Raw genomic sequence first — 72,089 nt, 5'->3', positions numbered from 1 at the left:
TAAGAAAAAAAAAATTATCAGGATATCCAAGGTCTCCCTTTCTAACCCCTACCCCCCCACCTTTCCCCCATTTTCTGTGGCTGCCACTACAAAATAATGATTAATGGTCGTAAAGCTGTGCTTGGTAAGAGATCAATCATCTAATAGTTCACTATTTTCTCCCTCCCTTTGTCCTCATCCCTGTACAAACATGACCACTTTTTACTCTCATTTCATATCCCCTTGCTACCCCCCCTCCTCCTAACCATTCCCACCTTTCCTTCCTTTTCTTGGGGGGGGGGGGTGTCCAGAACCACATGACACCAAGAACATCCATTATATAAAATCACTTGTCTTTGTGTGTACGCCACTATGCATCTACATCTTACTTTAAAAAAAAAATTCCCCCTAGTTCTCTCCTTAACCCATGTGAGAATAATGTGTCATTGCATGTTCTTTGCCCTGATACTCAAAGGTTTGCAAAGTATGAAAGAACAATTCTGATTTGTTCCTGGCCAGTGTTTAAACTAAGCACACATGAAACAATACTCTTGATTGGGCAGTGCTACCAAGTAATTGATTGCAGACATTATTTTGTAGAAACCTGGTTATGCCCCAGTTATAGTGATGTGGCCGAAGCTATATAGAACAGTGAAAGATCGTAGAAAACCTGTGAAATATTGATACCTTTAAAGAATACCCCAATATCTAACTAGGGAAGGAGTATGTTGACCAATGTTAAAAATCATATGAAAAATCAGTTGCCTTTAATTTCTATGAATGTTATTAGAAATATCAATTTTAAAAAATGCAATTCTTACCTATTATAAGAAGAACGTTCAACCTTCAAATCCCATAATGGGAATGTGTAAAATCTAATCTTTTAAGGACTTGAGTGTGGTTGTAGACTGATTTTATTGAAAGACTGAATCTGTTTTTTAATTGATAATATTTAATATTTTGTCATTTTTATGTAAAAATAGGATCTGTTCATTTCCAGAAACATGATTCACATGATTGTTCACTATTTTTTTCATCAAATTTTAACAACCACTGTTACATGATTTATGGGAAGAGTTATCAGAATCTCATAAAATGATAGGAAGCTATCTATGGAACAAAAAATTACGACTCTTTATTTACCATATGATACATCATAAAAAGCACAATTAAGTCCAAAACAGAGATATCTGTATAGAGTAACTTAAGTTCTATCTTCTTTAAATCAATTCTGGTAACTCATTCTTCTCCCATTCACCAAACCTTGTTTTCTCCCCTAAAACTGGTATCATTTTCTTCCGCTCCTCGGCGAAAATTTCATCATTTTGATTAATCTGCGGAAATTACATCACTTGTTTACTTTGAAACTCAAGTGATGAGATCGTTTATTTCTCTCCATCCTCCATGTCTTTCTTTCTCTCTCTTTCTTTCTATCTCTCTCACCTTCTACCTCTCTCTCTTCCTCTCTCCACCTCCTATTTCTCGCTCTCTTACTAGTGGAATATTAATCGCTGATTGGCGAGAAGAACATAGGATGAGGTTGTTTTTCATGTTTTAATTGGAGATGTTTGAGACACCATTAGACTTCATGATTGATGGAGTATATCCATTTCAGGAGGAAATCAATGATTGTCTTTTAGATCCTAATTAATATACAGTATATCTAAAAAATCATTTGTATACTTTGTTTTGGTCATCTGATATCTCTGTCAACTGCCTATTGAAATACTTTTTTGTTTTCTATTGAATGAAATTGTTAAATGGTTCTTCCATTTTTTTCCAATCTTAATTTTTCAGGAAAAGAGCTGATGAAATTCCCTTTTAGAATTTGTAATGTTTTTTTTTCTTTTACATAATTTGACAATTGATATAATAAATTTGTGCATCAGTGGGAAATAATTAATTGTAAATTCTGAAATCAAAGAGAAAGTTATCGCTTGCTCACTTGAATAATGACTTTATATTTTCACCATATCCAATCTGCAGTTTAATTATTAATCAAATAAAGCTACTTAAATTCAAGAATTGTACAGTTTACTCTTTAGGAAATAGAATCAAGCTTTTGTGGTAGAGTGTAGACCTTCGGTCTTTCTGCTTATATTTTTGATGCAATTGTTTGCATCTATGATTAAAGATGTCAAGTAATTGAGTTGTGGTTCCTCTACAGGTGTAAACAAAATATTCATTTTACTAGGAGTTTTTGTTATCTGGTTCATTATCCTTTTTTGTAAAATAGTGAATGACGTTGTTGGTATATGTTTTTTTAAAAATTCAATTTCGCAGCTTTTATTGAAATAAAGAGAACCCAATTTCATCTGACCTAGAGATACAGATATTATCACCAGATTTCATCTTTTATTTTGCCACACAGGGGCTTGCCCTATCAGCAAACTACATGTTGGAGCTTATATTTATATGAATTGTGAATGGTTTCCAATACAAATCTGCAATGCTAAATTTCTAAAGAACAAGGGATTGATATAAAAATTGTTCATTTTTTCTCTTCGTTCCTGCAAAAAGTAATTATTTCTTTGATATTTTAAATTAATCGGGAAATCCTACAATGTTTCATCATAACCATCTACAACAAGATTAATAGGCATGTTCATTTTGTAATTAAAAAATACAACGTACCTTAGAAATAGATGTAATGATGCTATCACAATAGCAATGACACATCTAATTTTCTTATAAACAAAAACTTTTGTTTTCGTATTATGGGAAGAAAATACGTAGACCATTGATGGTAACCAATATTAAACCATGGCAATCCTTTTAACAGAAATATACAGACTTACATAAGAATCTGCAACATGAGATTTAAAACTATACATGGGTATTTTTTGACATGGGAATTACGTAATGCAATGTTTTCTCTTTTTTTTCCAATAATCATTTCATATTCAAGAATTTATCTTGACCTCGGCCACACGCTGGACAGTCTTATTTTACATTTATAGCTCTTAATGCATTTTATTACATTAAGACAGAAAGGGATGTGCTTGGTTGCCATTGTAATGAGTCATCAATAATGGCTCCAAAAACACTCTTAATTTATGAGTCACGATCAGCAAAAGAGATTTATTTATCTTTCCTCTTCACTGACTTCAATTATTCATTCTAAATGAAGAGCTGTAAGGAGGATATGAGTTTTTTGTCCCTTTTTTATCACAAGGTCAATGAATTAAGAGGATTGCAGTTCCCTCCAGGGAAGGGTCTTATTTGGAAATAGATGATTTGACACACCCCCATTTATAGGTCCATATTGGTATGATCATATTACTGTCTGCATTATGTATGTAATCTGATGTATGTTGAGACTAAACCATTTGTAAAGTAGGGATTTTCATAAATTTTCAGAGGTGGGTTATGAGCTATATGTAGCTTATTTCATATTCCATTATGTCTTGCAGTATTACAATAAATAATATTGATATATTGTGTTTTTTTGTTATTTTCAATATTTGAGATGAAATATTATGTGTAAAGGGGGGTAGCTTTTCAATCAATGATTCCATTTTTGAAGAGCATTCCAAATAATCATCAACCTCCACCCTTGTATAGTTTTGAATGATGTTACCAAGAGTGCAATCAGAAAGGAAAAGGGAGAAAAATGAGCAAGTATTACAGAAACATAATAATATGAATGATGGGATCCTGTTTGTTTATCATGCAGATGATAGTATAATGCTCAGGAGACTACTCTGACACGTTTCCTTGGAAAATGACAAAATGGTATTTTCTCTTTCAGCAAAACTACTTTGAAAGGTTAAAACCACAAGCGGCTTGCGATTGATTGTGATCCATTTTCTGGAGCCATGATGGCAGTATCACCTGCTTGAATCAAAGCATACAGGTGAAGCTATCGTATGACTGTCGTAATTTCCCTCTGCCGCGACGCTCCACGTTGATCCACGATTCAATCGTGCGCCACTGACGGGTGTTTCATCATGTCGCACCGGCGAGGAGGAGAGGAAATGCAACCCCGGCAGAGAAACAAGCCCCGTGTGCCCCGCGGACCCAACAGATATGAAATGGAAACAGCAACCAAAATAGACAAAACAAATACAATCAATTCCTTCTTTTTTCTTCTTCTCTCCCCTCTCTTTCCCTGGTTTGTCTCATTGTTAAACCCTTGAGCAGAACTCACGGGCAAGCCCTAGTTTGCCTTCGTGTATAAACGCACAGAGCATATTTGTTGAGAAATTGTACATGCAAGCTTGCAAGCTGCAGTCACCAGCACTTTTCCTGCACTTTTTTTTCTTTCTTCCCTCTTCTTGTCATCCTCCAAGAAGGCATCACTCTTTTTTATATTATTTCCATCCCCCCTCTCTTTCTCTTCCATTCTTTATGAGTGATATTAGATTTTGAAGATTGACAAGTCTGCAGTGTAGGACTGGAGGCATTGTTTAGTTAGCGCAGTGTTTGGCATCTTGTTTTTCATAATTAGCTGGGCATGAGCCGGCATCGATGTGACAGAATTATTCCAAGATTCTGACAAAATACCTGGTAGGGACACACTGACATGTAGGTGTAATTTTGAGCCTATGAATTGGGCATAGAGGAAGATTATCCATGTTTGACTTTATAATATGTTTTTATTACTTCTGTTTTCCCCCTAACTGTCGTCACTCCTCTGACCACACCATCTCTCTCTCTCTCTCTCTCTCATGCTCTCTCACACTCTCCCTCTTTGTTATTTATTACAGGTAAGCCTTTTCAGGATGGATGTGTTCTAATATTCATTGTTTCTTTGTAAAACCTTTGTATTCGCAAACTACATTTCTTTTGAATTATATATGAAGTCATTCTTTCAGGTGCTCATATTTCTCATGCTCTTTTATATTGATGTTGAATTCAATAGTCAAATTTATTTGCTCATTAATGGAATCAATATACGCCTTTTTTCTGCAATAATCGTCAATGGGAATTATCAAAAATGAAAATCATAGAGTTGTTTTGTCATATTTCAGTAGTACTTCTCTGTTTATGTTCCGGATTAGGAAAACAAGTGGTAATCCGAATAGAACTCATTACATATGTAAATGGATATAAATTTCATTAATGAATTCAATTCAATGGAGTATAGTTCATTATCTACCTTTTTGGTAGATTCATATTGGATAGACCATTGATGGGCATATAATTATGACCCGTTCTACACGACTGATTTTTTTCCTTTACGATGGGGGGAGAAAAATCTTCTGATTAGAAAGTATTACATTGATTGATTGCTATGCAAAGCTTTCAACAAGATGAGGAAAAAAGATAATCACTCAAGCAAACTGATCATCAATTATCTCCATCCTGCATTAATAGCAACAAAAAAAGATAAGGAAGAAAAAAAAGAGTAGGTAAGAATAAGCTTTCTCTGTGCCCCATTATCCGGACATTAAGCCATTAATGGGTGCTGGCTTAACAGCGAATCATGGGTTGGAGCCAACGTAATACAGTGTTATGACAAGACCTGATTAAGGAAAATGGGGGAAAAGAAAAATAATTGTGTCCAATAAGAGAAAAAACTGTAAAAAGGGAGAATGATTGCCGATGATATAAATTAAAAAGAATGTGTAGCAATTATCTAGTTCATCATCCTTTCCATTTATTTATTTTTTCTTTGTATCACTTTTCCTTACCCTGGCTATTTTATTAGCTTTTTTTTTTGGTTTCAAGGAAACTTCAATTTACCTTCAATTATTGAAGTGAAAGTAAAGTATTTATAATTCAAACTATCCTGTTGAAATTTATAGTCCAGAGTATTCTAAGCTAACTTGAGAAGAATCAGTCATTATCTTGTAATAATTTAATATGTTGACAGGAGGAGGCAGTAAATTGACTGAAGTTTTATTTCCTACCTTTATTTTCTTAATATTTCACTTCTAGTTTTTATTAGATTTAATGAAAAATTGTGAATAAGGCTCTTCCTGTAATAAAAGAACACTGGTGAAGCTACCTTGTATAAAAAGAATTAATGAATAAATCACTTCTTTCCTGTGTGTTTACATTAAATCTATTGAATTTCAGACATCCATGCATGGCTAACTTACTTTGTCTGGCAAAATCCAAGTATAACCACTTTGCCTGCCTATTAAGATACTGATTCTTATCTCTTTGTGTATTCTAAAACTGTCAATGATGGTTTTCATTTATATGATGAAACTCAAATATCAACCCCCTAGTCCATTGTAAAGCAACTTCACACGCAACATGTGAACAAATTTTGTCATGGAAATCCGCCCCCTCACCAAAGTGTACTGAGCCTTGTGGCGATATTAGCCAAACACCTCTAACAATAACTTGTTCACACCCTACAAGGCCAAATAACACTGATTCCTGCTTGCATTTTGCATGAATAATTAATGTCCCCCCTTGCACGATGGGATCATCCCTCTCCTTTTGCACCTGCAAAACAGACATTAAAAAAAACAAGAGAAAGGGAAGGGGTTAGAGAGATAGTGATGGAGAGGAAAGGAGACAAAAATATTTTGTACATTAATATCTAAATCCAGCTAAGGGGTGATTTTTTAATATTATTTTTTTTTAGTTGCTGCAAATTGTTGAAATTTCTCTATTGGCAGGACCTTAGAATTCTACTGAAATTCATTTTCTATTATTACAAAATAATAGAGATTGTTATGAATGAGAGTGTGAGAGAATAAAAAAAGAATGTTGGAAGCAACATAGATATAGACGAATGAACAAGAAAAATAGGATTATTAGTCTCATGTGACAGGGATAGATTGGAAAATTAAAGAAAGCATTGAAGTTAAAAATAAAATTATAAATTGATACAGAATAGAATCAAATAGAGAGATACAGGAAGATAGAGAGAGAGAAAGAGCAATGAGGACTGAATTGGATTTGTCATGCCAAGCTATTCAGGGTGAAAAATTGAAGAATTGGATAGAATAAGAGGAGAGAAATGATAGCTTGTAGTGGAGTGGGGGAAAGCGAATTTTTCAACACCAGTTATATTCATTTTATTGTTAAGTCCCATGTGTTCATTTACTTGTTATGTTTTGTGGTGGCATTACCACAAGCAGTAATCTGCATTAGCCAAAGTGTGATAGTGACATTTGCCATATTATTTTGGAGGCAAGCGGGTGGCAAATAGGGATTGAAGTGTGAAAAAAGCTGGAATCGCAAGTAGAAACCTTTCCAACGGACCTAGCCACCTCGCACAAAAACATGAAACATTTGATCATTTGCTACAATTAAAAACATCTTTTATAGTCATCTTCCTGTGAATGAAGCGCGTCAGCAGCCTGTAGTCCCATAGTATTCCAGTTCACATTGTGTTTTATTAATTCTGACAATGCCCACAAACATGAGTGTGATCCGACTTAAAAAAGCAGCTGGTTTGTTCCATGAAACTAGGTCAATCTCACAACCAGAGAGAAAATGTCATCTTCGATACCTCATTGCCATTACAAATATTATAACAAGGTCTTAAAAAAACAATCTGTTCTCAATCAAACTTACATGCATTGTGACCCCCCCCTCCCGCATTGAAAAAAAAAAAAAAAAAATATATATATATATTTATGTCCAACCTAGTAAAATATACCAAGTTCGAATTGATTTCTAATATGTTATCTTATGAAGATGTGAACACATTTTTTTTTACAATGCTTCAATGCTTCAAGTTCTTTAAATGCTAATTCCTTTGAATTTTAAACATTTAAATGCTAATTAGCTTGGTGCAAGAAAGTCATTAGTTCATTCTTTTATCAATCATGGTCATGTCCTTCCAGTCACATGGATATTGTAATTATTTGAGCATTCTCTATCTTATTGCAAGTAAACATTAAAATATCATAAGTTGCAGAAGGGAGAGGAAAAATCTTATTCTAATGAATATCACTGGAAATTTAAGTTTCCAGTTAGGTTATGTTTACCAAGATACCCACAGTTGTACATTAGTTCAATCTCGGGGGGGGGGGGGGGGGTTCAGGGTCATGTCTTCATAGGTGATACAGTTAAGAAAAGTTATATTACATGTAAGAATCTGAGTGGTATGGTATTGTATATTGAATGATCCAGGCTTTTGTTTTAACAAAATCTCTAGGTTTATTTTGTCAGGAATATCAGCTTACCAATCAGATTGTATCATTTCAGTAGCTGTAACAGTGTTTTTTTATAGGTCAAGCTTTATGAAACCAGGTCCAGCACCAATTGTGATTCTCTTCTTTCAAGCTTGTCATTGCTGATGAAGTGGAATGCACTTTGACTCTTACAAGACAAACATCATCTGCTTATTATATCATCACTCAGTTATCCTTATTAATTAAAGAGGGGAGAAAAAAAACATTGGACGATTATAAACCATCTCTCAAGGTCCAATTATCTGCATCCCAAATATAAAGTCTATTGCTCTCTGTCGTATTGTTGTCCTTGCGGCCATTGTCTTGCTGTGTCCCCCAATGCGACAGAGAATCAATAACTCTCTGTCATTAATTGCCTGGCACTAATAAAACATGGCCGGCATTGTCTCTTTCATGCTTGTGCATTTTGAATATGAATTTTAAATATGAATTTGTTTTTCATGTTTGGTAGGTTTCGCCGACTCTTCATCGAGTAGGTAATATCGGCCAGTGAGGTTTTTTGTTTCTTCTCTCCATTTGAATCCTTATTCGTGTGAGTCCACTTGTACTATTCCACATCAATATTTGTATATTTTTCAAAAACGATTTTGGTATTGTAGCCTTGAAGAGTGTCACGAGATGAAATTGAGCATCTATCAAATAAAAAAAGGATATCTGGGTGTAGAGCTTAGTGGTAAAGGGTAATGCAACATTTTTTCATTAAAATTGAAATTATTGTTATTAAATTATGATTGATTGTTATACCTGTCTCTGAAATTGACTTTGAGAGCAACCTTCTGAAAATTTACCTTTCTATCTCTATCTTTTGTGGAAGGATAAAAATATGATCAACAAAATATGATTTTCTCCATAATAGTAAAGATGGATATGTTACCTTTTTGAACCAAGCTTTCCATGATATGAATGGCAGGACTATCTATTGATCTATTGCTCCAAATGCACCAGTGTATAGATCAGTTTTCAATGCAAAAAAGGGCAGGATATGTATTAAAGATTGATGGAAGGAACATGGATTCAAATAAAAAGATGATATGGATTTTACCGCAAAGATCTTGAAAGATACCACATATTATGCTTTTGTATGTCAAAAGGCATACAAAAATTTGTTTTTTTTAGGAGTTGTTCCAAGGCAAGATGCGAAGATGGAGCAAAGTTAGCCAAACGTAAGGTTATTCATTATGTTTGACCATACCTTGACTTTTGAATCCTTGAGTATTTTTTTGTTTAATTTGTTTTTGGTATGCTACAAGCAGTATATATTGGAGGAAATGTTTTTGACAAGACTCAATTTCAATAAATAGAATCTTTTCTTTTATTCCTGTCAGTGAATCAGTCTTCCCTCATTTCTTTGGGGAAATTCATAAAGTGTAAACCTGTACGACCTTCCACAACAATTCAGCAATATTTTCAAACTTTGGATCTCTTTTGTATCACTATTGTTCAAATGGAAAACAATTTTTTGTTGCAATTATTGCAGTTGGGTGGAAATTAACTCTTCAGATTTCATAATTGTAATCACTCTTGGGAGACACATGGAGTTGAAAGTCGATAAGAATATTTGATTATCTTTTCCTTTGCAGTTTCATTTCATTCTGTAAGTGATTTTCTCTGCGATTCTTTCTTATGTCTTCGAATTTTAAGTATACCATGATGTATTCTACTTTAACTGTTTATTCTTTGACTTTGCCTGGTTTTTTATATAGTTTATTGCATTAGAAGGGTTCCTCTATGTAAATAATAATGATTATGAAGCTTCAAATATAAAATGTATTAATTTCATTTTAAAACTGAGTACTTATATTCCTCTTCTAAAGGTTAATATGCCCCACTTCATTGATTCATTTACTTTCTTTCTTTTTGGAGAGGGGTTAATCGCTAACCTGATTTATTTTTATTTTGTTTTATTGCTATTCTATTCTATTTTCTTGCCTGAATAGATGTCAATAGTCCTCCATCCTTCATGTTTTAAATGAATCACATTGCATATAAGTTTTGTTAATTACATTAATAAATATGTCTATCCCAGCTTTCAGGCCTACGTATTCAAATTGACGTGAAGTCTTTATCCAGTGTTGTATTTCATATTAAAATTACAAGCTGCAACCTCGCTAATGGTCGTTTATGTCCCCCGTTGCCAAGAGCTTCCCAAGTCGCTTGATAATTATTAATGAAGAATTGCATCATTACGGTGTCCGGCACGTGTCAGTTTAATTTGGTATTTGTTATCTAAGATTGTTATCAAATCTTTTCCCTCTGAGTAAACTCTGTAAGCAAACAATGTGGCATTGTTTTATTTTATGACAGAATTAAGCAAGCCCAATTCTGTTGGATGCATACACTAATCAAACTTGTTACAGAATTAGAAGGGTAGGTGCTTGAATAGATAATTTAAAAAAATAAAATAGACCCTATGACGAAAAAATCATAAATCACAATCCAGTGTGATGGATTTTTCTCTTATTATTGCTTAAAGTATGTTTGGCAGTGAATGCTTTTTGAATCAACGCAAGAGAAATAAATAAAAGAAGCAAACGTTGCATAAACTGTTTGCCTCCTTATAGATCTTTAGGCAGAATAACAAGGACAATCTTTATGGAATATTTTTGTGAATTTTATTGTGTATTGCATGATATTTTGTTGTGAGTTCACAGTTTATATAGTTAAGGTCATGCGTGCAATTAACATACACGTCTGTATTCTTCAATTATTAACTTCTCCTTTGGGCAACGGAGGAGAGGGAGGCAAGGTATAGAGAGTGTCTGTAAGAGAAAGAGAGAAGAGGGAAGAGATGAAGGCAACAAAGAGACGTAAATAGACCAGCAGAGACAAATGCAGATAGATAAGAGGAGATAAACAAAACACAAGGGGAAAAATTACACAAGGGCTTGATGGGCGATTACACCCCCAAATTACTCAAAAAGGGCCCTGGAAAATCCCCACTCACTACAATGTTTAAGCTTATTCAATGTTGCAGATTTACATAGAAGGATATAAAAAGCCACCAAAAATATTTTTTTTGGGGGGTGGGGGCTGTAAAGTATAATAGTGGTTAAAACAGGTAAATAAGAAAAAGGGGAGGGGTGGAAGATAAAATATAAAGTTTTTGAGGGGAAAAAATATATGATGAATGAAAGGGGGGGGGGGGTGAATTGGCCGGAGTATAGTTATAATTAATCATGTAAGGTTGAACATGAGGACTAATTAGAATAAGATGATTTATCTGTTTTGTTTTTATTATTGCAAAATGAGAAACTGTCATTTTATCAAAGTAGGATTGATGATATTATTAATAAGAGGAGGTGTAGAAACAGAAACAATGTAAATTATGGAGAAAAAGAAATCATCGGACTAAAAAGATATTGAAAATGCTTAAGAATCCTATCCAATCATAGACTTGTATTAAACACTAGCTTTTATCCTTTTAAAATATAAATGTGATCTTTATGAAAAAATAATAAGGAGCCCGTCTAAGGAGAAAAAATCTCCAATAAAATAAAATACAAGAAGACAAGGATAAGAGGATGAAGAAAAATTGAATCCTGGGAGATTGCTTGTTAATGGATTTTGTGCAATCAGGTTTCGACCTAGATGAATATTGATGCAGATGTAAAGAAGAGAGAAGAAAAATTGGATTGATCTGTCTCTGTAATGTATTGTGAATTGGACTGTGTATAATTAGTGCATATTAAAGGCTAACGGATGGAGGCAGATCGGATTATTTAGTTGGGAAGCATTTTTTTTTTTATATACTTGGGTAATTGCAGTTGAGGGGCCATGGAGGTATAGACCTATGCAGAAGAGGAGTGGATTATTTATTGTATTCTTAAGATATTGAGATGTTATTATCAACCTTATTCAATTTAAAAGGGAAAGCATTCAATTGTCTCAGAGCAAGTTGGTATATTCCTGCCAAGTTCCTGACTAACCACATGTATCCACCATCGTTTGTGGTGGATCTAAGCCATGACAAAATCTTTCCCAGTAATTACTCATCTGTGATTCAGAGAAAGCCACCGATAGAGCTCAGTGATGCCATCCACCCATCCTCCGACGACCCATTGGCTTGGACCTGGTGACTCAATCAAAACGTCAGCTTGCCTTTGTTGTCAAAAGATGCATTTGCCACAAGGACAGTCCATTGTGTTATACGCAGCCACTGGGTCATCATTGGATGCTGTAGTCAAGTCAATTTGCACATTTCCACCATTGCTATAGTGTCAGCATCTTATTCTGTGGATGTACTGATAGGAGTTGGAGTTCCTCAAGCATTTCTGTGTTGACAGTGCACGTTTGTATTGGTTGTTAGATGTCATACTACATGTACATTGAAATGTTGTAGGACTAGAGAAAGCTGCTCCTAGTTGCGTAATCATTTGTTAATGGAATGGGAGGTTATGCTTTGATTTCTTGGACAGTGGACGTCAAAGAGTAGGCAGTTCTCTCGCTTTGATCGTCCAAATTTGTATTCTATTTCCTCTGAAGGGCATTGTTGGATGATTAAGCCATTGACGATGGCCCTTTTACAAAGCCTATGAGAGTTACAGAATTCAGAAGACAAACTACAGAAGACAAAAGCATTATTTGTTGAAGACATCTCTGTTTTGGTTTCATCAGTAACACATACATAAAGAGTAGCAGCAGCAGCAGCAAACTAATAACGGGCTTGGACATCTTTTGTTATCGTGGCCTTGTGTCCCTTTCTCGCAGCACGTTGGACTGGAATATAGGGGGCATAGCACGCCATCGGTTTCTAGTGGAAAGGGTCAATTGTTGGGAAGGTATCATATCAGTAGTAGGGGAGAAATCTTATACAGAATGACGGTGAGTAGCAAAGGTTCATGTTGTGCTTTATGCCAGATGAAAAATTCTAAAATTTGATATGTGTCCAGTTTTGAAGATGGTATTTTTTTATAGCTCTGATGATCAAAAAAGCATAGCTCTGTTGTTGCATCATCGATGTACATAGATTTCAAATCAGAAAATAGAGTGGTACCCATTACAAATCTTTTCAATAAAGTTCAATGATTGATTATGCATCATGAAAAGAGAGAGAGATAGGTGGTGAAGTATGAGGGATAGGAGCACGGAAGAGATGAATGGATAAGAGAGGGAGAGATAGCAAGGAATAAGAAATAGAGATAATGAGAGAAAGAGAGAGAGAAAGAAAGAGAGGGAGGTTGACAAGTAGGAATATATGAAACACATTCCCTCTCATTCATTTATCACTTTTGCATTATGGTTAGAGTGCTTAGCAATACAGCTCTGTTTATACAACTCACAAACAATGACTTTCAGTGGAGTATATCACAATTTTGGTACGAGTAAACATATATCTGATTTTCAGCCCCCTTGCACTTGACTACCACTCTCATGACTGTGGAAAATGTAAATATATATTTCCAGTGAAACCAATGTTTAGGATGGAAATTCAATCCGACTTATCAGATGACGGGGTATAAATTTTTTGTCATTTGATTCGAACAGGAGGCAATAAAATTGGAAATGTCATCCATCCAAAATGATTAACTCCTGCCACCCCCCCCCTTCCCCTTCCATCTTGAAATATAGTGAAATGTGTTGAGTGAGATATTATGACACTATTTGATAAACAGTGTTCTTTTAAGGAATCACAGATACAGATATCTTCAGTTTGGAAGGATTGTGACAGGTATTTGTCAAGATATTTTAATGAAAATAGGATTGTATGTAGTGAATTCATTTTGTACAGGTGGGACTATGAGGTTGCTGATTTACATGCAATGACTAATTATTGAATCAGCAAGCTTCCTAGTAACCATTAGACATGATATCATGTGTTAGAGCTGCGTTTTGGTTCAAACAAGCATAGTAGTACACTCTAAATTACATTACAATATTCATAGGATTAATTGTTCGATTGAGTCATTAATTAGATGTTCAGCTCGTTATCTTGTAATTAAACCAACTGACTTTGTGAATGCTTCTAACCCTTTCACTGTAACTTCCCTTGTTAGATTCCACGGCTAACAGTTCACAATCAAACGTTTCAATGGAACATCGCATTTTCTACTTTCTAAACGCACCTTCTTTTTTGTTCCAATGTTTTTATTTATCTCTTGTCTTTCCTGTTTAGTCTGTAAGTCTTGTCCAATCAATTACATCCAAGAGCTCATCAGTTTATGAGAAAGGGAGGAGATCAAAACTCTGAGTCACTGGACGACTTTTAGTCAGAAAGAACAAAGAGACACAGCAATTAATGACATCGGAGAATCCATTTTCTGTCATAATTCCATGTATTACTTTCCCTTTCTAATCTTATTTATGTTGGCAGCGTGCTCAATTTGAGGTTCCAATTTCGCGAAAATGACATCTTTTTATTCTCAGTTTCATCCTCTTATGAGGGAGAATCTGGTTGATTAAGTGATGGAAATTAATCTTATCCATGTCATTTGTGCAAAATTTGTCATCTCTATTATTGTTTCATCAAGCAAATTATTTTCTTTCCATTAGTGGGCGAAAAATAATGAATCAGCCTTGCTTGAAAGCAAAACTATCCAGTCATAATATTTAGATTGTATTAGATCTAAGTACTACTCTTCATGACATTATGTACAATATGCTTGGTTTTTATTTCATTTATTTCCTTTAAGACAGCTTTTCTTTGAATTTGAAATGAAATGTCACTCTTTGGAAACTCCTCGACAGTTTGCATATAATTTCATCTGTTATAGAGCTTCTTCTCAACCATAGAATGGGTGAAAATTGCAGGATACAACTTGATATATAAATAGATTTAGTAATGTATATACAAAAATACACACAAAAAAATATTATTCAAAGGGTCTTTATGAACCATTAGTGCTCCTTGGACACATTTTGTGCAATTGTACTTATTGTTTACAGAATTGTAATAATTTGAATTCTGGTAGTACTGGCAAATTGCAAATCAATAGAGATTGAAAAATAAAATCTACTATTTTGTCAATAAATTAATATGGCATATTAATAGTTTAGAAAATTATGAAATTACCATGGGAGGTCGCTAAACTTGAATTGATTAACTATCCACATGGAGACGGTTCACGATATTTTATTGATTCAAAATTAATTATTCACAAGAAAAATAGTGACAAAAAAGGAGAATACTGAGCCCTATATTGATTATCCCAAAATTCTCATTGTTGCATTTTTCTTGTGCCTTTATCAACCATCCCTCTGTATAAAGCCATTAATTTGTGATCTGCTGCTCTCATAAATCATGTGACCAACTGCTCTTTTTATTTTGTTGCTATGGAAACAGTGCTGTTTATGGTAATGGTCATTTTATGATGATTGGGAGAGAGAGATTGTAGGATGATTTTCATTGTAAATCGCTATTTCTCTGTATTATCCTGCCAGCTTTTATGTTAGTACACTTTAATTTATTGCCTTTTTCATTTTGAATACCAATCTTCCGTACTAATGGGCAGTAAATTCTAATCAGTATGGGGGTTTTTTGTAACGAAAGAAAGCTTTTAAGCAACTGTACCAACAGTTGTTTTTGTCTGTGTGGTGGAAGATATAAAAAGTACGGTTGTACAAATTAATTTCTTTTATTGTGATAAAAGTAATGATAAGTAGTAAATTATAGTTTCATCTTTGTCTCTATATCATTTTTGGAGCTACTTTTTTCTCCGTTGCACTATGGAAAATCCTTGACATTGAACCAAAACTTGTTAATTTTAAGGGTCAGTCTTATGTTTAGTTTTTCATCAGTGAAGGGATTGTTTGTCAAAAAATCAATGACATCATTTCCACTTGTTGATTATCACCAAGAGGAGAAAGAAGACTCCTAATTGGTCATGGAGTCATTGATCGAGCTGGTCACTCTGTAATGGGGTCAAGCGATGATAGCCTCCATTGGTCCATCCACTTCTTATCTCCCGGACTTGGTGCTGACCTCAGCAATTGATCGTGTGCCGGAAGTTGGAATGACGCCCGATGAAAATACACGGAGTCGCTTTATGTTTGGATATAAGCCATTACTGCTAGTTGGGCTGGTCGTTAATTATCAATTAGAGTGAAGTCATGGTACTTGATGTATCAAAACTGACTACCTATAAAGTGAACATGTTACAAGCATGAGTGGTTTAATTAGAAAGCGCTGTGGAGTGGTCAAATGTATGATTAAGTTTGATATAAAACAAATCTGAACTAGTAAATTGGTAGAAGTTATATTTTTCCATACTTTTTTTTCTTTTTTTTTCTAATTTTTTTACTGTCAATCATATTGGCTTAATTCCATGGTGTGCTTTTTGCATATATTTTTGCAAGAATTGAAAAGTTGGAAGAAAATAGTGGGTGGGAAGGTGATTACAAGAGAAGGAGAAGGAGAAGAAAAAAAAGAAGGAGGAGGAGAATTAGAAAAAGAGAGAAGTAATCTTTATTAGATATGAACATAGTGGAATTAATCATAATAAGTTATGCATGATGCTGCTCTTGTTCCCATTGAAAGTGTGTTTGTAATATAAAATGAATTCAGTTAAATATTACATTGATTTCAAAGTTTGTAATGAAATCAGATAATACATTATTATATGGAGTCACATTTGAAAAATCCAATTTCAATGAGTAGGAGTATTTTTATCCCAGCTCTATTTGAGTTATACATTTTGAAATGATTAGAATGTTAGTTACATAAAAGATTAACAGCAATAATTTGAATCATTTGAAGATAATATTTGAATGAATTATCTTGAATATAAAAAGATAATATTTGAATGATTTAACTTAAATATAAAATGAAAATATTTGAATGAAATGATTGACTGTTTTCCATAGAGTATGGTTTACCATTTATTTTCACAAATCTTCATAAATCATCCTATAATCCGAACTTCAAACAAAATCATGCTTGAAGAGAAAACTGTATATGCATCAATCCTTTCAATCAAGTTTTTTTCAGTCCTTTTCGTAGCCTCACACATGTAGTTTGAGTTTCTCCCAATCACTTTTCCTGTTTGCAACACACTGCTAACAGGTATTGTAGATTGCCTTTTCATTCCTTATTCATCATCATTGATTTATCAATCCATTCATTCAAACTATCAATTTGTGTGGAAAAGCCATCTGGTATCAGGACAATATCCATGACAGTGGAACACGCACAAAAAAGAGGAGTTAATTGATTTTCTATTTCTCACTCCTTTCCACCCTGCCCCCAGTCACGACAAAAGATGCTTTTGAATAAAATATAAATTCTGTCTTTATACAAGCTGTACGGGTGAGAATAGTGTCCATATGCGAATTTAATGCAGATGAGGTGAGAAAAATACATTTGTCGCGGAGGAAAAGGGTAGATAGACGTGTAAGCTCTGAGAGTTTATTGTGCCTTGCGGTTGTAATGCATAAGTAATATATAAGCACTTGAGAAAGCATTGGATAGTGACAGCCTTTGGGCATTTAAACTCGTGTTAACTGGTTAAAATTACACCTGAGGGGAAAAGAGATAGAACGAGAGAGAAGAGGGGTAGATAGAAAGATAGATAGATCAATGGATGGATGGATGGATAAATATATTTATCATTGGATGGATGGATGGATGGATGGATGGATAGATAGGTAGATGGATGGATATAGATAGATAGAATGATAAAGAGATCGCAAACAAGAGGGAGAGATGTATGAAAAGTCTTAAAATGAAAAGGAAAATGGAAGAAGGAAGAGCATAACCTTACTGGATAGATATAGGCGTTGATAAACATGTAGGTAGAAAGAGATTGATGATTAATGGACAGATAGATAGATAGATATAGCTGAATGTAAGCAAAGAAAAATAACTATAATCATAGAGTGAGAACAAGCTAGGTCCATTTATGTTACATTATAAGGCTTGTACCTGAATGCAGGTACTGGCAAACAGATAAAGATAGCAGAAAAAATACGATGTCTAGGGATGGAAGAAAGAAAGAAAGAGGGAAAGATGATTTTAGATGACATAATTATGTTATTCATTAATTGTAATAGATCAGGAAAGAGTTTTTTTTCTTCTTCAAATCTTCATTTAAGTGGAGTATTTATAAAAATATTACTCAGGTGACCTCTTCATGTCATCTGTCATACACTGAAGGGAAAAAAAGCTATTTGAAATAATAGTCTACAAGGGGTAAGACTCCAAGGAAACGGGACGTCCCCCCTGGTTATCGCTGAAGCATTTTGGCACTTCTCAATCTCATGGTGCTCATAATACGCCATTCATCCTTGCCATGCGCTGCAAAATATGAGTGAATTCATATGCTGTCAAACAGGTGTCGGTTCAAAGTATCGGATTCCCACGCCGCAGGCCCAAATTTCCATCTGATTAGGGGTTCCGTGGCTAATCCACGCATCTGTCCCCTGTCCCCCTTTTGCGTGTTCGAATGGGAGCAAAGCGGTGTTTTACTGTGATTTATTAGTGTCGTGCTTGTTTGCCAGCAGTCTTCGGCTTCTCATGTCTATCAGGTTGGTCTAATTGATCCTCAAGAAAAGATCTTGGTATGAGACGTGTGTTTGTTAAGGTAAGTCATCGTAAGGATATCAAGATCCGTCTTTCATTTGATGGAATGTTCTTGAAATTCTTTCTTGTGAACTAATCTACTTAATATAATCAAGTTCCATTCAGATGGGTTTCTGTCTCTTGCTTTTGTATACTGTATAGTTTTCTTCTCTTTCAAGGGACAAGTTTTCTGAATACACATCTCATAAATATAAGAATGGTATGAATTCATGTTTTATCAACTTAGTAGTTCTTGTTTGATTTTATTAAAGATGGAACATCGTACATTAGATCATTGAATGTAATGATTGTCTGATCTCTCCTTATTTCTTCATGCTATGTTCATCCATGCAGTTCTCTCTCCATTCTTCATCTATCTGTTCATCCATTATTCTTCTCTTCCCAATTCTTCATCATCATCCTTTTGCCCCCCCCCCTTGCTCACATTAGAAAACCAAGTTACAAGTCAGTAACCTCTCTTCAATGGAAATATAAGATGAGTCCTATTTTCAAGAAAGTAAAAAAGAAGAATGCAAATATTATCTTTTGATAACAAGATACATAATATGAGAGGTTGTTGAATGAATATTCATGACTCAACGATGACAGAAAGTACTTAAAAATGGAATCCTGCGGAGTCGTGGACAAAGGACTCTTGAAAATGAAAATGTTAAATTCTATCCCACAAGAGGACTGGACGTCATCATAGAGCGATAGAAAGAGATCAGCTTCCATTTGAAGATGTTCCTTAAATCAACACTAATCACGGTCTGTTACTCCTGCAGCTGGGGTGGCTGACAAAAGTTGTTACCTAAGAAAACCTCCCGGTATGGATAGCGCAACGAGAGAAAGATGAAGATGGAGAAGGAGAACGTGAAACTCTTCTTATGGTTTTACTCTGTCTCCCTCTCTCTTTCTCCTTATTCTTTGGCTCCGTCTTCTTTTTCTCTTCTCTGGCTTTTGAAATCTCCTCTACTTGCGAATGAAGGAACAAGGGTACTTAATGCCATGGCATTGCTTATGTATGAAGGGCCCCCGCGGGATTCAATTACTCCTAAACTCGGTCTGTTTGGGGCATGAATTATTCACCGTGAGCATGAGCCATTACGGGGTGGTGATTGTACGCAAACACTCCACCCTAATTTATGCCATATTTTTAACAAACTTTGCCTTTGTGTTTTCTCTTTATTTATTTCTTTTCTCCCTCCTTTTTTTTATTTGAGCTATGAGGAGAGGATAGAGTGAGGTGTCAAAATGTCATCGTTATGTAAATAGAAACTATAGGAAGTAAGATTTTTGTCTGAGGTTATTTCAGAGTGTCCGCATAAGATGAACATGGATTCGCACGGTTAGATTACAGTCTTCTTGGTCCCTCTCCATTTTATCACTGTTTCACTAAATTGTGTTTTTAAATGCTCTTTCACTCTTTAACCCGTTTTTATTTTCTGTCCTCAATATCTTATAAATTTCAGGTATTATTTTTGTTAAGTACATTATTCATCCTATTTCCTTTTCTTTCTCTCCTCATCCTTTTTATTTTCTTTTACTTTGAATATTACAATGGTTCCTTGCTGTATGATCTAGCACTGTGGTTTAATTGATTGAACAGACCTACAAAGACATGACCCCTCCCCTCTCCCCCCTCCCCATCAACATGACAATGCCCTTTCACCTTTCACTCCATTTCAATTGGGACAATTTATCACCGCTCCCCCTCCCCAGCCATGTTGTCTGGAACCATTTTGAATGGAGGATTATGGGTAATTAATGAGTGTTTATACAGTGATTGAGTCATTGGGACTGACAAAGGATGAAACGCATTTCGAGCTGGTGGAGGATCAGATTTCATCCGTTAATTGGGCCATGTGTATTTTTTCACCATTAACAGTCAATGTTGAGTTGTCATGGTGACCATTAATTTTTTTGTCAGACCAACTTCCTGTTTTTATTAATAGATGTTTGGGATGACTGAATTGGCAATGGAAGTGCAGAAAGAATTATTAAAGAAAATCAAAAGCAAAGATATTGATTGGTAGGATCACAAGAAACTGAACAAAAAGTTGTTAGCAAATCTGAACAGTATCATTCCTTTTGGGACATTATACATTACATTTTAGTGACATGAAAGTAAAAATAATGAAAAGATCAAGAAATATACAAGATGGCTTTTAGACAGATCCATTTTTTTGAATTGGCAGAACTTATGAGATAACATTATGTAAAAGGTTTAATATGCATCACGGTCCCTGCACTTGTACAACCAATCTCTTCCAATTGGAGTAATTAAACTGCATTAACAAGTTGGTTTATTAAGGTGCAAATCAAACTAGTCTTGTGTCCCCCGATGCCGCCGTCGGAAACTCTGAAGCCCTCCAACGATCGCTATCCAACATGGCTCTCAACCAAAACAAGAGGATCATTCCTCGAGGTGAGGAGAAAGGGGTTTCCCTCGTTCTTTCTCCTTTCTTGGACTGTAGAAAATGGACAGATGGCATGGGTTTTTGTTGCTAAGTAGGTCCCCAAGTCGTGTCATATCGCCTTGTCACTCACACTGTCGTTAATGCTTCTTTCATTGTTTGCCTACAGTACCCTTTTCACAACATAAGGGCAAGGGTGCTCAACAGAAATGCTACTAACTAAAAGGAAAAAAAGAGCTTAATGCTTCCAAATAAGTCTTTATCAGACATTTATGAACCATCAAAATTGCCCATTATATTCTCATCTTTGATGTAATCTCTTGAGGTTGACATTGATGCTGTAGGGATTTCTAAGTGCTCCTCTTTCTATTGTTGATTAACCCTATAACTATCAAAAACATAAGCTAGCTCTACAACTTTTAAGTCTATTATTTTAATAATTCTGGCACTGTATACATACATAATCTAGTTCATGATTTACATCAAGTAATATATTTATGATTACATACACAAATGATACATTTGTACTAGATCTTAGATGATGAAGATTAATCTTTTTCTGCATTCAAAAATAATTCTCTGATCATTTGAAAAACAACTGGATTACTTTTAATTTATACATCCATAAAGAAAATATTGAATATGATTTTTATAATGATTTAGTGTTTACTATTTTTGAGGGGCTGAACCAGGTACATAATATTTGTTTGATTTAGCATTTAAATTCAAGTTTTTAGATATTGTGTCTCTGTTATAAATCTTTTAGTTCACCTATTTAGAAATATATTGTATTTATAATATTTTTTGTGTGCACTGTGTAGCCCCTTATAATGATGTATGTGTTACATTTGATGTAGTTTACCATTAATAGCATCCATACAAGCCTTATTTTCTGAACACTTTCCTCCTCTACGACATAAGTCTCTCTCTCCCCCTCTCTCTCTTTCTCTCTTCCTCTTTCTCTTTATCTCCCCCTCTCTCATCTTATGCCCTAAAGAGATTTGCCACCGAGCCCTTTGCTCCATTACGCTGCCAAAATCCAATTAGCCTGTACTCAGTGCACATATTTAATGTATAATAAATCTTTGAGAAATATCGCACAAAATCAATTCATTGACTCATTACGGTACTTTCTCTTTAGAGCAGGCGATGTGATTTGGTGCGTGAAATGCACCATTAAAATTGAAAATCCAATTACGTTTATGGAGTGTTTCTCCAATGGTTGTGTTGTGATGTTGTGGGGGGGGGGTAAGATTCTTTTCATCTATTTGACAGTTCATGGTATGGTTTTAATTGATGGACCTTTTAGAAGAGTAAATGTTTAATTCCAAGATTTATTTTTACACTCCATTAGGTGAATGATCACCAGCTTTTGTAATCTCTTGTAATAATTGTGTATTTTCATGCTATTAGACATAGTTATCATGCTAACAAGCTGAAGTGTGAAATTTTTTCAACTGTTTCATCTCTCTCCCTGTGGTGAACAGTTATTTTTTTAAATTCAAATCATTAAAATTATTTAAATCACATCGGGAACGATAACATTTGTTATTTTGATCCTAATTTACACCTGGTTTTGATATTTGTAATGAGCAAATTTTTTTTTTATTTTCATTGATCATCTATTTCAAAAGGAAATCTAATGAATTTTCATAAAATCAACAAAGATGATGAAGATTAAACTATATCTATTGTGGCACTTATCAATTTGTGGTATTTATTGATAGTCAGTTTAATGATTTTTCAAGTTCGTTTAGTTCAAATTCTTTAGGATTAATTTCATGTAGTTCCCATGTGATGTTTCTATGGCTTGAGTTTTTTAAATATTTTGAATAATGGATATAAATGTTCTTTATCGAATCAGTTTGTATTACTAAGAAAGTTGAAGAATGGCATCCCGTGCTATTGATCATTGTGTAAATGTAGAAGTTATGATAAATTTTAGTGTCATAATGTGATGATTTTTTTTTATATTTAGTGGGCAATTATTGTTCATTATCAACATTGGATCCACTGATAAACATATGATTGGAATCATTTCTATTATGACATCACTTTCATTTCAGTAAGCCATTAGCCTTTACTCAGATGGCCATGTATCACTGGCCTTCTCTTAAAGCCAATCCTTTTAAAGCAAAATATTGTAAAGACTAAACAGTCAAGGAAAATTGAAGGTCTCTTAAATGACTCTATCCATCAACTAATCACAGAAAAGGTCAAATAATTCTTTATTTCCCCATTTAACAGGATCATTCTTCTCATTAGTATTGGGCAAAACCCATTAAATTTGATTTTTTCCCCTTCCAATTTGAATCAAAACTGTCAAAACAATTATCCTAATTACGGCTCACATCCGCCATTACCTTTTTCCAAAGTGAGTTGATAGCATAGAGGGCATCCCCTTCTAAGTAATTAACAGTGTTGTCATGGTAATGAAAGCTTTGCCGATCCACACGGGCTCATCATGTGCGACAACTGTAAATTAAAGTGTATTTCCCAAGAGGGCATATCGAGGGAAAGTTTCGGCCAATAATGATGTCCAGATAGACAAGTAATCTTCCAAAGAATTTTTTTCTCTCATTTTTCACAGGAAAACTCCTCCCTAACATAGATTGATGACTTTATTTATCATGATAGTGTCAACCATTTTTTTCTCTCTTAAGCTTAACAGCCTCAACGTGGTCTGGTGTTTATTTTTAATTGGTAAGGGGGGGGGGTTAGGGGGCTTTATCTATGGTTTGCTAATGTGAGACCGAGATGAGTTAACTAGTTACGAACTGGAACTACCCTTTACAATACCTAATGGAATGACAGAATTCATACTTAGTTAATTTGGTCGTTGATACTGGCAAGAATTTATTCTTTGAAATTCTAGAGTGCTATATTAATAGCCCAGCTAATGAAAATTATGTAGCTTGTTGGCATTCAGTTGAAGATTCATGTCAAAATAAATAGATTCTAATGTTGTTGAATTATGCCTATATTTTTTAGGGGAAACATTTGAAACAAATCAGAATTAATTTATGTTGCAAATCTTGGATAAAATTTAGCATTTTGGTCCATATTTATCTGGATGTATTATACATATTTTGCTTTCAATTTGTAATGTTTTGTAATAGCAGCACATGTGGGCAAGTCATTATGAAATACATGATACCCCAATTAATCAGTTACCCCAGTATCCATATCCCATGATGCCCCTCAAGACGAAACCTAATACAAGCTCCAATAATTGGAAGTCCCAATCAGTGTCCATTGTTCTAGGCTTAGCAGACATAATGAGGATAATTAGAACATTGGAAAATTGGTTGGTTTTTGTAGTGGAGGACCTTGTTACAAGGTGTCTGCTAATGGAAATGTAAACTCACAGGGGAATGGTTTCTTTCCAGAATCATAGATCATCAATTCTTTTTTTATTATTATTATTTTAAATCTCTCTCTTTTCTTTTTTCCTCACCATCTTTTTTTATTATTTCTGCCACTTTCTTTTTCCTTCATGCTCTCTCACACACACACTCCCTATCTCTCTTTTCTGTCTACCTTTCCTCTCTCTTATCCATCTTTCTTTTCCTTTCCTATTCTCCATCCGCTGTCATAATTATTTTCTTATAAGATATGTTTTGTGTGTACATATATGGATAAACAAAAAAATTCTTTGATATATTTAGACTCTGTGGTTTCAGACATTCTATTGGAAATAAGTGCCAAGGAATTGGATGTAAATGCCTGGAATTATGTAAAGACAATTACCTGACAATACCAAATCTAAGTCCATTATTTCAGGTCATCTAGTGATCATATTCTAAAGATAGCATCAGCCTACATAATGTACATCTCCATACAGAGTGTGTAATGGAAGGAAAGTGAATATTGTTATTACCACTGCAATATTCTAAATGTTAAATGAAGATTAACATAGAGAAGATAGGGTCTTAATTGTTGTGGTAGAGGAATACCTGAATAACTTGATTTTATAAGACATAGCATATATAGTTTTTTTTAGCTTATTTACAGACTGAATATACGCACTGTCTTTCTTGATAAATCATACCTATGAATTGTTCACTTACTCTTTAATTGTCTTTTTCTCTGTTTCATGAAATCTATCTGCAAATAGCTTTGCACTTGACACATATATTCTAGAAATATCTCAGAGAGGACTGAGATTGTTTATTTAAATCTTTAATTCAGTTTTGTTAGATATTCATCCAGTAATCCAATGGCATTGTTTTACAATGGATATCTTTCCTCATGCATCAATATCAGATTTCTTGATTGCGTATTTGTACATGATTTTATATACTTAGCCTGCCAACAAATGTAATTATCGTTTCTCTCAGATCCATTGGCAGCAGTTGAACAAACATGATCCCATAAAATTTTAGTCCTGCGCAGAATATGCATTTCCGTCCATTTTTTTTTTCATTTCACCATGCTGACCCAATCTCGTGTGTCAATCAAGCCTATATACCTCACGCAGCTAAATACACGGAAGAAACAATGTTCAGTCTTGTCCGTTTTAACCTTGGAAAACCAATTACTTGAGGATTGATTTTTTTTCTGTCCCAGTGTAATTTTGTTTACTTGAAAGCCTAGAACAAGACCTTCATCTTTCCTTATTTATTTCTCCACATACAGTGCGTATCAAAAAAAACGGGACAGATTTGAAAAGTCTATAAAATTTTAGTTTCAAATTATTTTGTCTATATTTTGGTGTTAATAGGTGCTCTAAGGTCTTGTCTTTCAAATGCTGCCAACAAAATTTAGTTTCGTTCATGCTTGAGCGAACACGGGACGTTTCTGTTAGGGGTTCAAAAAGAGGCTTGCGGCAGAATTGCAGAATATGAGTAATATGATGTTCGGACTTCTTGCTAATTAGCAGACTTCCTCTTAACCTTTTCATTATCTTTGCCATAATTTTCAAATAATGCGGTCAAAATTCATTTTCAGATCTATTTATTTGCTTGAATTATTCTGTTATTTCTTTTTAATATGCTCTCTGTTAGCTTTGAATATTCCTTCTTCAAGCTAAATTTTTTTTTCAACCAAATTATGGGAAAGTATGGATTTTTTTCAAATCCTTTCATTATGTGGTACAAAGGTTATGATGCCTTTTGAACAAAGCCACACAGATGGGCGGGCGCTCGGGTTGCTCTCCCCCCCCCTCAATTAAAAAAATCATGACCAAGAAAAAAAGTGGACAGGAAATAAGGAAAGATAGAAAGTAAAATATGATATCATTTTCTGAATATCATGTCAAAATCTATCACAAAATTTGATATTGTAATTTAAAAAAATGGGAATATTTGCGTGCTCACTTCGCAGGCTCACAACTTTTTAATACATTTTACCCGATCTGCCATATCTAGCTCCCTCAAAATTGACTCAATACACCATTGCCATTGAAAACATGAATCCCTTCCTGTGTTTCCTGTCAAGCAATTAAACTTGGTCAAGGAATTAATGACCCCTTGAAAAGTAGATTCATGTCTTTTAAAGGTACATAACATTATTTGTTTCACATAATAAAACGATTTGAATAATCACAAGTTTTCCCAATTAATAATTTAAATCTTCTTGCTTGGGTTGACAAAAAAGCTTGTTTCCCAGTTACTTATGAAGGAAAATTAAAAGGTAACAGAAGTTTGAATGAAAAAATAAAATAGGCCTAATTCAATTAAATAAATAACTTTGTAAATGAAATTTGACAGCATAATTCGAAAATTGTGGCACAGATCATGAAAAGGTCAAGAGGAAGTATCCTGATTAGCAAGAAGTCTGATCATTGTATTACACATATTCTCCAATTCTGGCACAAGCCTCTTTTTGAGCCCCCAACAAAAACGTCATGTGTTCGCTCAAGCATGAATAAAATTTATTTTTTTAAATTGCATTTCAAAGAGAAGACCTTAGAGCATCTATTAACACCAAAATATAGACATCATTATTTGAAACAAAAATTTTATAAACTTTTCAAATCTGTCCCGTTTTTTTGATACGCACTGTATATCCCTCTTTTTCTCTCTCTCTTTCATGTCACCATCCCCACTCTCTTCCCATTTCTCTCACTTTTTATCTCCATCTTCCTCTCCATTTCTTTCCTTCTTCCTCTCTCAATCTGTTTATGAATTATTTTTTCATTTGTTTTTCTTTGATTCTCCCGTTTTCATTATTCCCTATATCCTCGTACCCACAGTAGCTTCTTTTCCTCTTTAATTTATTTCTTCTAACATATCTCCCTTTTACTTTCACTCTCTTCTCATTTTTCTTTTTATAGTCTTTCATCTCCGATCTCACTCTTGCTCCATAAATATCACTTGTCTCTTTTTGCGAGCAGTTTTTCCCCTTATGCCTTTTCAATTTTTTTCATCTTATTCTTTCCTTCAGCTTGATTTATGAGTGTAGGTTGGACACAGCAAAATGAATTTTCATTGAAGCTTAGTTATTGGAAACAGCCTTTATTTGATCTTGCAATATTAGACGGATATATTAATGTTTTAAATATGAGTGTGCTGATATTAATATCTCTTGTACAATAACTTGGTATGTAGCATTGTACAATAACTTGGTATGTCTTATATTATGTGTTACTGTAATAATATTTTAAAATATTTTCGTATTGTCTCACTTTTACATGTTTTTTAATGTTCACAGACCTGCTGAAAAGCAGTCTGTTATGACTGAATGTAAGTTTTACCATGATTAAATAAAGTTTTACCATGATTAAATAAATACAATACAGTATTGCCTGTGATGATACACTTCGAGGGCAGTGCTGTTTAATTATACACTATAGAGGACACAAAGTTTATAATCATTTAACACACACTTCGGGGAGAGATGAGTGATATAATGAATCAATTTAATTCATTATACATATATTTGGGGGTTAAAAGCTAAGTGATTATGAATCAAATTTATTTGACCAAATGAAAAATAATGAATAGACAAAGTGGAAAGTAGACCAAGTGTTGTGAAGACCAAAAGACATTTTTACCAAATTGATAGTAGACCAAGTATGTTTTTCCATGTGGTATTAGACTGGAAGTAGACCAAGTGGATATATTATATTTCCTCTTATTACACCATCTAAGTTAGATATGAAGCAACTATATATATATATATATATATATATATATATATATATATGTTTTACCTAGTTACTACCAATGACCAATCAAGATCATTGTTGCATGCGCACTCTGTTTAAAATTCTGACCGGTAAATTCATATTTGAAATTCATCGAAAACCTTTGTTACAGAGCCCTGGTTGTGTAATGGGTGAGAGATAACAATGAATAATAATAACAGGCACTCCTATAATATCCTTTTTGAGGAATTATTACGTTCTGCTGGTACCGATTTACCTCACCTGGGTTTAGTGTAGCTCAATGTGGATCAATTTCAGTCAATACTGCAAGCTATTACTAGTCATAGCAATGTGACCATACCTTACTACCCTCTGTGACATAGCATACCTGCAGTTGGAATGTCTTCTAGAATCATAGCTCATTAGTAATACTAGTCTGAAGAAGTGAAGAAGAATGGAGAAAATTAACCCCTTGAAGGTAGCAGACAGCAACATTCGGGGAGAGTCGCAGAGAATACCGAAAGACGGGACAAAACTTTGTGGAGATATGAGGGAATTATTTTTACAACTGTATTGCAGCATCGATTGATGCCGAGTGTGTATTTTTGTAGCATTTGGGCATGCAATTGCAGAGCCCTTTGCTCCTCTTGTATTGATTTCTGTTTATTTTGCTAGGATCCAGGTGCATATAGAAGAAAAGTTTGGGTGAGGGGGTGGGAGGTAGGGTACATTGGGGAGGGGTGGAGGATTTGGATTAAGAGAGGGGATATACCTCATTATTTCATTCTCTTCATAAGCAATTTTCTCTGAAAAGTCATCAGTAAATTCTCTTCCTCTTTGTGTCTTACACTCTGTCTCTCTATCTCACACACATACACTCACTCTCCTTTCTAACCCTTTCCTTTCCAGTGCATGATACATGTACTTCCTACTTTTAAAATGGCATTTGTTATCTTCATCCTTCCATACATTCATCTTTAGGAAGACACAAATGTTATGTAAACATCCAAACCACCATCTATGACAGCCCAAAAAACCAACCATATGAAATGTGAGAGAATCAAGAAAGAAACCCGAGATTGGCATCTGTGTATTATTATAGCTCTATAAGCGGTGACATGACATTAATTTTGTATTTTTTCTCTCCTTTTGTCGCCCTCTCTTGTTGTTATACCCTCCAGTCGCACGAGATAACATCAGGCTTTGTGAATAGCTACGATTATTGCAACCCCCGCGAGGTACCACACATTACACGCAACGGCAGGCCGGCCTACAATTCAAGAAACATGTCTGAGGTATGGAAATCTTCAGAATTTTCTCTTTTTTTCATCTTTCGGTCTCCTTTTTTTTACACAACAATGACATTTGAAGACTTTTTGTTTACCTTGTGTCATTATTGCTTTACTTGTCTGTGAGAAATTGGAAGATAGATTTAGAAGATTACTTCTTAAAAGGGAAAGGTGAATTATTGCTTGTTGTAAATAATTTACTTGTTGGAAAATATTGGCAAGAATATTTTTAGGATAAAGTACCCTGCTTCCCTGTAGTATAAAAATACCATTAAAACTATTAGTGGGTATTGACATAACATTTGTATAGTAATAATCTATTTAGAGACCCACTGATGTCATTGTTACAATGGCTATGTCACTACCAGTTCTATCATTTTTATTTATAATTTTCCCCAACTTGTTCAATACTATTCGGGAAAAAAAATTGTTTCCTTGTCCATAGAGTAATTCTTCATTCAAGTGTCTTTAGATTAGTATTCTGTGAAAACATGGACAAAAGTTCAAACTGACTATTTTGTAATACAAGCTATCAAATGAAATATTTGGTGGGGTAAAATTGTTTTACACATTCAAAACTATTAGGGCTTGGAGAGATGGTTTGGCAGTTTTATTGATGTCTCTTCCAGTTTCTACTGCATTCGTCTTTGTGTAAATTTAGCTTTATAATTGATTTCTTATGATACTTCTTGTTAAGTTCTAATATCTTCCTATTAATAGAAATAAGAGGGATATAGAATGAGTGTTCCATATTCTGACCTTATTAACAGTATTATTAACCCATCTTAATATCTTCTGGATTTGCCACCGGAATAATCTAGTTTCCATCTCCACACCTGCTCTCTAATTTGTGAAAAGTACTCTAGAATTATCGATTATGGGGTCAAGGGGTCACTCATCCAGACGGACAAGCCTTCGAGATATTTCTGTTTCTGTCGTATCTCCTTCTAAATGATCTTATTCGAGTTAGCGTTCTGTTTGATCGTAATCCAGTCAGTCCATACAGTTTGAATATCCCAGATGTCGGATAAAAATAACTATAGAAAATGAAACAATTGGATTAGAAGTCTACAAACCTACTTTTTCATTTTATTGTCCTTATTATTTCTTTCGCTGAATATTAGTATTAGTTACCCTGAATTTCTATCTTTTCATCTTTCAAGTTGATCCATGATTCTTATATCATTATCTTTTAAAATTTTAGACAGGTAATGGAGTGAGTAATGGTGCTGTTCCTATTAAAAGATAAAGAGACGTTTCAGTTTATGTGGAGCAAGGCTGTATCATGTCCTAGTTTTTGTTACTGCATGTTATATTATCCCAACCAGCTTTCTACAAGATTGAGATACACAAATGATAAGGGACATGAATCTGTTGAAAGACCATATCCCTCTAAATATGAAGTTAGTGTTTACAGGAACAAAACTTGCAACTTTTGGAAATGCAAAATGTTTTAAAACTTCAATCACAATTTACTTAAATTTGTAATATATCATAAAAGTTTTTTTCTTCTCTCACATCAAGTGTGCTATCATAAGATAGATAAGATCAATGTATCTTTTCAACCAGTCAGTTCTGCAATTAGTAGTTGAAGTTTTAGAAGAAGTAGAAGTAGCAGTCGTCATCCAGGGTCCCGTTACACAAAGGTTAAAGGTGAACACCCAATTATGAAAAATGAAGGTTATAAAAGCTATTCAGAACTTACTTCTGGTGACCATTGCATAAAAAAATTTTACCTGAGAAAACCCTGTGTTGAAGTCAATGGCAGAAATCAGACTAACTTTAGTTTTCAGTTTTTACCAGAGTTTTCTCAGGTAAAAACTTTTATGCAACAGGCCCCAGGAATCAATCAAAATTTTACATTGATATTAAAAAAAATACATATCTGACATATTTTCGCTAATTAAAATGCAAGCAATGAAGTTGAAATCACTATTCTGTAAAAATAAGATTGTAAAATTCAATAACTCAATTTTGCACTTGATTTTGATCGATCAAATTTTCAGCATTGAGTTTTTTAATCTTTTTGTGTTTATTCAAATCAACTTTTTGTCAGGGTTAACTCAGCTTTTAATTTAGTTACATTTCAGAGAGCAGATAGCAACCTTCATACTTTTTTAAAATTTCACTTCACATACAGACACACAGTCCTTCCCCTTTATCCAAATTGGAGAACAGTATAGTTTCACAGTTTTGTCTAAATTTTCCAGCATTTTGTCTCAAAATATTCAGCTCAGTTCATTTACATAGGTTTAAGGGGTCCATTGCAAAGCTGTAATCCCCCGTGCCACCGTTTTATCACAGATCGCGACCTTTAGTTTGTATCAATGAAGCGATTATGATCTAAGCTGTCTGCTTTTAAGAATCGTGCAGCGGTATCAGCAGACTTACATTTAAGTGCTCTGAAGCTTACCCAACGTCACATGATATACGGTTTACCATTCATAACTGGGTCCTCTCTCAAAACTGCACCGCGAAGAAATAAAAATTAAGCCGTTATTGTCGTCATGGCAAGGTGTCGTGAGGAGTGAAGGAAAAAACGCTTTTGTTTGTTGATTCTGAAAAATGAGGGAAAAGGGGGAAATGGGAGTGATGTATGAAGTGTTTCAGAGGAAGCCTTGTTTTTTTGTACTGTTTATTGAGCACTTTAATACCTGAAGAATTCTCGCAAACTAGGTGATGTTATCTTGCAGATTTGCATGCCATTAGATGGTTATCTCCAGAAAGTATAATGATGGCAGTGTATTAGGTACCCAGGGTCTCTCCCAATAAACTCTCCATTTTTTTAATGGAAAACTTGTTCATTCTCTTTTCTCTTTTATCTCTCTCTCTCTCCTGCTCTCTTTTTCTATCCTTATTGACACTCAAAATTCTTTTTTTTCTACTTCTAAGGTAATTTTAGTTTCCTTGATATATGGCAATATGTCCCCCAAATTTGATTACTTTTGAATGTGTTTCTCCATTAGATACCTTTTGATGAATGGTCAATAAGATTTTGTTTTACCATTTTAATATGTTTTTCTGTCCTTTCCTGCATTTATTACTTGCCAAATATTTTATTCTTTATAATGTACCTGTAGGTTTCACTATTAATACATTAGTTACTTTTTACAAGTGGCATTTTGTTATCAATTTCTTGAAGCAGTATAAGTAGTGTATTCAAAATGATAATTGATCACATTTTTACACATGAGTTTATTCCAAGCAAAATGGATTGATGGAGGGATTTTTTTTCTTTCTTTTTTTTATTATTGTTTCCAGACATTCCACACCCCAAGTTTTGGTGAGGACTTTGAGATTCTACCCATCACTCCTCCCAGGATGCCAGGCGAGGGTGCTACGCCGGGAATGAACCCTGCCTCAGCCGTAGGATACCCTGAACACACCGCTGCTGGTGGAGGGGGTGGTGGTGGGGGTACAGAACCCACCTTTCACACTGCCGGAAGCCCCCAACAGATGTCCTCCTTGACCTCCCCTCTAAACCCTCAACAAGCTACAAACGTTCCAAGTCCACGGACCTCCACGAATTCTCCAGTACTGTCACAAGCCCAATCCCCTGCCCTGAGCCACACCATGAGCCCTGCAGGAACCTACACAACCTCCTTGTCGAATGTCACACCCAGTTACTCGAGCCAGTCCTCCCCAGTATTTTCAGATCAGCTCTCACACATGACTGAAAGTTTGCCAGTGGCGACATCGGCGCAAGCCCCCGTTAACCCTCAGTTCCCCCCTCAGATGTTTGACGTACCGCCCATCACGGATGCGGCTTGCAGTATGGGACACTTTAACAGTGGTATGGACCCCGTCATGGCCGCCTCCCTAGGGAGCTCAATGTCTGGGGCCACCACCCATATGAGCCCCTCCTACCACATGTCACACCCACAGCAACCGGGACAACACCACCCGCACCCTGGGCAGCAGCAACAGCAACCGCACCACCCTCACCACCCCCAGCAAGCACACCACCCTCAGGACAGCAGTAATTTCTTCCATCATGGTCATACAGAGATGGGTCCGCCCCACCCACCCGGTCCACAGCACCTATCTACCATCAATCACTCACAGCTTGGGCTTGGCTTGCACCATGGAGGACTGCCCCCTATGTCACAGCAACACCATGCACAACTCATGGCAGGACAGACTGCCTCTCCCCCTCACATGGTAGCTGGTAGGGCGGGGCACCTAGAGAGTAGTGAGGACAGCGATGACAACACTCCTCTTGCACAGGTGAATATTCCAAATTCTTTTTGGAACAAAATCACCCAAACGATCTTGTCTTTAAAGAGTTATTCCTCTTCACTGAAACAATTTAAAGCTAGCTGCTCAAAAATGTCATCTAGTACTCCGAGTAGTTATGGTCCACCTTATGGGCTGGTAGAGGTATATTGAGAATTTACAGGAAAATTGTGTAAAGCTTTTTTGTTAATAAGATTTAGGGCCGTAATGTTCAAGATTGTTAGATCTGCTCATTAAGTAAATATCGATAGGAAAAATATGAATTATTTAGAAGAGTAAAGATAGCGGAAATGAAATTATGTTCCAGATACATGTAGTAAAAAAAACATGGCAGCCATTACACTCTATGCAATAAGATGAGTCCCACATTTGTCATGGCATCTATAGGTTACTGAGTCATGAAATCAAAGAAAACTAAAAAAATGTCCCAAAATTGAGAAGATAGGCTTGTTCATTAAACTTGTAATGAAATAGTTGTATTTGAATTATCTGTTTTTATTTATTTCCTTCTTATATCACATTCTCTCATCCAGTTTGCTGCTCAGGCCAAGCGGCCAGAGGTCGTCAAAGAAACGAAAAAGAAGCCCCCCAAGCGCAAGCGTAAGAAGGACCCAAATGAACCCCAGAAGCCAGTCTCCGCCTATGCTCTGTTCTTTAGGGATACACAGGCGGCCATCAAGGGTCAGAATCCCAACGCTAGCTTCGGAGAGGTCTCTAAGATCGTTGCATCAATGTGGGACAGCTTGGATGCTGAACAGAAGGCCGTAAGTCACATTTTATACAAAATATGATTCCATCATTTTCAATATTCCCATGCAGATTTTCATGCATCCATCAAGATGAGAAAGCGGTAGAGTGTGTGTTTGTTATGGGATTTTTAGGGACATGGTCGAGTGGTTTGGGGTACCTGACTCAGCACATGAAAGTCTGGGGTTTTATACCCGGCTGCAGCACTTTGAGCAAGGCTTTCCCCATTCACTTCTTATTTATCATGTTATGTTATTATTATTGTAACGGACCAGACCTTTAATATCAGCATCCAAAAGATGTGACCCACGCCGTATGTAGAATTATGGATCTCAAAATCAGATTGTAACTTCCACGTGCAGCTGACTTTACACATGCATGCTAACATGCCCAGTTGATTGGATGATTTATTTAAATGCGACCATGGGTACGTTTCATGAAGAGTTATAACTATGGTAACTATGGCAAATACCATGGTAACAGGACTTAGGGGGGGGCAATCATATTCAAGGATTCCACGGTAGTTACAATAATGGCCAAGTTAAGAAGTTTTATGAAACGGGCCCCTTCAATCAAGTAAACAACAACAAAAAATTGGTATCAATTGTGTGATTTTTGTGTGTTACATCATGCAAATTTGTTTATATTTACATATTTCCCTATGTATTTTGGGAAGGAATAAGGAAGAAGTATAGATTTTGAGTAATATGATATTGATTCATTAAAATTGATTGTTTTTTTTTACAGGCTTACAAGCAGAGGACGGAAACGGCAAAGAAGGAATACTTGAAGAAGCTTGCAGCATACAGAGCAAGTTTAGTTTCAAAGGTAAAAGTTTCATCTTAGCTTCTTGAAGGGAAACTAGTTTTCCAAACCCTATCAAAAAATGAAAAGATTCTAAAATGGTAGCATTGATTGGTTGAAAGCAACATTGTTATTCATTGTTGATACAAGATTTATGAATCCAGGTGTTGACTCAGGGGCCCTATAACACTAAATTTGGAATTATCATAGAACTGATTTTCAGATTTGACTTAATTTTTACACATGAAAATAAATTGTGCAAGCAAATTTTTTTCCTTATTTTATAACCCACATCCATACCCCATACACTGCCATGTACACACCTTAATGTATCTTCCTATTTTCACTTTATTATCCCTCTTCCCTTCCCTATCAGTTATTTACCTTCCCTTTTTACCCAGTTGTTTTATTCCTTTCTTTGATATCTACCCCCTTCTACTACCCCTTCCCCCATACCCCTCAACTATTTGCTCATCACTCCCTTTATTCTTCTCTCCCCCATCCATAATCTACTTCCCCCCTTTCCTCTTCCTTCCTTTTTTTCACAACAAACTTCCTTACCCCCATACTCCAACCCATGCTTCCCCACCCCCTTCATCCTCCCTCTCCCCTTTCCCTCTTTCTTCCTTCACCCCCCCCCTTCCCCTACACAGTTTCCCCAGTGATCAATCTTACTATCTACAATTAATTGTTTTGACAAGCTGACTGATTATACCAGTGACGCACTCTTTGTCAAAATCTCCTTTTGATGACTCATTTGTTTATCTTTCCTTCCTTCTCTCCTTCGTTCTCTCCATCTCGTCCAAGTCCTTTCAAAACACATCCATCACTGCCCTCTATTTGCTTTCCATTCCGAAATCATACATCATGTCATTGTCACTTTGTCGATCCCCACCCGCGCCCTCTGTCTCAATCTTTCTCCCCCTTCCCTCTTCCTTCCTCCCTACCTTCTACCAATTTTTTTTTTATTACTTATTCTTTTATTCCATTTCATGTGTTATCCCCCATCTCTCTCTTCCTCTGTATTCATTTATCACCGAGTTTATCTCTGGATTTTATTATTTATAATTTTGTTTCTGTTGGTCCAACTTTGGCATTATCTCCTGTTCTGCCATGCCCCAAACAGATATATAGATGGGAGAAAATCGTCATTCATGAATGATAAATGGCTCTGAACTTCATTCTTTGTTACGGCAATCCATCTTTCTCTCCGTGCTCTGTTCAATCTTGTTCATTCACTTAAGGCTTTACATACATTCCTTATTCATTCATGCAATCTTTACCATGTACTTTTTAACTACTCACACTGTCATGCAAGATTAACACGTAAAAAGTGGAATGAATATCAAATTTGTGCTCCCTCTTTCTCAATCTTTCTCTCTTGGCCCCTTCAGCTATCCACGGAACATTCATGACTTCCGAAATCGGCCATTAAACCGCAAACGGGCCCAATTAGGCTCCGTTTTGCGATCCTCGGCCTACCAAAACTCATTAGCAATTTTCACATTTTAATTCTGGTAATGGGCAGACATGTTCTTCAGTGGATTCCTCTCCCAAGCGTCTTACAAGCGATCTCATTAAGGTCTTGTAGTCTTGCTTCCCCAGGGCTTTGCTCAATTATTCCTCTGTATAGTTCAACAAGAAAATTGGGATATGGCAATTTGAGGGGGGGGGGGGGTGAGGGAGAGAGAGAGTATATAAGAGAGAAAGAAAGTAGAAGGGGATGACCTTTGAAATATTGATGACGATCTCTCTTGGGCCATGGAATCAATCAATTAAGCATCAGGAGATAGGATGATTGGATGTAAATCTTGTACGTAGTCGATTGTCAAGAGGAATATTAAAGTATGAAATATTCACGGTTTGCAAGTTATTACAGTAACTCGGCCCACCCCACAGGCATAGATTGACATTGCACAAGGATGCATGTATTACCTTCGTATTTACTGTGTTTATGTGTGACAGTTTGGCTTAACAATCATTTACTGGTTGTGATATAGTTTAGGATAATAATAATAATATTACAGAAGATTGATATAGTGTACTTTTCATCTCTAATTAGGTGTTCAAGGTGCTTCAGAGCAAAGTAGCAACAACAAAAAAAGTTGAGAGAGCAACTTGTTTAGCTAATTGTCAAATTTTGTTAATTCAATGCATCAATTTTAGGAATAGGCTGCTAGATCATCATGTGATAGTTCCATCGATACGACATGACTTTTTCCTCACTTCATTTCTATTGCACTCTAGTCACTATCATCACCACTATTTTCCCAGTATCAGTTTTGGGAAAAATAATTCTTTGGTAACTCTCATAAGGATTCCACATGCCTTTTCTCTTGTTCCACTTCCACTGCACAACCTCCCTCATATCCCATTTTTATAAGTATTCACTTCATTTCTTAAATGTAAAACTGCCATAATCATCATTTCATCACTGTTATCCTCAGATAAAGCTCAAACCCCACCCTCTATGTACCCCATCCCTACTATTCCCCATTGCAGTGTTTTGTACATTTCAAATCCTATGTTTTCATATGAAGTTGATATAATATAGATGACACGCTCATCATAGCAGCCGTCAAACCTTTTATCCTGTTTGTAACTTATTTGACCCCCATCCCCATCTTCCCTCCCAACCACACACCAGTAAGAAAATCCAGTGTTCATCAATTCAATACACCATCACCACCATCTCTACAGAAACAGACTTTCACCCCTGATAGACCCATCCTCATTATCCCCAACCCCACCTATCTCTGTACCCCTTCCTTTACCCTCCTTTACCCCTCCACTAACCCTCCTCCACCATCCTCACCACCACCTTGTGTACAGAGATACTCTCAGCCCTGATACATCTTTCCTAACCATCTCCCAACTCCATCCTTCTTGTACCCCTACCCTCCCCCTTCTCCACCAATTTTGTAGATGGAGACTGACTCTTAACCCTAACACACCTGTCCTCACCATCCCCCAGCTCTACCCTCTCTATACCATAGCACCACCCTTCCCCTCCATTCCCGCTACCATTCATATACAGGAACAGGCCTTCAGCCCTGATACACCTGTCCTCGCTGCCCCCTACCCCACCCCTCTTTGCACCCCTCCCCTCTCCCTCCTCCACCGTCCTCCTAGTAATCAGCTATGCTAACATTTACTCTATCTCACTCGCCAATCTCTGGAGTGAAGAATAACACACAGCACAAACAATTCAACTAGGTCAGGACTAGATACTGGCAGGGACTAGTGGAGCAATCAATAATTTGTGCAGGATCTGCGTGCCACTATAACTCAATTTGCACCCCCTAACAAGTCCTCTAAGTGTTGGCAGCTTATTCCTTATGTTTTCAGCATCGTTGCACGGTTATTATTATCATTTCTCCTTCTCCCATTGGGGGAATGATGAGAATAAGGCCGTTTATTTCCTACACACCCTACTCTGAGAGATGGGGGAGATGGATATTGAATACTGAATGGTTATATCAAATCTATCTTGTGATCGTAATGCATGGCGACCGGGTTAGGTGCTGATGACATATGAATACAAATGATGAAACGGCCATGACACTGATGTGGCGTGTCTCTCAGGTGCACTTGTCACACAGTAAACATCTGTAATATTCAAATATTTCTGATGATTTGTTAGATGGACCAAAAGATGATATTGATAATGTCATATCGGTAATAAGGATAATAATAATAATAATAGTAATGATAGCAATAATGATACTAACTGATACCATTAATGAACATTATCCAGAATTATCTTGTAAATGTATTTACGGTTATCTGTTACAGTTACAATGCCACCCTTGCTCCATTCCATACCTCCGACCCCTCCCTTACATGTATACTCAAACCATCTGAAACCATCAAAGGAAATATTGATTCAAGGCTGACTGGTAGTATAGGAAAAATGATTAAACTGGGTCAATACCTCATGCATATCCTCCTCTTCTGTCCTCCCCCCCCCACCAACCAAAAGAAATATGTAGCCTAACCACCAGGCTCATTGACAGCAATTGTCAATGGTAAAGAGACCCTCTGTGGTTTAAACAACCCTAGTTTTTGAATGACATTAATCATGAATTTATGATGAATAAATATGTTTCACCCTGTCTTCATGCTCTATGTGATTGCTATGATCACATGTTTTGTTTTATCGCTATCTTATTTCCATAACACCCTCCAAGTGTTTACAGCACATATATTTTTTCTGCCTTTCTGATAAGATAATAAGGAGTGATTCCATTCACATTTTCTTTCTTTTAAGCCCACCCAATATGCAGAAACATGAGTGTTGGAATAAAATGTGTATGATCAAGAGGTCTTACTTTTTACCAAATCAAATTATTCATCATCAAGCAAGAGCCCCCCCCCCCCCTTCCCGCCATCCTCTACCTTCCACCAATAAAAACAGGTCTCAAGTCTTGAAACTAGTCTAATTCTATTGATTCAAGACTAACTGTTTGTACAGTGATGCAGGTGGGGGAACCTTCGGAGGAAATAAAATGTAAACATATTTGAAATTTAGAAATAGATTGGAACGACATGATGTTTTGATATTTCCATTTCATTACATTTCTGTATGCTGATGCATTTTCAATCAGAGAAGATTTTTGTGTGTATTTCAGTTGTACATACTTCTTTCAGTTAGGGAAGTAGATGCCAAATCACTAAAATCTTGTCAGATTTTTTTAAATTTTGTATATTAACTCGAAAACAGCAGTACTTAATATTGATATTTTTCCTCCTTTTGTGATTGGGAATTTGTTTGACTCAATCTAGTTAGGTCATTTGTGCAAGGCTCTTCAATGATAAATGTTATCCAACAAATCAAATCTGTGGGCTCTTTACATGAATCTTAGTAATTGATTGTCAAACAAGTTTGTGATTGATTGCTTTAAGGTAATGAACCCAGTGGTTGGGAAATGAATTGTGGAAAAAAAACCTGTCATCATCCTCACTAAGATTTCAGCAATGAAATTATTATATGAAGAATCTCTTTATAACTCTATATAAGGGTAGTTTTAGTCCCTTTTCTAGAATATCTTTAGGCTTCCAATGATCATTGAGTCTTTTCCCCCCTCTATTGCAATCCCCAAGGCATCTCCTTGCTGTAGATTTGCGGAGATTGGCACAGACTAACTGTTTGCCTGCTAACTTGCACAAGCACTAAGACAGAGAGACCCTCTTACAAGTGCATTGATCGTAACTTGACTCCTGCTGTGTAAAGATTCGTTCGTTTGCTCGACAAGAATCATACAGTTTCCCTGCGTGATTGACACGCAGTCATTGATGGTGTTGAAGGGGGGAAGGGGGAGGAGGGGGGAAAGGAGGATCCCCTTGTGGCCTTTCATTCTTATGTCAGTTATAGCAAGATAATGATAAGTATGGAAGTATCCAAATAATTGATGCAGAGGTTAGATTCGACTTCTGTCTTTTATATGGTGATGTTGGAGGTTGTTCCCTGTCCGGGGATGAGGGGGGGAAGCATTCAAATTATATTTAGATGGGGGTGTGCCTCACAAAATCCTGAAAGGGGTCTAAGGAACTGACTACAAGGGTAAAATACATGGTCTTTGGAAATAGAAATATACCAAGCAGTGTGTAAAACGGTTCTGCGGAACAGGATCGCAGTATTTTATACTGTAGGTACGTTGCACCCTAGCACTATGCTGTGCGTGCACGGCTGGACATTTTTGGCAGGCCTGGGGAACAGAGATGTTACGTAACAGGGGTCTTGTGAGTGGGGCTGGGCGGCTTCTGAATAGAACTTTTTTCATATGGAGTATCTAGAGAGCTGGAATTGAGGTCTGAAAAGGGGGGCCTCCAGAGCAGCACGTCAATGTATGTGAGTGCCCCCCCCCCTCCCCCTGGGGTTCCCAGACATAAATAATCATACCCAATTGATATATATCGATAAAATCTTAATCACACACGACACTGATGGACTGAAATCCACATCTTGAAGTTTGAAGATGTCCGACATCCCTTATAGTGACAAAGATATATAAAGTGACCGGGTGGGGGATGAGGGAATAAGCGGCATGGAGATACTTAACTTAGATAAGTTTATGTTGCTTATTGTTAATTGGTAAATTAGTTATAGGTGGAAAATCTTAATCATCATTTAAACTGAAGTGGTAGCTCGCTAGCAGGCAAATGGATTTGTAAATTGAACAGGCGGACTGAAACTGGATAATCCTAAGGTGTAATATTTTCTCTAATTTTATAATCTTTGTTTTTCGTTTCCAGGCCGCCGTAGACCAGATGGACCCTGAGGAGCAGTCTCCCAGTAAGCAGCAGAGACTGTCTGGTCCGGTCTCGGTCTCTCCCCCTCATGGTGCTAATGTGGCCGGTGTCGTCGGCCAGCACCATCCCTCTGTTGCACCCAGGGTTATTGCACCCAAGCCACCGTCATCGTCCAATGCACCGGTGGGCGGCGGCACCATGACAACTGCAGCAAGCCCGTACGGTCAGCCGGCAGCTATGGTACAACCAATGCAGAACGTACAAAGAGTCGTCAAACCAATGGTGAGAAACGCATACCACTCATTTATTTTGAAATTATCTATTTTTTTGTATTAAAAAGGCAATTAAATACCACTTGTGCTGTTTTTTATTCATGTATCATCAACTTAATGAAATCACATTTTTATGATTCATTTTATTTTCAAAGAAATTCAATTTGGCCTATATTCAATTATTCAGATTAAAAGTTCAAGCATGCAGACATCAATATATGCACTGCTTTTCAAATTAGAAATACAAGGTATATAACACATCAGTTAATGTAAAATATATAAAAAACCTTTATAGCCATCTGAACATTAATGGTCTCATATAAAGATACAATACACCAGTCGGTGGACTGTACTTTATCAGAAGAAGGGGGAGGAAAGATCTTTTTCAAATTATACTGAGTTTACTGAACTGGTTGTGAAATGAGATCAATTTTTTTCTTGTAATATAATTCAACAAATATATATATTCCCAAAATTAAGTAGTTTTCAACCCCCCCCCCCCTTATGAATAATCAATGGAGAAAACCATTGAACAAAAATGAATGAAAAGAATGTAATAATAGATGTTTCCTATCTTACTACAAGTTTTTTTTCACTTTGAATGAATTACATTTCCTTCCATCAGAGTAACCAGACTAATGTTGAAATGGATAATAATGATGATATACAGTTCTTGTATAGCGCATATTACATTATGCATGTAACGTCTCTATGCGCTTTCAAAGGACTTTGATAGCAAGACTAGGTTCTTTATATCGTATTAAATGTATAATTCATCTATTCCAAGTTCGGCATGATTCTTTATCAATTTGTATGAGTTTGGTGTGGGGTTTGGAGGCCCTTTTTAATTGAATTTTAGAAAATCAAATAAAAGAACAGCTCTTGTATAAGGTTGATGATACATGAATAGTGCTTTATTAGCAATGATTTTGATCAATGTGTCAATGTGTAGATTACTTGTCTTGCATGCTATTATGATTTTTTTGTTTCATTTTGAATTATATCAGTGATAGTAAACTTCATAAAGCTTGGGAGCCAGTATGGGCCCTTCAGTATGTGATACTGTATTTGGTTTGTTTTCTTGTACTTGTCACTCCTAAATTAATCATTAAGGGACTCTTTGATAGAAACCTTTAAATTAAAAAGAATCATGATCTACCAGTTTTTGGTATAAAAATCATAAACATTGTTTATTTCTTCATAAATAATTGATATTAATTATATATTATTCCATTCAGTTCTGTGTGATGTATTGTTTATAGATTCATGATAATTAATAATGTTCAAGGCTATTGTAAATATGGGATGATTATATAAATTTCTCTTTTGTTCTCTTTTCTTTTTTATCCCCTTTCTCTACCTCCTTTTGCTTACCTCCCCTGAATTGTTTTACCATTTTTTTTTTTGCCAGTCGCCACCGAAGGCCGTAAGCGAGCCACAGCCAGTGCTGTGTACTCGCAGCGGGTGTAACCGGCCTCCTATAGAAAGCCCCGATTGGGATAACGAATATTGCAGCTCGCAGTGTGTCGTAGAACACTGCAGGTACAATGCCTCTCTCTTTATCAGCCTAGAGAGTGTTAAACTCTACATTCAAAACTAACCTTTTTCAATATCACAATACCAGAGTTTGCTGCATACTAACCATGTTGGCTCTCATGATGTGATTAACAGAGTGCAATAAATACATACCGGTAGAATCCAATCCATAATTCGATCATTTAGATTTTATTCCCAATCCTAGGTTCATTTTTTGTTATTTAGGGGGGGGGACTATTTTTTAAATGTAGAAGAAATGTTCTATTAAATGAAATTGCTTTTGATTTTCATTTATTTATGTTAATTTTTATCATAGGTTTATACGCTTATCATCAGCAAAATTATACAAAAATATTGTAATAATGGTGTTTTAAAACATTGTGTCTCGTTGACAATTTGGGGTGTTGACCATTCTTTTTACCACTTTTGACATTTTAAGTCACCTATTGGGCATCATGTTTTGAATATTTAGTTTAATATTGAGGGCAATGTCATGCAAATCACATTAACTTGCATCCATTTTCAAAAACATTTGAAATGAATTTCACTTGTATATAATCTCATTTTGTATACACTCACTTGCACAATCACTTGGGAAATGGTTTCTTCTAAGCTACAGAGGGCGCTAGTTATGTATTACCATTATTCCCCATTAGATGACTGACTAACCTCATGGAAAAGTCATTGGGGTCAAATGAGAATGAAAATATTCCTGCTCTTTTTATAATTTTGTGACCGAGATTCATAAAATTACCATGGCAACAAGAATTATTATTACTACTGCATCTTGGCATCATGGAAACACAAATTTTGTAACAAATAGCTTCTGATTTCACCTTCAAGAATTAAAAGAAAGACCACCTTGTTTTTCTTTATTTTGTGTAGGGTTGTATTATCCTTTCCACTTTTCATCTGTTCTTCATTCAAACCAGATCATTGGGGTTTTTTTTACTTTTCCTCTCTTATAAACATACTTATTTTTTTTTATATTCGGTCCTTTTCTATGCTCACTTTGTATTTTCACCTTCTTGTTCTTCTATCTTCTTCTTCATCTACTTAATATTGATCATTTCCTCCTCTTCATATTTTTCATTTCTTCAACTTGGTCTTTTTCTCTTATTCTTTTCTGTTCATTTATCTTCTCATGACACTCCCCATACTTACCATCTATCTTCATCTCTTAAATCCATTCCACCTTTTAATTCATAATTTATAATTTCCATACATAGGATTACTCTAAAATATGTATACTTTATGTTGTTTGCATGCCACGTAAATAATTTTCTGTGTAGGTGCAATGTGTTTTGTTGTATGCGTTTGTTGCTTTGCATGTATTTCTTTCATGTTATTAACCCTGTTTATTGTTATTCAACAATCGCATTGTGTTTGAGCTCTTTATTACTCCATTTGATATGTTTGTTCTGGACCATTAATTTTTTTTGGAGATATTGCTGTGTGTCATTTTTATACCTGAGGGAAATTTTAGTATTTACAAATATCTTTAGAGAAATAGCGACAATTTCATATAAAAAATAGTGACAATTTCATGAAAACAGTTTGTAAAAAGAGACATTTTTGCATTTCTTGCACATTTCTTGCATGGTTCTATTTTCATTGAATATTCAAATTTGTGTTAATCCATTAAAAATCAATTTTAGATTACTACTTTAGATCAACTTGGTCTTTGGTATTCAAAATTTATGGGTCTGACTATTCATTTCTGTTTAATTAGTTTTACATTGCTCTTTTTTTCAATTGTTATCGCTGCAAAAATTGTGCATTTTGGCATGATTTTAGGAAATTGAGTTATGCATTTTGTTGATCAGCTTAAAAAAAGTATATTCACAACTTGTTAACAATTTTCATTTTTCTCTCTTTATCTGTATCTGTAGGGACGTTTTCACTGGGTGGGTGGTGACGAACAATGTAAGCTCCGGAATGGTGCCTCATTCGGTCAAATAGGATGCCCGGACCCCCTGCGTGCATCATACGGTTGGTACCATGGACAGCACCCCCCTGGCAGACAAATGGACATGCCCTATGCTCACATGTAAATGTATTTATGAGCTTGGTCGAAACACTTAGTAAATAGGGGTGGAGAGCACTGGTAAAGAAACAAATTGTTATCAAATCTTGAAGGAAATTAAAGTACTAAAGGAAACCCAAATCAGGAGGGCAAATGGAAAGGTATGATAGAGAGAGGCAGTTGGAAGAAAGTTTTATCAAAATCGGTTACAAACTGACACAGTGGATGGATGTAAAAAGTCTCAATTTATTTTTATATGTTGGAACTAAAATTGTCATCATTGATTTAGAGTTGAAGAAAAAATCTCTGCTACGATTCTGGTATTTTCTCTCTTTACCTTTAATTTAATGTCTATCTGTAAATTGCGGCTTGTATCTTTGTAAATTCTAAATTTATGAGATAGACAAGTTGAACCATAAGAGATAATGCTAAAAAAAATGATAATGAAGTACAAAAACAAATCACAATCACATGTAAAGTTGTGTGCAAAAGCTTGCCCTTCTCAAACATTACCAGTTTGAGAATGACCAGTGAAGGTACAGATAATTAGATATTTTCTTTACTTGTATAACTCATTTTTTCACTAATTTTGATAGAATTTTTTCCAATTTGTTTCTCTATATCTTATATTTTCATTAATAGTGATGTTCTCTAGCAGTGTGAGTTCCTTATAAAACCGAACCGATAATTTTTATACATACCTAGTAGTGGTGTGTCCTCCTGACCTACAAGTTGTGACAACTTCCCTTGTCTTTATACAAAATGATATTATGCCTACTTACTGTTCAATCGTAATTTGATATTATGAGTGGTATTCAAATTGTTTGTGATGTAACTTGGATATTATTATAATTTATTATACCTTTGCAAAGAATTATTGGAAATAGCTATGAAACATTATAAATCTATGGAGGAATACTCATATTGAGTGAAGTCCATGTGTTTTATGAATAAGTGTTATTGACAGTTCACAGGCATAGTGGTAAAAAGGTTCATATTTAATATAATTTGAAAGTTGAGATAATTGTATTGAACTGAATGTGTACAATAATGATATTGGAAACTAGACTAAGTGAAATATCTTACAAAACAAAATAAATTAATGGAGAATTTGAGCTTTGTTGCCCAGCAAATATCTTGATGTAGATGAATCCTATATTAAACTTAAAATTATTGTTGTGATTTCACTATTGAGTGAGATTTCAATTTGACTCACATTACCAATTCCTCACAAATGCCTAAATATCATACTGCAAGCAAAAAAATTCTCCCTTGACACCAAGTTTATTATACTTAGTGGTAATATAATCGTGATAATAATAATAATAATGATAATAAGAATGATATTAATAAAAATAATAATAGTAATAATTTCATAGTGCAAAAACAATGTGAATATATACTTCTGCACTGTAAGGACTCCTAAGACTTGGAAAAAATATGAAAAGAAACAAGTACATAACTAAAAATATAGGTCTGTAGGCTAATTTTGACTGTTTCTAATGATTTTTTTTCTACCGATGGGGTTATGGCATAGTGGTTGGTACTCCAGATTCATGAACTGTTGATGCCAGGTTCAAATCTCTGTTAGTAGTCACAAAGTGGTTTGTGTTCTCAAATAACAATGAGATTTTGGCTTGAAGCCCTATCTCTTCCATAAAGACAGGGCATGTGTAAATATATTTGCTCCTATTAAACATGGGTGTTGCTATGTACCTTGAGCCATTAATTGTTTGAATTATTGAATGATTGTTCTTAAGACTTCTTAATCATTCTTGATACATTCCAGAAACATTGCATTGTCATGTTGATATATTTCTGTCATTTATTTTGCTGACAAATGTTTTTTTGTCTTTGCTAGTTGAAATAAAACAGTTATTGCTTTTATCATGTTCTGTCATGTATGTTTATCTAAACTGCATCATCATGTTTTTTTTTATTTGAGAATTGGAAAGTAAGTTATTTTTTTAAGGCTCAATATATTTATGTTGTGGAATGCCATAGTTATTAATTTCTGAATTGTAAGTAAAATGATAAGTTCTTTTTTTGCCAACGTTTGCAATGTAGAGAAAAGATTATTTTAATATATTGTTATGTTGTACAGTGGGGCCTCTCGCCCTCAATCCTCTTCCCTTCTTATTTCTGCCACTGTTTCTCTCTTCCTCCCCTCATTACCCTTCTCTCTATTCATTTATTCTCCTCCACCCTCTCTCTATCCCTCCCTCAAATTCCTTCCATCATCCATCTTTGTCTCTCTCCCTTCCTGAATCCTCTGTTTCTCACATCCTCCATCTCTCCTTTTTCTAAGAATCATATTTCATGGAATGGCAATCATCCATACAAGATTTACTTTAAAAGAAAGAAAATAGTATAAATGCCTGGCATGTGTAATTACATAAGAAATGTGTATATTAAGTATTGAAGAATGTCTCTACTTAGAAAGTAATAATTATTTGCAAAACTCTCCCAATACAGTGTTGCAGGTATGGTAAAGATAACCTGCCCTTATATTACAATGTTTATACAATTGATGTTCTCTTTTCAAGAAGGGAAACCAGAGTGGGGGGGGGGGAGTTCTTGCGATGTAAATTAGTGTGACCCTCAAACCAGTGCCTAAGTATTGCATCAGTGTTCTCCACCCTAAACATGTCTGTAAATAACCATGACAAAAAAAAAGATAAATAAGGATTGTAATTTTATTTGTAATGTAAGATGTGCAAACTTATACAGCTTTTTCTCTTCGAAGTCTTGTAGTTATAAAATTTCATCATGAGCTCTTATTTTTCTTCTTCTGTTCTTGCAATTCTCCTGTATCTATTTATGAATTTATGACCGAGTAGGAGCCAGGTTTGGATCAGGTGCGGGAGGATGCGATCCAACGACGGTCTTCGTACTCATGTACAGTTGGACTTGAAGAATTATATGTATTTTGTATTAAAACTCAATGCCTAATTAAGTACAAGGAGAAACATGTCTGAATTGATTGATTGAAGAAAAAAAAAGTTGGAACTTAATAGAAGTGCACTTGTCTATTACTAGCAGGTTAATAAAGTCAAAAGGTGGAATGTAATGTTTGCTTGTATATTTCTATTTTTTTTCAAAGATTTTAGGGTGTATGTGGTTATCTGAAATATGACAAGAGTAAGAATGGTGACCTGACCCTAGTGGGGATGCCAATTGTAATGGTAAATATTGTGATGGAGAGTGTAAATGATCATGGTATTGTTGAAGGTGATGACGACCATTGCGATGGCAATGGGCAATTATGTTCATAAATATTCTGATAGAGAGTGATGGTGATGACAATCATTGTGATGGCAAATTGGCAATGATGTTAGTAAATATTCGTGATAAAAAGTGTTGATGATCATGATATCGCAGATGGTGATGATGATCATTGTGATGGCGAATTGGCAGTGATGTTGGTAAATGTGATAAAAAAAGTGTTGATCGTGATAACGATGATGGTGAGGACAATCATTTTGATGGAAAATTGGCAATCATGTTGGTAATATGTGATGGAGAGTGTTCATGATTATATCGCAGATGTGATGATGATCATTGTGATGGTAAATTGGCAATGATGTTGGTATATATTGTGGTTCAATTTTAAAGGGAAACCAATCATTGGTAATAAAATTGTGTGGAAATGAGGAAACTAAGAGAAACAAATGGTGAAAGTTCAAAGTAAATAGAACTAGAAATAATTCACCATTATCATCAGTACCATCACCATATTCACCATCACATCCATCTTCATCCTTATCACTTTCATCACCATCATGAATTGTCATCACAATCATCACCACCAACATCATTACCATCATCTTTATCCTCATCACTGTCACCGTCACTATCATTCTTTCAATCAATATCAGTATCATCACCATCATTGCTAACACCATTTTCGTCATTACCATCATTATCACCACCATCACCGTATATCATCATATCGCTTTCATCATCAATATCACCATTTATTACCATTATTCTCATCCAATCATCACCATCATCTTTATAACCACCATCATCACCACCACTATCGCCATCATCAATATCATGAATTATTTTATGATCTCATTTTTCCTCACACACTGAAATATATTTCATTTTTCTTTAATAAATAAAAAAATGATGATAATAATAAAGCATGCAACTTTTGGTGGTAATTAAGCAATGTTTTATTTCAATACCAAAGCATCACTCTCGAAGATGAAGTACAATAAATATTATAGTCATTTAATTTGGTGTAAACAAGGATGTTTCTCACTGAGGAATGAATGCATGCCTCTTGCGATTAGAATTTTCAATTTCAATGTAACGCAGCAGTCTTACTTATTTGCAAAGGCTTACGAATGTTTGGAGAAAAATAAATTAGAAATTTTGAACTTGTTCGATACTCTCCAACAAGTAAAGTTGTTTGTAACTCAACTGTCTAACCTATCATAAACCCTGACAAAATCCTCAAATCTATACATTTGCAAGTATTCATCGCTCAGTGAGATACCCCTTTAACTCTTTGGTAAATGCAATATGAAATTTACAATTTGACTATATACTTTCGATATAATGGACAAAATATCAATTTTATCAAAGTTCATTGATCTGAATTGACCAGTGACCTGAAATTATATTCATCCAAGTGCTGATACCTGATAACTTTTCTATCAAAGTTTTACATAATTCAAAATCTTAACCTTTGGTTTTAACTTTCTTTTGATAATGCAACATGGTAAACTGAGCCCTTATCCTAGGGACCTGAAATCACATTTATCTTTTATGTCAATATTCAGACCAAATGATTAGTGACACATGACAAATTTTCTGAAATTTTCAGAGATATAACATTTTAAAATCTAATTAATATTTGATGCTGACCACACAGCTACTCTCTTAAAAGAAATGTCTATGTCTTGCTACATGTATGCAGGCAGGGAAAAAACGAAAAATTCCAAAACCAATACCAGTCTTGTGTACAAATTAGAGGTATATATTAATATGTATCATATAAAAAAGAACAATAATATAGTCAAGTATATATAATTAAATACTCTTAAAAATGCGTCAAATAGAAGGGAAATGAGAACAAGAGGAAGGAACACCACACCACCTCATATTATATATCTAAAAACTATTAATCACAGCAAATCACCATCAAATTGAAAGACAAAACTTTCCCCATGGTCTCATTCCCTGAAAGGAAAGAAATATTAGGACAAAACGAAAAGGTTTAAGAAAAAGAGAGTGGGTAAAAAGCTATTTTTTCAGACATTTTGAGCAAGGAGAAGAGAAAATTGCACTGTCATGTAATTTTGATAGAGATTTTTGTTGTAATATAAAGTATTCTCTTGGAAAGTTATTAAAGGAGAATGAAACCATTGGAACAAGATAGCTTGTGTGAAAACAGAAAAATCAAAGAAACAGATCAACGAAAGTTTGAGAAAAATCGGACAAATAATGAGAAAGTTATGAGCATTTGAATATTGCGATCACTAATGCTATGGACATAGCAAATTGGCAATGCGACAAAGATGTGTGATGTCACTTGTGAACAACTCTCCCCATTACTTTAGTATATAATTCACTAGAATTGCCTCTTTTATCACATCTATCTTTATATCATGTGTTCTGTCTACATGAGGGCATGTAATACACATTTTTTAAGAATACATCATGGATAAAGAGTTTGTATCATCATAAGAAAAAGCAAAAAGAGACATTTTGAGGGTATTTTATAGTCCACCAAAGGGAAAGTTGTTCATCAGTGACATCACACATCCTTGTCGCATTGCCAATGTGAGGATCTCCATAGCATTAGTGATTGCAATATTCAAATGCTCATAACTTTCTCACTATTTGTCCGATTTTTCTCAAACTTTCTTTATTCTTATTCTTTGATTTTTCTGTTTCTACACAAGCCTATTTGTTCCAAAGGTTTCATTCCCCTTTAAGCGTTCATAATATTATCGGGATAACTATTGCGGGATTAATAAATTGAAAACAGCTTTTCTATGATATATACATAAATATAAATTTATCCTTATAACATGGAACTCTTTCTTTAATCATTTAGAAAAATAAATTTTACACAATCACACTGAAGTTCAAAGTAAATACACTTTATCTATTTATAGGCTGCTGGTTCTGATCTGCTTTATTAAAAAAGATGTATTACTGTAATCCAAAGGTCTGATCATCCTTCCTAATAATCTTCACCTGAACTATATACCTCATCACTCTCTTCATACTTCCTTTTCTGGCCTGGATTCTTCTGAACAGGCTCTCCATACTTCAACTTCTTAGAAAACCCTTGCCTGGAAATAAAATGAAATAATTTGAATTAAATGAAATGAGTTTGATGACCAATCAAATTCTAATGTTGACCAATGCTTAAAGAAAAATCCTATTGATAAGTTGATCTGGAAGGAAGACAAATAGAAGGAATGCCCTTGGTAGTCTCACCTGTATTACGCAATTTTAACAAGAAATTGCATTATTTTGTGGGTTTTACATGCACATGGTGCGAACTCATCCATTTTCGACTTTCTGTCCTTTTATATTACATACATTGATGATGTATGGCTGAAAATACAACTATCAATACTGCACACAAAATCATGTATTTGATGAATTTTTTTGTACGACATGTACATGTATATACATGTGTAAAATTATGCCTTATCTACACAAACTACGTAGCCAGGTGTCGCAAATTTTGTCTTAAAAAGATGGAGACTTGAAGGAAAAATATCAAAACCGCAACGGTGAAAGCTTCCCTCTACCCTACCCCCCCCCCCCCCTTCTGAGTGAGTAGCATAGTATTGTAATATAGGTCCACTTTGGTGATAGCATTCTAATTCACTTATACCACAATCTATTCTAAATTATACCATTGTATGCTTGACATTTGGTCAGCATGGTATCTGGATATTTGGTACTAAAGATGATAAAATTTATGACTGCTAGACCCTGTCATAAACTTTGTCATGTCTTATTATTGGGATTATGCGCATTTAGGAGCCACACATTTTGGTACGCGCTAAAAGTAAGAGACAGAATTTATGACAAAAGTTATGACATCCAACAGAATACAGATTCTGTAAAAAAATATAGAGAAAAGACAATGTTCAGAATACTACCCCTGAGTACTACATGTACTCATGTACCATCTATTGAAAATGAAAAATCTAATCGCTAGAGGGTATTCATTTGTCTCGCAATCTACTATGGTATCAACGGATCAGTGCCCACCTATTGTTCCCGCGTTCGTGCGTACGGTCCTGGAGATTAGTTTAAATAGAGTACGATATCAGACAATTTTCGTCACTTGATAAAGAGTTGCAGCGGCACTCGAAAGCTCGTGAACTTGTAAGCTAGTGAAAACTTTTTTGCGAGAGTGATCACGAATTTCCTAGAAAGCCAGTGAACACTTATTGCGAGAGTGATCACGAATTTCCTTGCTGACCATAGTAGATTGCCAGACAAATGAATACCCTCTAGCGATTATTTCAATCCGCAATAATGAACCTATTAAGTATGAAAAATCTACTATACCTTTCTAGCAGGGGGTCATTGTCTTCTTCATCGTTATCAGAATCCATTTCATCAGAATCCAACTCATCCTCTACATTGTCACCTTCCTCCTCATTGTCTTCATCATTGTCATCCTCGTCTTCATCACTGTCCTCTTCATCATAACTTGATGGACTATACTCCAAGTGTTCAGTGTTGCTGCTCTCATCAAACCAGTTGTCCTATGTCAAAAGAAAGGGTCAAGGGCAAGGCTAAAGGTACCACTAGAATTTCAGGAAGCATGTTGTGACACATCATTTGATATCCAACCCATGTTACCTGGTGACTTTTTAGAAATATAATTTAAAATTATCGATTAACAGTCACAGTTTACTCGCAGCTCATTACATTTAATCATGGTATGCCTATGGTACAAGCTAGTACAACACTATTTGCAGGAACAAAACTATTTTACACAAAAATAGCTCTTTGTTCAAAGCCCTCAAACAATACCCAATTAGTCATTTCTGAACCAATACTGTTCAAACAAATGTAACCTGTACTTGAAGTCATGGATCTAGCATCAGAATATGTAGTTATTTTCATTTCTAAATGAAGAGTAGTAAAATATAGAGAGCACTAACTCTTTCACTGAACAATACATTTAACTGGCACAGGTAAACCTTGTTCTAAAGAGGTATTATATTCATTTTGTTACATTTTAATGCAAAAGTGGAATATTCAAACTTACGAAAGAGTCATCATCTTCACTCCCTTCTTCCTCATTCCAAGTATCTTCCTCCTCCGATTCAAAAGGGCTGTTGGGAATTGAGAAGTTATCAATACTGGCATTCACGGAATATCATCAAAACACTACTTTATCATATACATTAAAGAATAATAACTGGAAAAAAAATATTAAATTTTCACAAATTATACAAGAATTGGGCCTACCGATACAAAGCTATTCCCCTAATCATATCACCACAATATGGCATAACAATGATAAATATTTTCCATCTATTTCACAAGACCTCCTTAACTGTGTCAAAGAAATGGGCATGAACAAGAGGGTCTCATTTCAGGCTACCAGTTATCGTTGCTGTCTTTTAGAGAAAGGGTTGATTCATAAGCACCATTCACCAGCACCGGACACTTGGGGTAACCTTTGCTGCTCACTTCTTGCACTTGCAAATTTAAATGTGGATTACAACATTTAGGGGTGCAATGATCGATAATCATGAGCCTCTTCTTAGCATGGGTTTTGTTTTGTTTAATTGCACATAGATGTGGACACTTCGGAAAGCAAAATAGTTGATTTCCTGTATTCACTCAACTTTAGGTATCAAACTGTAATTCCTGTTCTTGGAACCTTTCTCCTTGATTACACCATTTAAGATCACAAATTGGGTAAATAGATTCTGCCATTTAGAGTGCATTTCTAACATTTTGAATGTCAGGCCATATGGAGATTTTTGTGTGCAAAATATAAGGAGAGTTATACTACTAAACATATCACTTGGAAGCAAAAAGTGCCATTTGAGGATCGCCATAGAAAATTGAGACTTTTTCAACTTTCATAATTTCCTTACTTATTTTTTTTTTTTGGGGGGGAATTGATTTTTAAATTGCTTATCAAAAAAAAAAGATTTTCCCCTGGGTTTCATTTCCCTTAAAGAAGCTCCCATCCTGCTATCTTATCATTTTGGCAAGAAGTTTTAAACCCTTAAAGGTCAAGTCCACCCCAGAAAAAAGCTGTTTTGAATCAATAGAAAATTAAAATAAGAAAGTTGTGGCATTTTAAAGTTTTGCTTATTTTCAACGAAACAGTTATATGCACAACTCAGTGACATGCAAATGAGAGTTGCTGATGTCCCTCACTCACTATTCTTTTGCTCTTTATTGTTGAATTATACAGTATTTCAATTTTTACAGATTTGACAATAAGGATCAACTTGACTGAACCATAAAATGGTATAAAAATGGTAATTCTATGTGTTCGAGGGAGGAATATAAATTTGTTTCACAGGACAATGAGAAAACTTGAATATTCCAAATGCTATATTATAAAATACAAGATAATTGGTAAGTGATGCCATCAGTCCCCTCGTTCGCACACCAACCAGGATGAGCATGTAACTTTTGTGAAACTCAGTGAAACTTTAAAATGTCTACTTTCTTAAAATGTCATAATTTTACATAGATCTGTTTTGATTTTAATGAAATTTTGAGTGTTATGCTTGCTGATTTTTTTTTTCAATTCAAATCAACTTTTTGTTGGGGTGGACTTGTCCTTAAAGGTCAAGTCCACCCCAGAAAAATGTTGATTTGAATAAACAGAGAAAATTTAATCTAGCAAAATGCTGAAAATTTCATCAAAATTGGATTGGATGTAAAATAAAAAAGTTATGCCTTTTTAAAGTTTTTCTTATTTTTCACAAAACAGTGATATGCACAACTCAAATGAGACAGTCAATGATGTCCCTCTCTATTTCTTTTGTTTTTATTGTTTGAATTATACAATACTTCATTTTCATAGATCTATTTGACAATGAACTTTGACAACTTGACTGAATCATATAGTATTAAACAATGCTCATTCCACATGTTCAGGGAGGAATTAATCATTGTTTCACTTGACAATGAGAAAAAATAGAAAATTCCATATTTCATGTAATAAAATCCAAAATAGATAGTGAATGGATGACATCATCAGTCTCTTCATTTGCATACCCACCAGGATGTGCATACAACTGTTCTGAGATATTAAACAAAACTTTAAAATGTCATAACTTTCTTATTTTGCATCAGAATTTGATGAAATTTTCAGTGTTGGGTTTGTTGGATTTTTTATTTAAATAAACTTTTTGTTGGGTTGGACTTGTCCTTTAATAGAAACATTGTATTAAGTGCTACATTAATGTTGCATGCTATTATTATGTTATTTTTATCAACTAATCTGGTATAAGAATATATCAATTTGAACAATCATCACCAACCTGGTTTCCTCAAAATAAGACTCAGATGAAGAATAGTTACTAATGGTATCACTGCTTGATGGATTCTGCAGATGTTCATCTGGCCTGGATGAATTCAGACTGGTTGGTGCCGGATTACTCAGCTGGCTAGAATGTGAACCATTATTCTGCATCGGGGCCAAGGACGAGGTCAGACGCTTCATCTTAAACTTGCGGCCATCTGGTATAATCTTGATCTTGCTCCCGTCTGGCATTGTTTTAATCATGGTGCCATCACTGAGCAATATGACCTCGATGGCCCTTACGTTAGACTTTGAACTGGGCATGGCATTTGGGTTAATATACTTTGAGCTTGAGGTGCTACGAGTCTCTGCTGGTCTTCTACTAGAGAGTCTACTTGTGTTGTTCTGGAGGGCTCTTTGTTCTGGCTCACCAACGCTAGTACCAGAGGTTGATGGTTGGTGGAGACATTCATCTTGCCTGGATGCATTTGATGAGGGATCTGGTGGCACGGGGGATCCACTATTCAGTCGGCTGGAGCTTGAACGAGCATCCGCAGTTCGGGCCGTGGATGAAGTCAGCCTCTTCATCTTAAACTTGCGGCCATCAGGCATAACCTTGATCTTGCTCCCATCTGGCATTGTTTTAATCATGGTGCCATCATCAAAAACTATCATCTTGACGGCCCCTCGTCTCAAAGTGGAACTGGACGTGGCATTTGGGTCATTGCGTGTTGAGCTAGAGGGGTTTTGAGTCTCAGCTGGTCTTCTGCTAGGGCGTTCATCTGTAGATAGATAAATTTGAAGAAAAAAATCAATAAACTGAACGGAAAAGAGACTGTATAATTGCAAAAATAAAGACTTTTTTTCTCTGCTTTCCAAATAATATAGATAGGGACAATATTGAAATGAACTGAATTTATGTCCACATGGTAGCCCAAGTTGCATGGAAATAAAAAATGTGCCAAATTATTCTGGTTTTAACGCATGACAACCCGACCGGGTGTCTGGTCTTTTTCCAAGTAATACAGTAATTCATTGTCCAACATGTGCATATTTGTAATGTGGTCTTGGTGTGATTATTTTTCAGCTTAGAATTTAGGATTGCACAGCCACAGAGATTATAAAATGTGAATGTATAAACCAGATCTTCAATCAAAACCATAAACAATACTTTAAAATCAAATTGATATTTTACCAAAATAAATTACGAAAAAATGTGGTGGGATCATCAACAGTTCATATGATGATAAAATACTATGTTCATTGACCCTAAATGACATTTGACCTTGATCATGTGACCAACAACTTGTGCAAGACGATCAGTGATAGATGATTACCCTCATTTCATGAACTAGATCCATAAACATTCAAAGATATAATGGCAATTCAACAAATACCCCCAACATGGCCAAATTTCATTGACCTTGGTCATGTGACCTGAAACTCATGCAGGATTATGTTCACTGATGCTTGACTGCTCTTACCGGTAGGTCTAACTTTCATGAATTAGATCCATATACTTTCAGTTATGATATTTAAAAACTGAACCTTGGTTAAGATTTTTTTTATACCCAAACATAACCAAAGTTTATTGAACCTAAATGGCCTTTGACCTTGGTCATGTGACCTGAAACACACAAAAGATGTTCAGTGTGTGTATTTGAGTATTGTCAGACGTGTATCAATCAGATATGATTATTTACGTCTGGGACCGACCTTTATCGTCACCATCCGAAAGACGTGACCAGGGCTCGAACCTCTGCATCAATTTGTAACTTCCCCACAGCTTGGATTACAGGCGCATGCCACAACGCCCAGCGATTCTTGATTACTCTAGTCTTATGTCCAAGTTTCATGAACCAGATCCATAAACTTTCAGTTATGATGGAAAACAACAAATACCCCCAACATAGCCAAAGTTTATTGACCCTAAATGACCTTCATCATGTGACCTCAAACTCTGGCAGGATGTTCAGTAACCATAACCATTATGTTTAAGTTTTATGAACTAGGCCCATATACTTTTTAAGTTATGATAACATTTCAAAAACTTAACCTTCAAATGGTTAAGATTTGATGTTAACGATGACACACCAGTCGGAAAAGCAGCACCTGTTTACAGTAGACTCGCTCTGCTATGCAGGCGATACAAAAACCTTAGATATCTGAATATAATACAAGAAGGTAAGAGCTTCATTTACCTTTGATCAATAGATTGTCTGACAACTGCTGAAATTATCTCCTATTAAAAACTGAATACAAATTTAGTCACACTTTAATGTTTAATAAACAAACCATATCCATCAACGCTAAAAAAATAATATGAAATTCATAGAATAATCAATAGGATTTTCTCATCTCCTTATAAAAACAGATAATTTTTAAGCATTGTGTAGTTTCAGATAAATGGACATAATTAGTCATAGAAAGCACTTTTGACCAAATGGGAAAACCACAGCAATTTTGAATTAAAAAATAATCATGCCAGTCAATAATACATGTTCTTGGTGAATGAATTAGAAATCAGCATTAAAAAAGAAGAAAAGATAGTCCATTTTGGCTATAAATTAAACAATGTTATTAGAATACCACCCAAAATTACTATTTTAATACAAAAATCAATCCATTATGTTGTACATGAAGATGTATTATCCTATCTAATAATTCAAAAGAAAAATACCCGTTTTAATCTCTCTATACTTACTGGATTTCAGATTCTTCTTCTCAAGGACATCTTTCACATCATCTACCAGGCCTTTGACCAACAGGTTAGGGCAGAAATCATCAACACGGTTGGTAGATTTAAACTCTGTGATCCCCCTGCAGATGGGACACACCATGTAATTGCAATCGGGTTCCTTACGGGATTGGGACTTGTCATAATTCTTTAGACATTTCCGACAAAAAGTGTGTCCACACGAAGTCAGGATGGTCGGCTCATCAAAGATTTCAAAACAAAGTGGGCACGACAAGTTCTGTTCTACAGCCTTCTCAGCCATTTAGAGGCCAGGGTTTAAAGACTCTGAATTTAAGGGTCTTACATGTACAGTTACAACTGTAGCAGGGGGTTCTTGACTTGAGTACACATACTATTATCACTTTATCAAAGACAGAGTAGCCAAGGTAGACACTGACAGGAATAATGCATGATTTGACTTGTCAGATCTAGTTTAGATATATAATTAGATCTAAGTTCCAATCTCATTCAAATAGTCATAGTCAGAGGAAAAGGCAGGGAAGGAAACTAACTCATCTAAGACTAAAGTCAAGCAGCCAACATATCAGATCTGCAAGTCAGCGGAAAAGCCGATGCAACGGCGCCAGGTCGCCCCGTAGTAGGGTACCGGGTGGCCGGAGTGGTTCCCAGTTGGTACGGAGAAAGAACTGAAGCTAAAAACCTAAGTTTTGCCGTCTATAGTATAGCTCTGCCTCTATAAACATATGTATTATGTAACTTTTGATTTTGACAGATTAGCATGCAAACGACAATAGATGAGCTTTAGAACTTTTTCTTGATAAGTCAACGGAGATATCAGTATCACTGCACCATTTTTTGTAGAAATCTCCCCGAGAAATCCGCTGCCACAGTTGCTCTCGATGCACTGCATGCGCTGCTGCCCTTCGCAGCCCGAATTGATCTTGGCGCGCTTTCTTCCATAAATACCGGGAATCCCCAATGGAAGTAGTCTACAGGCCAGACATGCACATACCCTAATTGAAAATTAAACGGTCTTGACTTTAAAGTCTGCAGCCTGCAGGCACAGACTCTGAGTGAAACACATGAGTCGTCGCGTAAGATGAGCAAATATAAACTTGTCGTGAGCAAGAGAGGCATTCTATACATAATTGTAGGCTGTGGATTCAGATTCCGGATTCATAACTCGAGTGAAGAGTTTGCACCACAGCAGACTAAAGAACGTGACCATGGAGATGTGGACGCTATAACACATTCGGACCTATATTTGTCCATAACAAACAACAACTACATCGATTTATGTTTCTAACTTTTTGGGGGGAGGGGGGGGGGGTTACATACATACATAAGGTTACATAAGGTTCAGTTCTTGACGCAGGACCTTCTGTTCCTCTATGACCAGCTCCTGGTGATAAACAGTGACGTCTGTTAGCGGTCCGGGGAAGGAACCTTATAATCAAATTTCTGCATTACGGGATTATTACGCCACCAAAATCATTCTTTTTTTTCAAATTGTAATACATCCTTAGACTCTACTACAAGCTCAGGAATTAAGACTATTCCATAAGTTGCAGAATTCTCAATGTAAAAAAGTTCTTACGTGTATTCTTATTAGCTCTAATTTCTTGAAGAGCTTGCGTGCATGTAACATCAGGGTCATTTTTGTGAAGAGTCTTAAAGGTCTCTATCATGTCACCCTAGCTTGTCTATAAACAAGAGTAGGCAAATTAAGCTTCTTCAGTCTCTCAGGATATGAGAGCCCTTTCAAAGATGGGACGTATAGCGAGTAGCTCATCTCTGCACATTCTCAAGCCGCATCAATGATTTTCTTTTGTCTAGATATCGTTTTGCACTATTACTGGCGTACAGATTGTGGGGTCATGCCCCCACCACCCCCATGTAGATAATGAAAATAGGGCTTATAATGAGTATCTAAAACAGTCAGGAGTTCAATGTCATTAGGGCGGGATCATTCTATAATATTACAGTGCAAAAAACACAGTAACAAAAATGGGCGCAACAAACCATGCACGCTCATATTGATATCAACCATTAAAAAAGAGAATATTTTCGCTTTTTCTGATTATCATAATATTCTATATACCGGTACATGTTTTAGCTAGCGAGCAAATTACAACAAAACATTTATCCAGTCGGTACAGTCATATAAGTTTATGCAGGCCTGGCCCCGGGGATATGCATGTAGGGACCGCGGAACCGGGGGACTCGGGGTTTTAATTAATTTCAACCAAAGTTGGCTTCATCAGCTCCCCCGGCCACCCCCTCAGCACTGACACACACATAACACCTTTTGTCCCACACATTTTTAAAGGTTTGATAAAACGGGCCTTAAATATCAATAATTTATAGGCTTTTATTGTAGCTCGGGCGAGGCCGGCCGCCACTTCCACTGCTTGGTCACAATTCTATAGGCAGTACAACTGCAAATGTGGGAATTAAAAACGGCCCAGAGCGTATTTTTTTAGTAATCTTTTATTCTCTTCTCTCATAAAACAAATTTTAACATAGTAAAATACAACATTCATGATCATAAATTAAAAAGCGATATCAAATTGAATTACCTATAATTACAAAGTTTGATTTGAACGTACATATTGTGATCAACACATCCATATACATTTGACAATTCTTAACAAAAATGAAGTAAAACAATGTCATAAATAAATTCTAAGTCAATGCATTGTTTTGGTCAAAATATCTGATAAACATTCTTTTCTCTTACATTTTATACATACATAATACATATGTCTAATTGAAAAAAAAATTACAACCTAAAATCAAATTATTCACCATTTCCTGATGGTTGTATCACACCAAAAAAAACTCTGTAAAGAAACCTTATAAGTTATTAAAATACTACTAGTGAGATTTATGAGAGAAGATTTTTTTTTTTTTTTTTTTTTTTTCATATTGTTTTATTCTGATTCCATGAACAAAAATATATAACATTTCAAATTAACATTTCAAAACACATAATATTTTACATTTCATATTTGGACATTTTTCACTAACTTAATACCAGCATAAATCATATATAACTTAAAGGAGAAACAATGAAATCAGTTATAAAAATGTTGAAACACCACTCCTCCCCCCCCCCAATCATAAAGTCTTCCCTTGCACATTTGTGGAGGGTTATTTATACATGGAATACAAAGAAAGAACAAAACAAAGTAGACCCAAATCCAAAACAAACCAATTAACAAATAGATATACTGACACTAGGATCCCCTTAAAAAAATACATATAATATGCCTAACACTTTTCCTTTCATGTATCAAATATTCAACAATGATTTAAAACTATATGAGATTACTTGGCTTGCACTCATCAAAGACAAAGCAAATTAAAAAAAAGAAATCGACAAGTAAAAAAAAAAATAAATAAATAAAATAAATAAATAAATAAAAAAAAAAAAAAAAAAACATCCCAAAGAATCACCCATCCCAAAGGAAAACTTCATGATCCCTCCCCCCAAAACACACATACACACACCCTCACATACACCCTCACACACACCTACACAGTCACTTTCTCCCAAATCACACCTGGATATCGCCCTCAGTCCTGCCATTTCGGTACATTCTCTCCCATTTTAATAAATGCTTGTCTAACTTGTTCCTTTTAATAGCTATTGCTTTTTCTTCATTTCGATATTCTACGACTCTCTGAATACTCTCTTCTTGAGTAGGAACTCTACCTTCTGACCTTGATCTAAAAATGATATATTTCATTAAAAAGATTACCGTGTTACAAAATTTCACTTCAAGATCGGATCCATTAATTCCCACATGTATATCTTTCCACTCTGCATTTTGAAGCTTTATCAAACTAAGTTTTTCAATGACCCTCTGCCATAAAGCTTTAACATCATTACAAAGCCAGAATAAATGTTCATAAGATTCCGGGTTATGTTTACAGAATGAACAGATATTAGTATCTTTAAAACCAAATTTGAACAAATGTTCGTTGGTGTATATTGCACCATGAAGTAATTTATATTGAAATTCTCTTACTTTTGGTAAGATTATTGTGATTCTAGGTCTTATAAATATTCCTGAGATTTCTTTTTTTGAGACATCAAAATTATTGTGGCCATCCCTTATTTGTAAAGTATAGAGATGTTGTAAATTTATTACAAAATTTTCATAAACCTTTCTAGAAGGTACATCTTTCAGTAAAATTATCTTTCCAAACATCTTCAAAGAGATATTGTACTTGTGTACGTCATTCGAGCATAAATGGTGGAAATTCCCATTATATTTTCCGCTTTTCAAAATTACATCAGTTAACTTCCAAATTTCCATGATATTTTCAGCACTCAAACCTAAATTATGAAAATAATCGATTGTTCTCACCTGCTCTTCCTCGAGAATGTGACCTACTAGATAAATATTTTTCTTAAACAAGTCTTCATCAAAAATCATTTTACCTCTCAAAATATAATCTTTATTATTGAAAAAAATTGGATTAGCTTTTCCTGCACTAAAATTCCGATTTTCCTCCATATCTTGCCAAGCCCTTAACATATCAAAATAAAACACTGGTGCTTTTAAATTTAATAATTTAACATCGTAATTACAGAGTGAAATAAACCTACCTCCCACTTTTCTAAAGCTATAGTCAAAATAACGCTTCCAGCCCATATTTCTTTCCCCATAAAGCAACCGTTTTAACCACAATACTCTTTGAGTTTTCACAAATAAATCAAAATCTATCATCCTTAAGCCGCCATTTCCGTAGTCCTGGTAACAAATGTCTCTTTTAATTCTGTCTTTTCCGTTCCATATAAATTCAAAACAAATTTTCTTGATCTCTGTTACTACCCACTTTGGAACAACTAATGATGACGAAACATAATTCAGTTTTGACAAGGCATATGTCTTAAGCAAATGTACTTTCCCCATTATTGTCACGTCTCTCTGTTTCCACCATCCCAGAATCCTTTTTATTTTACTCAAAATCTCCTTATAATTCAGGTTTTCCATCCTCTTTACATCCAAGGAAAAATATACGCCTAAAATTTTCATTTCCGTTACAATATTGCCAAATGGTAGTGTTCCCAGGTCATTCCTGTTTTTTCCTATCCTCATTATATTAGTTTTTTCTATGTTAACCTTTAAACCGCTTAAGTCATGGAAAGCTTGGAATATGTCCTGTATTCTTTTAATTGATGTTTCATTCCTAACAAACAAAGTCATGTCATCGGCATATAAAATTTGTCGAACTTCAGAATCACCAAATTCCACTCCTTTAATAACACTATCATTCCTAAGCGCGTGAGCCATGGTTTCTATAACTACCAAAAACAGATACGGTGAAAGTGGGTCACCCTGCCTTAACCCTTTCTTAATATCAAAATAACCAGTGGAGAAACCTCCATTCATAACACAACTACTAATTCCGTTATACATGGTTTTAACCCAAGAACAAAAATACTGTCCAAACCCAAAAATTTCTAATACTTTAAAAAGAAAGTTATGTGAGACAGAGTCAAAAGCCTTTTGGAAATCGACTGCTATAAGGAAAATCTCTTCCTCACAGTAATTGTTACAGTGAAAAATTACATCATCTATCAAACGTATAGCTTCACCAATGTGTCTGTCATTTATATAGCCAACTTGATCAGGAGAAATAATGTCATTCAAAACGTCCTTTATTCGTTTTGCCATTATTTTTGCGATTATCTTATAGTCAGTGTTTAACAATGTAATTGGTCTATAGTTTTTAGCATATAAAGGATTTTTGCCATCTTTTTCAATTAATGTTATAACACCTTGTTTTTGAGAGGTTGATAAACAACCCTTTTCAAATGCTTCGTTTAAGACATCTACCAGTAACCCTCCTAAAAGCGGCCAAAATGTAAGATAAAATTCTACAGTAAACCCGTCGTTTCCAGGAGATTTGTTAAGTTTCATACTTTGTAGCGCTTTATAACATTCTTCTTTGGTAATTTTTCCGTCACAAGTATTCATACTTTCAACACTTAGGTGCGGTAAGTCTTTACAAAATACACTGTTAGCTTTTAAGTCAGCCTCTATATTTAAATTTCCTGAATACAACTTTCCGTAAAACTCTCTAAGAATTAACTGTATTTCTTTCATTTCTTTCACTACTTCCCCAGTGTCATTGATCAGTTCCCTTATTACAGTTTTCTTTTTATTGGAGCGAAGTAACTGTTCAAAGTATTCCTTATTATGTTCACCCTCTTCATACCAAACCGCTCTAGACCTTACCTTGAGCCCATCTACTGACTCATCATATAATTTCTTTAACTGACCTTTTTTAGATTCTATATTTTTGATAACTGAAGGACTATTAGGAGATTGCACTAGATCTTCCTCGAGTGATGTAATTTCTTTTTCAAGTTTTTGTATATTGAGTCTCCTCTCTTTCGATTTCTTTTTAGAAAAATTCGATGCATAATTTCTCATTTTCATTTTAAGAAAGTCCCAAAAGGAAGATTTGGTATTAAATTCCTTCAACCACTCCGTTTTTATCACTCTGATTTCCTCACACATTCCTTGTACAAAAGCTTTATCTAAACATAAACTATTGTTAAATTTCCAATAAGATTTACCATACCTTTCATTAAATCGAAAAGGTTTCAGTTCTAAAATAATTGCTGAATGATCAGGAGCTATTGAAGTAATAATGTCACATGCACTTATCTTACCCTCTAAAGTTTTTGAAATAAACCAGTAGTCAAGACGACTTTGCACAAGAGGAGTATTCTGTCTAAAGGTAAATTTCTTTGTTGTTGGATTCTGTTTCCTCCATATATCAATTAATTCAAGTTTACTTATAAAAATCTCTAGCTGGTTCGCGAAGTATGTTTTGACATTCACACTAGTCCCCATGTAATCTAGGTCTTTATTAAATATTACGTTAAAATCTCCCCCTAAAATAAGCGAATAATTTTGAGAGTATAAGTTTGAGAGACACTTGTCCAAATTCTCCAAAAAATCAATTTGTTGATGTATTTTATCTCTAGTTGGAAGATAAACATTTCCTAACACCAATTTGTACCCTAATAAATCCCCTTTCAAAAGGACGAAACGTCCATCATCATCTTTAACTACCTGATCAATTTTAAAATTTATTCCTGGTTTAAAAAGAATAAGAACGCCTTTGCTATGATTTGACCCATGGCTAAAAATCATCTGCCCTTCCCATTCCCTTCGCCACTCCCTCTCAACGTCGTAGGTACTGTAAGTTTCCTGCAACAAAACTACATCCCCTTTCCTCATTCTGACCCATCCAAAAATTATGTTCCTTTTACTTCTATCCCTCATACCTCTTACATTTAATGAGATAAAATTCAAACCCTCCATATCCAGTGAGCTTTACACAAAACAAAACTTTCAAACGTATGCCTATGCCATACATACACGCCTGTAGAGAGAAAGGAAGTGCAAAATGAAGAAAAAACAGCATTAATAGTACTCAATGACCCGTAACAGCACAAGCTACATATATGACCCATTCTATGAAAAAACCTCAACCTGATTAAAAAACAGCAGGAATGAAGGCAGTATCCAACACACTTAACATACACCCTCACATACGCACACAAACCCACCCTCCCATATCCTACCCCTGCCCAAAACCCAAAGGTAGAAAAACGATCTACCATCTCCCAAAACCAGACATGCAAGTTTCGAGGCCCCTCCCATCACCTATTCTAAATGAAAGCTTGATGGCTTTAAAACGCAAAGTATTGATAGTCTTTTTACAGAGGAAAATTATAGTAAGCTCGTCTGCTTAATAGGATACCTCATTGCATTCTAAGGAAAGAGAGTAAATGAGAGAAAAAAAAAATACGAATGGAAAGAAAAAAAAAATGGGTAAAATTTTCTCTGTATTGGGTAAAAAAAAAAAAAAAAAAAAAAAAAAAAAACCAAAACAAACCCCAAATTTAAAAAGAGAGTGCCAAAAGAGAGAGCACCTGGCCCACTTTTAGTTCAAATATTTACATGTAAATATACCTTCATTAGCTTCAAAGGGCAATACGAAACTCGGAGTATACATGACTTGTATATCTATGTTTAACCGAAGAAAAGAAAAAGAAAGTATAAGCATAAAACTAACTATATATTTTTCCTCAGTGCATAGCTCATAGAAAAAGACCTTAAGTGTAATTGTTTTCCATTCTTTCCTTTCTTTTCTCTTTTGTTTTGCATTCTTTTCACTTAACTTTCCACATTTAACTTGTAACTAAGTCTTTGCATTAACTTTTGAATATCTACTGATAAAATTAACCTGATCTTCTTTCTTGTTTTTAGTATCAGACAAAAGAAGAAAAGAAAAATAGAGAAAAAAGTAGGTACGTTGTTATATCGTATTTCTGATATCGTATCATCCTCGAGACATCCAGGGCCTAAGACCGGCTGGGAACGAGTACAGTTTTATAAGCACATCTCGCCCTCCTGCCGTCAAGACCATTCAACCATTCAGCAAATCCAGCTAACTGTGGTGACCACAAAGGGCTGGTGACGAGGTCAAAACACAACCATGTACCCTCGCCTTCCAGCTCTAGCGGACCAATCATAGCTGAGGAAGCTGCACATATCATGGTTCATGACTTCGTCAAACCACTCATGCGAAATCCGAAATCCTTATCTCCTATCCTTAGAAAAAAAAAAAAAAAAAAAAAAAAAACCACTAAAACTAAATTCCCTATGCATTGTTTCGCAGACGTGTCAGCTTTTCATCTAAAACATCAAAATCTAGTCCCTGGAATCTATACACACGTTGAGATGCTTTCTATTTTATTATGGGATACTGGACAAATTCTTTTATCCCTCACACCTAATTGCCCCCGACAACACAATGTCATTCATTTATGTAGGAACTCCTCATTTGATTATAAAAGGTGCTTTCAATGACCTAATTTCACTAGGACAGCCTTTCTATGGAATATCAATTAGGCTTGCATTCTTAAAATCAATAAAAATTCATGTTTATAATAGTACGTAATGACTGCTAAAATATGTTCACCTTGCTTTCCTAAATGTTTTGACTATCAAGAAGTACATTTTGTAATACAAAGCATTAGACCAGTGATGGGGGACAAGAGAGTACTGACCTTTTCCTAACAATTAAAAGCAGATTCCATTCTCAAACCCTCCCTCATTTGTTGACGAGGTACTCCTATTCTCCCATAGTATTGTATTTTTGTTTTACTACTGAAACAAATTCTGTAACAAATGAAGGTCAGGAGGAACAAAGGGGTGCATTGACCACTCCCAACATTCAAGCAAACTTCATTCAGACACACCTCCCCTATTAGTTGGTGAAGTATTCCTTTCATACCATAGACCTTTTAGTGACGCAGAAATATCCTAAAGCAGATGAGGGTCAGTGATACGAAACCGAGAGAGTACTGACATCTAATAACATTTTAACAGACTTCATTCAGAAAACATCTCCATTATTGGTGGGTGAGGTATTCCTACGCCCCTAGTTTTATAATTGCACAATTCAACAGTGACATTACCATTTAAAAAGTTCACAGGTGTAGTCATATCGTCCTTCTATCCCTTTTCTTTATCGTTGCAAATACCATTTTCTTTCAGTACTACGTCAACACAAAGCTAACATTTGTTTTTTAAAGGAATGTCCACGCCCATTTCTTAATAGAGATGTATTTCTTTCCTAGTCTTAATCCCAGGAAACTTAACGACGTTGCAATATTTTATCCTTGTCATGTGTTATACCTATGTTCCTTTAAAACCAAATAATGCAGATAAAATAGATTTGTATAATGACCTGACATTTCCTCCACTTGAAAATTATATACCAAACCAGAGTGATATTCATCATTCAACCAAATAAAATATGTAATGTGTAAAAAGAAACGATCAATATCTCATGATCAGTGGTATTACAATTTCCTTCTTTCCTAAAGCATTCAATGAACAAATTGCTTACACCTTGAAAGGCTAAAGCCTCTAGCTTATTAAAAGGCGAAGGAAAGAGAAAAAAAGTTAAATTTTCGTTCCCCGTCTTAATTTCTTAAAACTCAGGAGTTAAGGACATTGCAATAGCTTTATCGATGCCTCAAATTGAGATGACCAACTTGAAACACAAGTTATAGACAGAATAAGAAAATATCTTAACCTAATGCTTCACCTTTACCCAAGTTATACACTGACTCAAAACATTTCTATAGTATAAAATATGCTCAAGACGTGAAACCATTTCTTTTTTTTTCTGGGTTGTCGTTTTTCTTCTTCCTTTTTCAACTTAGTCAAAACGTCATAAGTTTCATTATTTCACCTTAATCGGTGATATTACAATTTTCTTGATACAGCATCCAATAACATCTCTTTTATCTAATCGGAACAATTTTTTTTTGACAGACTAAAAAAAAAATATCTTCACATAATTCTCACCTTTACCCAAATTATGCACTAAACAAAAACATTTCTCTAATATAAAATATGCTGAAAACATTTTTAAAAGTATATGTCTCTTGTTTCTATGTTTTTTTTTCTTTTACCTTTTCCCTCTAATTCAAAACGTCATAAGTTTCATGACTTCTTTTTTATCTGTGATATTACAATTTTCTTGATACAGCATCCAATAACATCTCTTTTATCTAATCGGAACAAAATCTTTTTTTGACAGACTAAAAAAATATCTTCACATAATTCTCACCTTTACCCAAATTATGCACTAAACAAAAACGTCATAAGTTTCATGACTTCTTTTTTTTTATCTGTGATATTACAATTTTCTTCTTGCAGTCTTCAACGGACACATTGCTTATACTTTGAAAGGCTCTCCTCTATCTTGGTAAAGGGAGAAGCAAAGAAAAAAAGAAAACAAGAAAAAAAAAAACGTAAGATTTTCGTTCCACATCTAAAACTCAGAAATTAAAGGCATTGCAATACTCTTATCGATAACTCAAATTGAAATGACCAACTTGAACAGTTTATAGACAGAATAAAAAAAAAAAAAAAAAAAAAAATCTTTACATAATTCTTCTCCTTTAAAAACAAAGTTATATAAAAAAAAAACACACAAAAAAAAAAGCACAACACGTGGAAGTATGTCTTTTGTTTCTGTTCTGTTCTTTTTCTTCTTCATTTTTCCACCTTGTCTTTCTGTCCTCAGACATTCTTGCCAAACTTTATTACTTTTCTGATGTACGTTTACCTCCATAATTTCTGGTGTGCTTGCAGTATCTTGTTTCTTCAGAAGTACATGTACATGCAAAACCTCAGCTATTGGCATTCCATTCCTTCTAGAGAGCTAATGCTGCTTGTGTAAACTCATAAAAATTCCAAAACAGCCGAATTTCGCATCCATATCCTGCATAATAAAATCACACCATAATTTACCCCCCAAAAGGCAAAACATTCGCCATTTTCCTTATCCACACACGACGACTACATACGCTGACTTGAGCAGACCGATGATACGGACAAATATCACAACCACACTTTCCTTGGATTTTCCACATCATCTGATATCGTATGTGACAATATGTGACCAAAATACTTTCTTCAAAACTTTCCGGCTTAAAAAAAAAAAGGTGTCAAAACTGTACTTCAGTAATTACCCTAGATGTTTTGTCGCTATTCACACTTCCATTAAATTATGCTCTGCGGCTCCTGCTGTAGCTCCTAATCCATCTTCCTCAGTGGCTGGCCCCGCAGCTCCCTCGGTGATTCTCACTGTGGCTCCCGCTGTAGCTCCTTCACTAAAACTCACTCTGGCTGATGTGACTGACGAAGTGGCTCCGGCATTGGTTGAGGGAGTAGATCTTAGATTCGCTGTCGGGATCCTCGTTGCCGATGACTTCATTCTAGCCCCTTCTCCTTGTCCTAGTATGCGTTCGGCCTCCCGGACAAATGCTTCCTGTTGGTTAGGCGGCATGTACACGTTATTGATAAAGAGCTTTGCTGGGTCAGCCCGTGAGAAAAATGCTAACTTTCCCATACGCCGTGCTACTTTCAAGGCAGCGATTTGTCCCTGCCGTGCCTCTCTCACCCTCTTCGGCAGATCATCTAGAATGAACATATTTGTCCCTTTTAAGTTTTTTGCATGCTGTTGTACTAATACTTTGTCCGTGTATTTGACAAAGCGTGCTTTAATAGCTCGTGGTCTCCCTCTAACTACACTAGCGCTCCCAGACAGACGGTGAACTCGCTGATATTCAAACCTATCTGCAAGCTCGGTTGGGATTTTAAGTTTCTCCACATGTAGGTTTCGGAGAGTCTGCTTAACGTCTTCGTTTGGCACTTCTGGAATCCCATTGTAAATCAAGTTCTCCCTTGCAACATAGGTGCTCAACTTGTCTATTTCCTCCTGTATCAACTTTTCCGTCACTCTTAGGCTCCCTTCTATGTGATCTACTTTCACTTTCACTTCCTGTGATTCCTCTCTTTGAAATTCTACGCTCTCCTTCAGATCATCTATCGTTTCTTCTATTTTTCTCAAACGCTGTCCAAAAGTATCCTGCATAAGATTTAATCTGGCGTCAATTTTCTCCCATTGGTTATCCAAGAGTATGCGGATCGACGGTAACAAGCTAGTGTCCGGGCTGGGCGGCGTGCCTGACCTTGCACGTTTCGATGCAGACTTTCCTCCTTTACCAACGTGACTGGCCATATTTCTGCACGTGTTACGTAATTGAAGATAAGAGAGGCCTCCAAAACACGTCCTTCTCCTACGAGCTCATGTCTACACATTTACTGTTCATAATCTTCGGACCTTCCCGCACACTCACATCCCACCCCCATCACACTCAACACAGATTTACTGGATAATCTTCCACGTGCCTCTGCTATTCTTTTTTTCTCCTTTTCATTTTCCAATATTTTTCTAAACTCTTGAGGGGTTGGGGTTTTCTTTTAGCCTTACTTTGCTCAAAGATCATAAATTTAATTAGAAAAAAATAGTAAATGTTCCTTCCCTATATCAAAAACCCTAACTCCAATATGAATATCCTTCCAATTAACGTTTTCAAACGTACTAATAAATTTCTCCGTAAAGTTTTTATGTATTCACAGGTGAAGAATATGTGCTCATATGTCTCTTCACATTTGCCACAGAACGAACATGGATTATTTGTTGATAATTTAAATCTAAACAAATATTTTTTAGTATATACAAGTTCATATAACAATTTAAATTGAAACTCCCCTGGGTCTTAAAAATATTGTATCAGTATATATCTTTTTCGGAAAAGTCATATATTCTTGAATGTTTTTAACAGTGCATGACCTCTCAGATTTCATGTTTAACAAAGCTTTATAGATTTTCTTTGATGTAATATTAGCTATATATATTTCCATGAAACATATATTCGAAATTTAAAGCTGTGTCCCTGCATAATAATATGTCTGTTTTCTTCAAGAGACATTTCCACGTTGCTGGAATATTTTCATATACTTTGTGGAGATATTCTATCTCATCTTCTTTTAATCCCATCCTCAGGAAGGCTCGAAATGATTCAAAATTACCCCTGTCATCAACTAAATGATGTAATTTATAAATATTTATAAGAAATAAACTTTCTTCAAATAGCATATTTCCGTCCAAACGTATAAACTTATTATTTAAGAATATCTGATTCTTTTTTGACGTTTCCTTTTTTAAGCAATAATTCTTTCGTAGCACCCCA

The 72,089-nt window shown here is 35.2% G+C and overlaps 2 protein-coding genes across 3 annotated transcripts; one reads left to right on the top strand and one right to left on the bottom strand.

Moving 5' to 3' along the window:
* The first annotated feature begins 12,675 nt into the window (after nt 1-12,675).
* Nucleotides 12,676-48,310, top strand: LOC121407256 (thymocyte selection-associated high mobility group box protein TOX-like). Of its 2 annotated transcripts, XM_041598232.1 has the most exons (8): nt 12,677-12,905; nt 29,265-29,378; nt 32,634-33,599; nt 34,142-34,372; nt 35,103-35,183; nt 41,415-41,693; nt 43,095-43,225; nt 45,112-48,310. In XM_041598232.1, the coding sequence occupies exons 1-8, from the start codon at nt 12,900-12,902 to the stop codon at nt 45,179-45,181; spliced, it is 1,878 nt and encodes a 625-aa protein (XP_041454166.1). In that variant the 5' UTR covers nt 12,677-12,899; the 3' UTR covers nt 45,182-48,310. The 2 variants fall into 2 exon arrangements, with proteins under 2 accessions (XP_041454167.1, XP_041454166.1); XM_041598233.1 differs by lacking the exon at nt 43,095-43,225 and having other exon boundaries at nt 12,676-12,905.
* A 2,853-nt stretch (nt 48,311-51,163) lies between these two features.
* On the bottom strand, nt 51,164-59,349 carry LOC121407255 (uncharacterized protein DDB_G0290587-like). Its single transcript, XM_041598231.1, has 5 exons — nt 58,442-59,349; nt 55,757-56,519; nt 53,509-53,575; nt 52,800-52,999; nt 51,164-51,559 (listed from the first exon to the last, which is right to left on the bottom strand). Exons 1-5 carry the CDS (start codon nt 58,734-58,736, stop codon nt 51,448-51,450), a joined length of 1,437 nt encoding a protein of 478 aa, XP_041454165.1. The 5' UTR covers nt 58,737-59,349; the 3' UTR covers nt 51,164-51,447.
* Between the last annotated feature and the right edge of the window lie 12,740 nt (nt 59,350-72,089).

The sequence above is a fragment of the Lytechinus variegatus genome, chromosome 2 (genome assembly GCF_018143015.1).
Source record: "Lytechinus variegatus isolate NC3 chromosome 2, Lvar_3.0, whole genome shotgun sequence".
Taxonomy (NCBI): domain Eukaryota; kingdom Metazoa; phylum Echinodermata; class Echinoidea; order Temnopleuroida; family Toxopneustidae; genus Lytechinus; species Lytechinus variegatus.
This window is presented reverse-complemented; position numbering and strand designations above follow the sequence as displayed.

What these genes read in the sequence shown, in the direction of transcription:
- LOC121407255 (XM_041598231.1), bottom strand. Translation starts at nt 58,736, where the DNA reads ATGGCTGAGAAGGCTGTAGAACAGAACTTGTCGTGCCCACTTTGTTTT. An exon ending in GAAGAAGAATCTGAAATCCA is followed by an intron (nt 56,520 to 58,441) that starts GTAAGTATAGAG and finishes ATCTATCTACAG; the next exon opens with ATGAACGCCCTAGCAGAAGA. An exon ending in GTGAAGATGATGACTCTTTC is followed by an intron (nt 53,000 to 53,508) that starts GTAAGTTTGAAT and finishes CTTTTGACATAG; the next exon opens with GACAACTGGTTTGATGAGAG.
- LOC121407256 (XM_041598232.1), top strand. An exon ending in ACAACACTCCTCTTGCACAG is followed by an intron (nt 33,600 to 34,141) that starts GTGAATATTCCA and finishes TCTCTCATCCAG; the next exon opens with TTTGCTGCTCAGGCCAAGCG. An exon ending in TGTGTCGTAGAACACTGCAG is followed by an intron (nt 43,226 to 45,111) that starts GTACAATGCCTC and finishes CTGTATCTGTAG; the next exon opens with GGACGTTTTCACTGGGTGGG.